Source organism: Staurois parvus, unplaced genomic scaffold (assembly GCF_062004578.1).
Source record: "Staurois parvus isolate SC_StPar_1 unplaced genomic scaffold, SC_StPar_1.0 ptg000306l, whole genome shotgun sequence".
NCBI classification, from domain to species: Eukaryota; Metazoa; Chordata; class Amphibia; order Anura; family Ranidae; genus Staurois; species Staurois parvus.
In genome coordinates this window covers 7,238,285-7,310,373 of record NW_028318102.1, presented here as the reverse complement: position 1 = coordinate 7,310,373, position 72,089 = coordinate 7,238,285, and the positions used below count along the sequence as shown (strand labels likewise).

Below are 72,089 nucleotides of genomic sequence, written 5' to 3'. Positions count from 1 at the left end.
TGTACCTTCTATTGCTCTAAAGCTGGCTATAGACCATTCAAATCTTGGCTGGTTTAGCAGGAATCGGCCGAGATTCAAATGTATTGGAAGGCTGAATGTACCCAAGAGATCGATCGTACAACCAGGCTGACAGATTTTACATGAGATCATTGCTAGCGGCTGTTATTGCCATAGCAATAATCACTGTGTTCTCCCGGTGGAAGTAGCTTCCCTCATTCTGCCGGCCCCTGATAGGAGAACACAATGGCTCCACGGGAGGGACTCCCCTGTCAACACTGTCTGTGTTGACTGGGGAATTGGGTGAATTTCGTTCCTGCAACCCGTAGTTGCAGCAAATAAATTTGCTCCATCTATGGCCTTCTTAGTCTTCTTATTATTTTTGCTGCTGTGATCTGACTTCCTGTTAGAGGGTGGATACATTCCTTCTTCATGGTCCCACTGTATATAGGAATGTATCCACCCTCTCTTGCTTTCTTCTGAGATGCACTATGGACTACGGGATGTGTAGTGTGCACAGAGAAGAACTAACATTCGCTGCTTGTTCCAAACAAGCGAAAGTGAGGGAGAAAAGAAGAGGAGCTCATGGAGGACATTACAAGGAGGCAGAAAACCACAGTAAGAAATGATTTAATGAAAAATGGATTTACATTATTGGGATGCGTATAGATAACTTTTCAGGAGATGAAGGGGGAGTTTGGCTAAAACTGGTGCACTCAGAATCTGGTGCATCTGTGCACAGTAGCTAATCAGCTTCTAACTTGTTCAATTAACCACTTGCCCTCCTGAGTATTTACCCCCCTTCCTGACCAGGCCATTTTTTGCATTACGGCACTGCATTATTTTAACTGACAATTGCGTGATCATACAATGCTGCACCAAACTGAAATTTACATCCTTTTTCCCAACAAATTGATATTTATTTTGGTGGTATTTGATTGCCTGTGCGGTTTTTATTTTTTGCACTATAAAAAAAGACCAACAATTTTGAGAAAAATACAATACGTGTAAATGAATTGGTTTACGTGAAAGTTATAGCATTTACAAATGGCAGTATATATACTGGGATTTTATTTTTATTACTAGTAATGGTGGCAATCAGCGACTTACAGAGGGATTGCGGCAGGCATTCTGACACTGGGGGGAACTGACTTGGTATCACTGACATCCCCAGTGACACCAAAAGAGTGATCAGTGCTAAAAAAAACCCACTGACACTGTACTAATAGTGCTGGGCAGGAAGTGGTTAACATGAGTGGCGATCAAAGGGTTAACTGTGTGCTGGGAGTGGTCACTAGGGGGTGTTGTGTTGGTATTTCACTGTTAGTACACTGCTCTGGATGGCTGTGCATATGTGATTTTGCAGTTCTGGGTAGGGGGCGCGTGTGCTCAACTTGCGCCGCCATTCGCGGCCTTGGCTATTAATCACCGTGTCCTGGCTGATGATTCCCCTCCGGTACCAGAAGATCTCCGAGGATTTCTGATGGCACAGAAACCTGTATGTACACAGTACAGATCTCTCCTCTTTCAGCTCCTGCAAAATGCTTTGTATGGCTCTGCATTGCAAAGCCATACAAGCAGTGTGCTTACAGATGAAAGCACTAACCCAGTCCCCATAATAAAACAGCATACAGTTAACCCTTTGATCGCCCCACATGTTAACCCCTTCCTGCCCAGTGCCATTAGAACAGTCAGTGACACCAGTCAGTTCCCCCCAGTATCAGAATGGCCTCTGCAGTCCCGCTATAAGTCACTGAACGCTGCCATTACTAGTAAAAAAAAAATAAAAAAATTCCAGTATCTATACCCCCATTTGTAGATGCTATAACTTTCATGTAAACCAATTAATTTACACGTATTGGGATTGTTTTTAGCAAAGACATGTAGCAGAATACATTTTGGCCTAAATTTATGATAAAATTTGATTTTTAAATTTTTTTTACTGGACCTGTTTAATAGCAAAAAGTCAAAAATATAGTTTTTTATTTTTATTTGTTGGTCTTTTTTTTGTTTATAGCGCAAAAATGAAAACCCGCACAGGCGATCAAATACCACCAAAAGAAAGCTCTATTTGTGGGAAAAAACGTAAATTTAATTTGGGTGCAGCATTGCATAACCGTGCAATTGTCAGTTAAAGGAACGCAGCACCGTATTGCAAAACATGGCCTGGTCAGGAAGGGGGGTAAATCCTCTGGGGGGCAAGTGGTTAAACTGCAAAGAATGTTGATAAGGAGGAGAGAGCAAAGTGAGCAGACAGAAGACATAATCAAAGTGCTGTTGCTCTTTCATTGTCCAGTGAAAAAGCCTGGGGGTGTAGAAGGGGAAGAATTGTAATTTTTAACTCTAGGTGGTGTCATCCACCAGGCTGTGATGTGTGAGGGAGGCTGTGTAAATCTCAGGAATGGATGGACAGACATGCAAGTCCTTTGGCTTCCTTATATATACAGTATTTCATCTGCTTTTTCAGCTCTTTGTTTCAGCTTTAAACATTGGTTTGTGGGGAACACAATATGTAGCAGCTGTAGAGCATAATAGTAAACATATAGCACAGTAAAAAAGCAGCAGAAGATAGTCTGCAGAGGGGTAAAGTACATTTTTTTTCCCAGCTGCAAATGTCCTTCTCCTAGGAATAGACAGTTGGCATGTAAAACAAAATAGGTTACATTATTTTAAATGACGAAAGATTTCTGCTAAGTGGCCATGTCAACCTCTGGGGTGTCATATTACTGAAACGCTTAAGGCTGAAAGTATGTTATTAGAATTAGCGAGCCATTATGATCATCGAGAGGAGTACCTGTCTCCAGGCCATACAACTAATTCTTTGTAGCAAGTAAATGACCTGGGGCATGGAAAGTGTTTGAAAGCTCTAGGCGCTCACACAGTTTCTAGGAGATTTAATTCAGGAATGGAAAAAGCATTACCAAATAAATATGTTTTTATTGTAAATAAATTACAAATTACAAGTAAATTACAATAAATAATGTGCAGAAAAGCGCCACATTCTTTATGTGTTAACGCACTTCTTATAAAAGACCTATACCGAGAGAAATAATTAGACTGTCTTTGCTGACCTCCTTCTGAAAATATAATTTGCCTGGCTGTTTCCGAGCCAATAATCCATGCCAAATATGTAGCAAGAGAAGCCACAGAGAAATCAGAAGTCCGGATTTGCATATTAACTCGGAATTCCTGACTAATTAAGTATGGAAGCCAATGGATCTGCATGACAGTCAGACAACTAGAATGTGCAAATGGAGAAGTCAGAGGAGGAAAGCTTTATATTGCTCTAATTGTATCTTTTGTTTAACCACTTGCCCTCCAGAGGATTTACCCCCCCTTCCTGACCAGGCCATTTTCTGCGTTACGGTGCAGCGTTAGTTTAACTGACAATTGTACGGTCATGCAACGCTGCACCCAAATGAAATGTATGTCCTTTTTTTTCAACGAATTGAGCTTTCTTTCGGTGGTATTTGATCGCCTCTGCGTTTATTTTTTTGCGCTATAAAAAAAAGACCAACAATTTTGAGAAAAAAACAATATTTTTGACTTTTTGCTATTAAACATGTCCAGTGAAAAAAGTTAAAAAATCTAATTTTGTCATAAATTTGGGACAAAATGTATTCTGCTACATGTCTTTGCTAAAAAAAATAATCCCAAGACGTGTAAATTAATTGGTTTACTTGAAAGTTATAGCGTTTATAAATGGCGGTATATATACTGGGATTTAAAAAAAAAAACCTTTTTACTAGTAATGGCGGCGATCATTGGGGCTGCGAGACTCTGGCAGGCATTCTAACACTGGGGGGAAATGATTAATAAAAAGCACTGATGCTGTACTTTATTTTTTTTTTACTAGTAATGGCAGCGTTCAGTGACTTATAGCGGGACTGCAGAGGCCATTCTGATACTGGGGGGAACTGACTGGTGTCACTGACATCCCCAGTGACACCAATACCGTGATCAATGCTAATAAAAAACACTGACACTGTTCTAATGGCACTGGGCAGGAAGGGGTTAACATGTGGGGCAATCAAAGGGTTAACTGTGTGTTGTTTTACTAGGGGCTGTGTGTTAGTACTTTACTGTAAGCACACTGCTTTGCATGGCTGTGCGGTGCACAACCAAAGCAGTGTGCACGAGCTGACAGGGAGGAGAACTGTTTTGTTTACTAACAGTTCTCCCCCCGTCGGACATGCTCAGCAATCAAAGGGCACCAGCGAGTAATCACTGGCCGGGACTTGGTGATTGACAGCCGTGGAATGGCGGTGTGCACCCTCTACCCAAAAATGCTAAATCAAGTATATATATATATATGTGATTTTGCACACCTGTGCCGCCCTGTAGCAGTATTTTCCCTATAGGGCAGATGGGAAGTGGTTAATACACATTTTTGTGGCACATCACAGAATTGTTAGCTCAGAGGAAGGTATATAATCCTCTGTAGACATCCGCTGGCATCCGTAGACAACTTCATTTTATAAATCAATGTAATCATCAATCCTGTTCTGCAGAAATATATACATAAAACACTTGAATGTACATGCATCCTACAGCTTCTCCGATTATTGGCTATACCACACAGACAGTACAATATTTGTCTACATAGTTAGGCTCAGTTCACACTAGCTTTGTCAGCAGGCATCAGACAGGAGTTTGGGAAGCATTTTTAAGGCTTCTCAAATGCCTATGAAAATTCTGCACATGGCAGCACACAATGCTGTTCACACTGAAGCATTAGTGTCGCGTTGTGGCAAAACTGACGCCTCATGTCCAGTCAGGAGGAGTTGAAGTCTCCCATTCAAGTCTATGGTGCCACTCTGCAAACGCCTGGCAGGCATTTGCGGTGCGGTTGCAAGGCGGTTGCGGAGCGTTAATACCATTTAAACACTTCCCATCCAGCCGCTGTTTATAAACGGCAGGATGGTGGTAGTCCAGGGGTGGGTTGCCGTTCATAAACGGTACCCGCATTTTTAAGCTGTGCGCGCTCCCTAGGAGTGTGCAGCACCGTGATCCGTTGCCCGCTGTGTCCTCCGGACACAGTGGAACACCGATCGTCGTACAGGACCTCTGTGCGAGGTCCTGATCATGTGATCACTGATTGGCCAGTCAGTGATCACATGCAGAGTAGTAAGCAAGATGTCACTTCTGACATCATTGCTTACTACATGTGAAATCTGTGAATGATCACAGAGGTCACATGGTACAAGGCTATTCACAACAGCCTTGTACCATGTGACAAGCTGCGACCAATCACAGCTCACACAGTATTTCTTAATGGCTGCAAGAATGCAGCCAGAGAGAAGGAGAAATGATTGCTTTTACAGCCTTTATGGGTGTAAAAGCAATCAGTGTAGATTTTTGGACTTTTTCATTTATATAGCAAAAAAAATAAAAATCCCAGTGGTGAATAAATACCACCAAAATAAAGCTTTATCTGTCTCAAAAAAATGCAAAAAAATTCATATGGGTACAATGTTGCATGACCGCGCAATTGTCATTCAAAGTGTGATAGCCCTGAAAGCTGAAAATTGGCCTGGACAGGAAGAGGGTAAAAGTGTCTGGACTTGAAGTGGTTAATGTCATTATAGGCGTTTGTGGTGAGATTTTAACGCTTGGCAAAGCCTATCAACCGCCTAAAAATAAATTCAATTATGAACGAGCCCTAAGTCTGGCTGTAAAAAGACAAAAGTCCATCCAGTTCAACCCAAAAAAAAAAAAAAAGTTATAATCTTATACCCACTATTGATCCCATAACCCAGCAAAGCATGATACAATTTGCTCCTGCTGGGAAAAAAAATCCTTTCTGATCCCCGAGAGGCAATCGGATATTCCCTGGATCAACTTTACCTATAAATGTTAGTATCCAGTTATATTCTGTGTATCTAATTATATTGTGACCCTAACAAAATCACATGATTTAAATTATTTATTAGGACTATGATTTAACTATCAACAATCTAAATTCTACACATTCTTCTGGAAGCTTTTTTTCTAATTATTATTAGAAATGAGCGAATTATTCAAAAATTTGATTCGGCTGATTCGCCGAATTTGAGGAAGAAATTCGATTCGATGCGAATTTATTCGCTACGAATTTAACTTATAAAAAGGGTTTCTAGGCTTCAGAGAGCCTTTAAATTAGTGCAGAACACTGTACCTTTAATTTAAATGCCCTTGGAGATGAGGAAGGAGAAGGAGAAGGAGAAGGATGAGAAGAAGGAGAAGGAGAAGGATGAGAAGAAGGAGAAGGATGAGAAGAAGGAGAAGGATGAGAAGAAGGAGAAGGATGAGAAGAAGGAGAAGGATGAGAAGAAGGAGAAGGAGAAGGATGAGAAGAAGGAGAAGGAGAAGGATGAGAAGAAGGAGAAGGAGAAGGATGAGAAGAAGGAGAAGGAGAAGGATGAGAAGAAGGAGAAGGATGAGAAGAAGGAGAAGGATGAGAAGAAGGAGAAGGATGAGAAGAAGGATGAGAAGAAGGAGAAGGATGAGAAGAAGAAGGATGAGAAGAAGAAGAAGGATGAGAAGAAGGAGAAGGATGAGAAGAAGAAGAAGGATGAGAAGAAGAAGGATGAGAAGAAGAAGAAGGATGAGAAGAAGGAGAAGGATGAGAAGAAGAAGAAGGATGAGAAGAAGAAGAAGGATGAGAAGAAGGAGAGGGATGAGAAGAAGAAGAAGAAGGATGAGAAGAAGAAGAAGGATGAGAAGAAGGAGAATTCCAAGCCGGCAAAAAGTGTATCTGCAGAGCTCCGCTATTTCTTAGCGGAGCTCTGCAGATACACTTAGCGGAGCTCTGCAGATACACTTTTTGCCGGCTTGGAATTCTTCTTATTTTCATCCTACTTCTTCTTCTTCTTCATCCTCATCCTCATCTTCTTCTTCTGAAGATGAGGATGAAGAAGAAGAAGTAGGATGAAAATAAGAAGAATTCCAAACCGGCAAAAAGTGTATCTGCAGAGCTCCGCTAAGTGTATCTGCAGAGCTCCTCTATTTCTGACAGTTCTCTGACATTCACATTTACAGCGGTTGAAACATTGTATCTATTTGTTTCCATAAATGGAAACAAATAGATACGTTTCAACCGCTGAGCTCTGCAGATACACTTAGCGGAGCTCTGCAGATACACTTAGCGGAGCTCTGCAGATACACTTTTTGCCGGCTTGGAATTCTTCTTATTTTCATCCTACTTCTTCTTCTTCTTCTTCATCCTCAGAAGAAGAAGAAGAGGATGAGGATGAAGAGGAAGAAGAAGAAGAAGAAGAAGTAGGATGAAAATAAGAAGAATTCCAAGCCGGCAAAAAGTGTATCTGCAGAGCTCCTCTATTCTGCAGATACACTTAGAGGAGCTCTGCAGATACACTTTTTGCCGGCTTGGAATTCTTCTTATTTTCATCCTACTTCTTCTTCTTCTTCTTCATCCTCATCCTCAGAAGAAGAAGACGAGGATGAGGATGAAGAAGAAGAAGAAGAAGTAGGATGAAAATAAGAAGAATTCCAAGCCGGCAAAAAGTGTATCTGCAGAGCTCCGCTAAGTGTATCTGCAGAGCTCCGCTATTTCTGACAGTTCTCTGACATTCACTCCATACAGCGGTTGAAACATTGTATCTATTTGTTTCCATAAATGGAAACAAATAGATACAATGTTTCAACCGCTGTATGGAGTGAATGTCAGAGAACTGTCAGAAATAGGCTATTTCTGACACTTCTCTGACATTCACTCCATACAGTGGTTGAAACATTGTATCTATTTGTTTCCATAAATGGAAACAAATAGATACAATGTTTCAATCGCTGTATGGAGTGAATGTCAGAGAACTGTCAGAAATAGCGGAGCTCTGCAGATACACTTAGCGGAGCTCTGCAGATACACTTTTTGCCGGCTTGGAATTCTTCTTATTTTCATCCTACTTCTTCTTCTTCTTCATCCTCATCCTCATCCTCTTCTTCTTCTGAGGATGAGGATGAAGAAGAAGAAGAAGTAGGATGAAAATAGGAAGAATTCCAAACCGGCAAAAAGTGTATCTGCAGAGCTCCGCTAAGTGTATCTGCAGAGCTCCTCTATTTCTGACAGTTCTCTGACATTCACATTTACAGCGGTTGAAACATTGTATCTATTTGTTTCCATAAATGGAAACAAATAGATACAATGTTTCAACCGCTGAGCTCTGCAGATACACTTAGCGGAGCTCTGCAGATACACTTAGCGGAGCTCTGCAGATACACTTTTTGCCGGCTTGGAATTCTTCTTATTTTCATCCTACTTCTTCTTCTTCTTCATCCTCATCCTCATCCTCAGAAGAAGAATGAAAAGAAGAAGAAGAAGAATGAAAAGAAGAAGAAGAAGAATGAAAAGAAGAAGAAGAATGAAAAGAAGAAGAAGAAGAATGAAAAGAAGAATGAGAAGAATGAAAAGATTCTTCTTATTTTCATTCTTCTTTTCATTCTTCTTCTTCTTTTCATTCTTCTTCTTCTTCTTTTCATTCTTCTCATTCTTCTTCTCATTCTTCTTCTCATTCTTCTTTTCATTCTTCTTCTCATTCTTCTTTTCATTCTTCTTCTTCTTTTCATTCTTCTTTTCATTCTTATCATTCTTCTTTTCATTCTTCTTTTCATTCTTCTTCTCATTCTTCTTCTTCTTTTCATTCTTCTTTTCATTCTTCTTCTTCTTCTTTTCATTCTTCTTCTTCTTCTTTTCATTCTTCTTTTCATTCTTCTCATTCTTCTTTTCATTCTTCTCATTCTTCTTTTCATTCTTCTCATTCTTCTTCTCATTCTTCTTTTCATTCTTCTTCTCATTCTTCTTTTCATTCTTCTTCTTCTTTTCATTCTTCTCATTCTTCTTTTCATTCTTCTTTTCATTCTTCTTCTCATTCTTCTTTTCATTCTTCTTCTTCTTTTCATTCTTCTTTTCATTCTTCTTCTCATTCTTCTTTTCATGAAGAAGAAAAGAAGAATGAGAAGAATGAAAAGAAGAATGAAAAGAAGAAGAATGAAAAGAAGAATGAGAAGAAGAATGAAAAGAAGAATGAAAAGAAGAATGAGAAGAATGAAAAGAAGAATGAGAAGAATGAAAAGAAGAATGAAAAGAAGAAGAGGAAGAATGAAAAGAAGAAGAAGAAGAATGAAAAGAAGAATGAAAAGAAGAAGAATGAAAAGAAGAAGAAGAAGAATGAAAAGAAGAATGAGAAGAATGAAAAGAAGAATGAGAAGAATGAAAAGATTCTTCTTCTTTTCATTCTTCTTTTCATTCTTCTTCTTCTTTTCATTCTTCTTCTTCTTCTTTTCATTCTTCTCATTCTTCTTCTCATTCTTCTTCTCATTCTTCTTTTCATTCTTCTTCTCATTCTTCTTTTCATTCTTCTTCTTCTTTTCATTCTTCTTTTCATTCTTATCATTCTTCTTTTCATTCTTCTTTTCATTCTTCTTTTCATTCTTCTTTTCATTCTTCTTCTCATTCTTCTTCTTCTTTTCATTCTTCTTTTCATTCTTCTTCTTCTTCTTTTCATTCTTCTTCTTCTTCTTTTCATTCTTCTTTTCATTCTTCTCATTCTTCTTTTCATTCTTCTCATTCTTCTTCTCATTCTTCTTTTCATTCTTCTTCTCATTCTTCTTTTCATTCTTCTTCTTCTTTTCATTCTTCTCATTCTTCTTTTCATTCTTCTTTTCATTCTTCTTCTCATTCTTCTTTTCATTCTTCTTCTTCTTTTCATTCTTCTTTTCATTCTTCTTCTCATTCTTCTTTTCATGAAGAAGAAAAGAAGAATGAGAAGAATGAAAAGAAGAATGAAAAGAAGAAGAATGAAAAGAAGAATGAGAAGAAGAATGAAAAGAAGAATGAAAAGAAGAATGAGAAGAATGAAAAGAAGAATGAGAAGAATGAAAAGAAGAATGAAAAGAAGAAGAATGAAAAGAAGAAGAAGAAGAATGAAAAGAAGAATGAGAAGAATGAAAAGAAGAATGAGAAGAATGAAAAGAAGAAGAATGAAAAGAAGAATGAAAAGAAGAAGAAGAATGAAAAGAAGAAGAAGAAGAAGAATGAAAAGAAGAAGAAGAATGAAAAGAAGAAGAAGAATGAAAAGAAGAATGAGAAGAATGAAAAGATTCTTCTTCTTCTTCTTTTCATTCTTCTTTTCATTCTTCTTCTTCTTTTCATTCTTCTTCTTCTTCTTCTTTTCATTCTTCTCATTCTTCTTTTCATTCTTCTCATTCTTCTTCTCATTCTTCTTCTCATTCTTCTTTTCATTCTTCTTCTCATTCTTCTTTTCATTCTTCTTCTTCTTTTCATTCTTCTTTTCATTCTTCTCATTCTTCTTTTCATTCTTCTTTTCATTCTTCTTCTCATTCTTCTTTTCATTCTTATTCTTTTCATTCTTCTTTTCATTCTTCTCATTCTTCTTTTCTTCTTCATGAAAAGAAGAATGAGAAGAAGAATGAAAAGAAGAATGAAAAGAAGAATGAAAAGAAGAAGAATGAAAAGAAGAATGAAAAGAAGAAGTATTCCAGTACAGCAAAAAGTGTATCTGCAGAGAGCTCCGCTATTTCTGACAGTTCTCTGACAGTTCCTTCACATTTACAGTGGTTGAAACATTGTATCTGTTTCCGAATAAAAACATCTGTATCCTAAATGGAAACAAATAGATACAATGTTTCAACCGCTGTACATGTGAAGGAACTGTCAGAGAACTGTCAGAAATAGCGGAGCTCTCTGCAGGGACACTTTTGCCAGCTGATCGGGAAAAATCCGATTCGCGCACCCGAAGTATGCTAATATTCGGATTCAACGCGAATCTAATTTTTCCTGAAATTCGAAACCAATTCCACTTCGCCTGGTTCGATTCGCTCATCTCTAATTATTATATCACAGGCCCACACAAGCAAACAAAAACTACAAAGAATATGGAAAGCATATGCATCACCTGTTTAATTCAGTGTATTTGGTGCTTAGAGTCATTGTTGAGGATTGTTGTGCTGCATTGTAATAGAGATCACATGCTGTTGGAAGCAGACAGCCCTGAATACATTTATCCATGGTATAGTAAGCATACAAATTTGATTGGAATGGCACACCAACACACTAAGGCAGTAGTAAGCAAACCACCCTCACTGCAGTTCACGAAAATCCATGCCATGGACCTTGGTCTTGTGGTGCACTGCATTTATGGGTCACATTTATTTGTGAAGCATTGGCAGCCCATTTAACATTAAACCCAATATGTGTAACTTAGTGCAACTCAACAGTAAGGTATAAATGGGTCCTTTTCATTTCTTTCTTCAACACATTTTGGTTGATTTACTAAAACTGAAACCAATCAGCTTCCAGATTTTTTTTTTTGTCAAAGATTAAGTGAACAAGCTGAAGTTGGAAGCTGATTGGCTACTGTGCACAGCTACACCAGATTTTGCACTCTCCAATTTTAGTAAGACCTCTTTCACATGGACGTTCTGATTGGGTCCACCAGCACTTTTTTCAGTCAGACCTGATCGGAACCTCTATTCTCCTTTATGGAGTGGCGGGTGTAAACAGGCATGTGCTCGTTTACACCCTCCGACATCCAATCCGATCCCACCCGCAAAAAAGGGATGGATGGGAATCCATATCCCTTTCTGTCTATCGGATTGGGTCAGATGGAAATGGACAGACAGTCCATTTTCATCCGACCACCCACTGAGGAGAGCAAGCTGCTCATCTGCTTGCTCAGCAGGGATCAGTGGAGAGATCCCCCAGTGAGCAAGCGGAGCTGCTAAACGGGTCTGTGCTGTGTGGAAGAACCCTAAATCAACCCCATTGAATCAGATAGGTATGTGGAGTATATTCCTTGGACAGAGTTTTAATCACTGCCCACTCTATCCACAGAAAAATAAGTTTTGGTTTTAGATATACTAATGAATAAATGTGTGCGATTATATTTATGTATCAGAGATGAAATTCTCTGGCATTTATCAAAAAATGTTCTAGCAATCCATTTTGCAGGTTAAAATACATAGAACTAACTTTGTTCTTGAACATTTTCTCGGAACTACCCTGACAAAACACACACATTAACCATGAAAAAGAGTTTGGCATTGGACACAATTTAAATCAGGTGTCCATGCTATTACATAGTTGAATCCATTAACCCATTTTTGTTGTTATGCATTGTTATGGCTAGGGCTTTTTTCTGCTGGCAGGTGGCAGAACTCCATTTCGCCACCTCTGGCAGCCCTCTCCTCTCCAGCCTGTCACATAACACAAAAGCCGGTAGAGGACTTTTTGTATAACACTTCCTCCACCGGCTTCTGTATGCTAGCGCCGGAATCCAGGCATGTGCCCCACTTCTGTTTGATAGATGCCCCAAGACTGGGTTTAGATACCGCACCGCCAGAATTTAATGGGGGATTCCAGAGGCAGCTTATATCCCTGCCTGTCAGATCCATGTAGCACTGAGTTGAGTGAAGTGCTCTGAAAGTCCTCCTTGGCTCTGTGTTACACAGATCTGACAAGAGGAGCTGCAGGGAAAATATTGTAATAGGCTGAGGATAAAAAAAAGTAGCCTGCTCTGCCTAATATAATAGAGTTGGAACTGCTCTAACACCCCAGTCATACCGATCCTGAGTTTGAAATCGTGCGACTTACATTGAAGCCGCACAATTTCAAAGTCGGTAACATGACGATTTGGGGTGTGCTCTATCTCTGCAAATCTATGCAAATCACACCAAAAGTAGTGCATGCACCAAGTCGGAACCGCACCGATATGACTGCTGTAATTGCAGACAATAGGGTGTGACTTGGCATGCAATTTGCAAGTCGCATGGCATGCAAATCACATGCCAAGTCTCACCCCATGTAACTGGGGTGTAATGCAACTACAGGTGAGAGAACGGCGGAGGGAAGGGGGGAGGAAAGGGGGGGCAGTTGTTCAGAGAGACTGTGAAGAAGTTGTGGATGTTTTGGGGAAGGGTTATAGTTTGTGAAAAGTGAGAGCTGTGGGCAGGGGGATTTGTACAGGGTTAAGTATCACAGCATGGGAGAGTAACCTTCAGGAAAGCAAAGGGTTAAGTCCTTGGCACACAGGGCAGAGAAGCATTGGGCACAGGGGGTTAAGTCCAGCAGTCCGGGCAGGGCACACAGCAGAGATGGACAACACTCTGATACACCAGGGGTTAAGTCCTTGGCTCACAGAGCAGAACAGTGTTTGGCATGGTGGGGTTAAGTCTAGCATGCGGTGCACGGCACACAGCAAGGATGGGCAACACTCCAATACAGCAGGGGTTAAGTTCTTGGCTCACAGAGCAGAACAGTGTTTGGCACGGTGGGGTTAAGTCTAGCATGCAGGGCATGGCACACAGCAAGGATGGGCAACACTCCAATACACCAGGGGTTAAGTCCTTGTCTCACAGAGCAGAACAGTGTTTGGCACGGTGGGCTTAAGTCTAGCATCAAGGATGGGCAACACTCCAATACAGCAGGGGTTAAGTCCTTGGCACACAGGCCAGAGCAGAACCGGGCAGCACTCTGGTACGGCAGGGGTTAAGGACTCACCAGCCAGCAGTTGCCGCAGCTGAGGAAGTCTTGGCAGCGTGGCAGGGGAAAAGAGGTCCGACAGGCAGAGGTGCTTCGTAAGCACATCACAGGTCCTTGAGGTGCTGTGTGTCCTGGCTGCAGCATCTGGAGCAAACAGACAGAATTTGGGGGAAGAGCAGAGTGAAGAGCAGAGTCCCAGTGTCCAGGAAGCCACACAGACAATATAGAACTACAAGACTCAGCAATTCAGAAATCAAAGCGCAGCTCATCTGGAACTATTAGTCTCAGCAGTTCTATGCATCTTCTAACCTCCTAGTAGACATGTAGCCATCGGCTCCTCTGTGTCCATCACAGGAGTAAACTCAGAAAAGTCTGACCCTTTACTGCTAGCATAGGGATATTATATAGTACTTTGAATTCAGCCAAGACTGAAACATCAAATGGCCAGCCTTGAAGCATCTTTCTTTTTCCAGATACAGGATGCAATGTTGTCTGCTCTACCTACTGAGATCAGCCTCATCTACTACCCCCTGTCGGGTACTGGAAGATTTAGATCAATTATTCAGAAACACTGACTGCTTTACACACTGTTAGAGGTGATTTCACACACCTAAAAAAATACCATTTCTGCCATCTGTTACAACCACTCTGTGTATACTCTCTGTACTCACCTCTTGTATAATGTAATACAATTATATTGATCTAAAATACATAGAAATGAGTTTGAATTGTCATTTGGGCACCGGCCATCAAAACTCCAAAGCCATGTTACTATATTTTCTACTAAATTAGTGAAATAATTAAAGTGAGTACTTCCATTTGTAGCACTACTAGGTGTCGCTAGAGATTTGGGTCCTCTTATAGTACTGCAAAGACAGGCAATACATAATTTCCACAGACTTGCATTCAGAGTCAGTAAGCAGTCCTTGATCTTGTTCTTTTATGTTTATGTAAACCTGGATGGGATAAGGAGTGTTTGAGATGCCCAATTGAACTGCAAACTGAGAACAAACTCATTAGCAACTATGTATGTCTTTACACAGCAGAAACTCTTCTTTGGAGAACTCTCTAGCCTCTCAATGTACATCCCCAGATCCCAGATAATCCTCTTCTTATCCAGCTGCCTGAGGGAAATCCCTGGGCAAGGGGATCAAGAGCCTGTCACCTTAAATGAAACAGTCCTGGGTAAGGAGCTAATCTTTCCCACCAGAGTGCTCTTTTTCCCTTACATGGCCATGGGGCTGTAGGACTACTCACTCAGTCTCAGTCCTGCGAGCAGAATTAGGTAGGTGGCTGCCTTAAGGCCTTCCGCTGGGCTGGATTCTTTCTTGGCTCTACAGGTGGTCTTCGCTCTGGAGGCTGGTGAGACTTCCAAGGTCCCAGCCTGTAGGTAGGCCCATCCCAGCTTCCTCATATCTTCCACCCAAACTCTTCTGCTGTTGAGTAGGCCCAGCCACTCTTAGGCTCCATGCACACTAAAGTAGTGTGCATGGACACATAGGATAACACTATTTAGCTTCTAGGAGCAGAACAAAATATGCTGATAATAGCTTCCAGGAGCTTAAAAAAATGCTAGTGTGCATGGAGTCTTAAGGACTGTCCTGGCCCCATGCCAAGCCTCCTGCTTGGGGATTGGCCAGGATCCCTTGAGAGTGCATACCAGCTCCTCCTCACCCCTGCCCACTGCTTGTAGAATCTTGTCCAAAATTCTAGAGCAGGGGGAGTTATCTGAACAGCCTCTCAACCCTGACCTAAATTTTGACTATTGCCCAGGCTGATATTCAGCCTTTCTAGCAACAAAAAAAATAAATAAGCTAGCTCCCCCTAGCTAACTTGCAGGTAACAAAATGTGCATTTATTATTTTTTGTCTTAGAAGCCTCTAAAGCATTGCACCAGTGATCAGCCAATCATTGATGCCATGCAGGTTTCCTGAAGACTGTCAATGTATCTACTTGCTCCTGCATCCCATATGATCAAGCCGATACTTCTGACAGAAAGAATCAATCAACTACCACAGCTGAGGACTACAAGCCGACAGTCGCTAAGGCTTTCGAGACCTGTAATCCATTCATTCACAGAAGACTGTGAATTAATGACATGGCCGTGCAGGTGGAGCCTGGCACGGCCGTGCTGTATTTGAATAATGACAGCTAATACAGGGAACTTCTCTCCATACTTCTGTCACAGGGAGGTGGGGGCAGCAGGCGGCAACTGCAGGATTGGAAACATGTTGCATGTTCCACCCTAAAAATGGGTGGAACATGTAACATATTCCAAAAGGTGAACTTATCCTTTAACACACTGTGATCAGAGCAATACAGGATTACCATAGTAACATTGTACTACTCTGGGGAAGTGATCAGGATTTTTTTTTTTACACATTACAAATTTGACCATTTTACCCTATTGAAATTAACTAATTTAGTGTGTATTGTTGGGATTAGCTCTGATTGATCACAGCTAATCACATGGTACAGATGGCCTGTTATTGGCCCTGTGTGTACCATGTGATCAAAGCCATTCATTGTGTACAATTGTCATGTGATCTGCTGTGGTTGGTCACGACGATCACATGGTACTTGCAGCTGTCCGGTACAGTGATCTGTCATCAGCTGTGACCAGTGGACACAGCTAGTGACAGGTCATGCCACAGAGTGGCCCGTGGGCAGGGCCATGGATAAAGGGGTACCACCAGTCCTCCTGTATGGGGCCCAGGCCAGCAGGGGGGCCCAGGAAGCTGGGCAAATCGGATGTGTGTAGAAAGGGTGATCGGCACAATGGGAGTGAAATTACTGGAATTGATCCCCTGTATGGTTCTCTCTGCAGCAGCTGAAGACTGGCTTCTCCTCCTCTCTCTCCTGCTGGTGTTCAGCTGCTACAGAGAGAACCATACAGGGGATCGGTTCCAGTAATTGCCCCGCACCCATCATCCTCCCTGTGCACTATATGGTTGCCCAGGTCCCTCTGTGTGTGCCACCGCCCATTGCTCCTGGGTTCCCCCTTCTTCCTCCCACCAGTAACTGCAAGCACACAATAGGATCTTTCAGGATGATGAACACAATAATCGGTACCGATCACTCACTGTATTCATTCACAACTGTTTTTTTTGGGGGGGGGGCCTGTCAGGTTTGCTGTATGGGGCCCCCATGGTTTCTAACAGCAGCCCTGCCCTTGGGACACACGCAAGGCATGTTTCCGGGAGGACATCATATGACATCCACATGGAAAGACAAAAGTGCTGCCTGGCTATCATTTGACAATAGACCGGGAGGGAAGTGGTTAACATACAATACAAGAAGCCCATCCTCTACATTTTTAACCCTTTGTTAAAATCTAGTTACAATTGATGATGAAGATCTGTCTGCACAGTACAGAAATAGTCAGTTATGGCAAACACCACTTACCCAGCCCTTTAATAGAGCATCCAAAAAAAAGTAAGCTATAATTTATAATTGTTTTTAAATTTATGCTATTAGAATATGGTTAGGTAACAAATATAAAGCAATTTGGTTGCAATATAGGAGATACACTTTAAACATGTAAACGTAGTAATAACTTTATAAGCTGCTCTACTGGCTATCTCAAACACATTCCTTCTTTCCCCCAGACATGCAGACTAAGCAGAATAAACATCACTGTTACTGATAATCAAATTTTGACTTGACTCATCTCTGTCTCTAACCACTTCTTGATTGCTACGGGAAGCATACAATGGCTTGCAGGCTGTGATTGACAGCCTGGATTCACTTTCTCTATGCTGTGGAAGGGGCAATATTATGGTGCACACTGGGGAGACAATTACGTTTCTGAGAGCAGACTTGAGCAAAATATTTAAGCAAAGATACTCACACTGGTGAGCTCTTTACAAATGACAGTGTAGGAACTGAATGGTGTTAAATCTTCTAAAACTCCATGGGCCAGATGTTATAATAAATCTCTTTTACTCCCACTGCCAGAAAATTCTCTCAGACACACAAGCCCTTCTGGCAAATACAACGCCTAAGATGAACTCACCATGAATATAATATAATTAAGTCAACATGTTATGATTAAAAATGAAAATAGGAGAAAAGCAAAGGAGCAAGAACGTGGACATGTTGCCAATAGCAACCAGTTAGATTTCCCTCTTTTATTAAAAAATAATAAATATTATTGAAACATTTTCAAAATATAAAATTACAAAATTTGTATAATATCTGAGACACTTTATCCAAGATTATACAAGGTAAGTACACAAATAAAGGCCAGTTATTGCTATATAATTACATAGAACATGGTACATTTGATGTGTTGGTGAATTCTTACAAGGTTATTACCAGTTCCAATAGATACAGCAAACAAATAGGTCCTAAACGATGGGTTTGACAAATAATGCAACATTCGTAGTATCACGTTAGTATACAGCAAAATCCTGGGTAAGCTTTAGGCCGCTTTCACGGATGTTCCGTTTTTTTTCATCAGTTCAGTCAGGTTTTTTCCAAGAAAAAAAAGTATCAGTTCACATCGGTTTTTCATCAGTTTACATCTGTTTTTCACCAGTTTTTTATCAGTTCACATCCGTTTTTATCAGTTTACATCCATTTTTCATCCGTTGTTTTTTTTAACGGAAGAAAAATAGGGTTTCCTTCCATTCATTAAAAAGATGTTAACGGATGTGGACATTAACGGATGTGAACAGATGATCATCCGTTTACATCCTCTAGTCCATAAAAATACATGGGTGTCCATTTTTCATCACAGATGAAAAATGGACATTTGGAATGCCCGTGTGAAATGGGCCTTAAAGAGATGTATGCTTTTTTGGCCATACTTCTCATCTGGGTAACAGGAGTGCATGTATTTCTGCACTCCTCTAACCCAGGTTCAGCTGACAGCAGGCTAAAGCCCACTGTCAGCTGACATGACAGAGCTGGTCCAGGCTCTGCAGGGATCTCAACAATAATAACAGCTCAGCACTCTCTTGAGTGCTGGAGGGGTAGAGCAATGACTGACAGCCACCACTCTTTGCTTAGTGAAGACCGTGGACTGAATGATCAGCAGTCATGTGATTGCTCAGTTCTGAGTCTTAGAGCCAACGGAGGGCAGCTACAGCATGGGACCAATGCTGCACCCACAAAGGTGAGTATAGATGCTTTATCATGCTTATTTTATTCAGAGAGTAGTGGTTAATGATTCATACTCTGAATGGTCTGAGGTTAATTGTGGTATACCCCAAGGTTCAGTGTTGGGACCCTTACTATTTAACCTACAGTATTTATAAATGATAATGAATTTGGGATTAAAAGTATAATTTCAGTGTTTGCAGATGACACCAAGCTATGTCGTGGTATAATGTTCTTGCAGGATGTCGCCACCCTTGGTGTACTGATTAAATGGGTAACTATGTGGCAAATGAGGTTTAATGCTGATAGTTATGCAACCAAAGCAGTATGGAGGAGATGAGCTTTGGCAAAAAGATTAGCTGAACTTAATGTATTCTTCCATAGAAAAGGTGATTAAGGGGGGGGATATATATTGTACAGAATACTAGGGGCCACTCTTATGTCTGAAGGAAAGGAGATTTAACCTCCACGTATGGAAAAGCTTCTTCACAGCAAGAGCTGTGAACATGTGGAATAGGCTTCCTCAAGAACAAGTTCTGGACAACTCAGTAGATTGTTTTAAAAAAAAAAAAAAGCTGAGTTCAGTCCTAAATGCACAAAATATAACTGGATTTTAAGGTAATAACACAAGAAATTGATGATCCAGGGAATATACGATTGTCTCTTGGGGAAATGAGGAAGGAATCTGTTTCTCCTGCTGGAGAAAATTGGACCATGCTTTGTAGGATTTTTTTTGTTTTCTTCTGGATCAACTATGGGTATAGTATTGTGTATATGGAGGTTTTCTATTTGTTTATTTTTTGCTATTGGTTGAACGAGATGGACTTTTTTCCACCTGACTATGTCATTATGTAACTATGTGTTCATTAAAGTGCATCTTTCCTTTCATAAATGATCATTTATTAGCATCTAGTTTTTCTAAATCATGTATAGTAACTATGTTAATTTAATGATGACCCTAGGCACAGAGGGTATCTGTAAGAGCTAATTTTATCTTCAGCCATCAATAGGAAAAATTGGGTCTAGTGCGTAGTGTTTTGGTAAAGTAGTTAAATGTGGGAGTTGAGTCACATTAAGCAAATAACAGTAGCTTAAGTTTGAAAGGTAAAAAGATATGAGTAATAATACCTATAAAGTTGATGATTTTTTTTTAAAAGTAGCCATAAGTAGCCAAAAGGCAGTGGTCTAGAGTTGCCCAATGTTCAATACATTTGGGACAGTTTGTAATTAAATTAGTGTGAATGGTGACGGAGGTGGATAGTACTGTATATAAAAAGCTATAAAAAGCTATATACGCTCTGTGCATGATTCCAAACTGAGATTCTGTCTGTTGTTTCATTTCTGATCAGTTTACACACCTTTAAATAGTCTGCCACCATTTTTGCTTTTATGTCATCAATTTGAAAGCCGTTGACCCAATGTTTCGAATTTATTTTCTCAAGGGAAGTAGACTGTTGGAGTTTAAGAGGAAGGTGGAGTACTGAAATAGAGATAGGGATATTTTTATAATGTCATCAATTTTAAGAAAGGTTGGAGGGTCAAAGGATATTGATTTCTAACAACTGGTTATCTTGGTGTAGTAGAGAAAATGAATGGCCGGGATATGATATTGATGGCATGGTTTGCTGGAGTCAGCGTCAAATAGGTTGCTTTTATGAATTAAACCCTTGGTCTGCAATGTCTGAAAGGCAGTGTACAGAATGCCCTAGGAAGCATAGGCTTGGGCAAATGGGGATAAATGGGCTGAGATATGAGTTGATTTATGTTTTATGCTAGATTGGCTAGCATTTTGCTAGCCTTTTTGCTGAATTAGTACTAGTGTAGAGCTATATTTGTTTCTTTGAGTGTTTCTATCCTATGCCAAGTCAACTTCCTTTTGGCCACCAGCCTAGTTTTTTGCTTGGTCTTCCTGAGGATTTCTGTAGCCTCTTAGTAGTTGGTCCATATCTTCTTGTTCAGAGCTGAAGCATATTATTATATTTATTATTATACAGGATTACTGACTTACATTGTATAAAATACAATTGAGCAACATCACAAGTAAATGCATCAGATCAGCATTGATACCTTCACACTTCCAGTTACTTGTGCTCGAGGATGCCATATCTTTAGCGCCATCCTATGCATTTCATCTTACAAGACATAATGGGAGGAGTGGCTGGCTCATTTAGAGCAGAAGTGGGAAGGTATCTAAATATCGATGCCAGTCTGATCCATGTACTTGCGGTATTGTTGGATTATATTTTATACAATGTGTGTGTGCACTTTTCTTAACCACATCCCGACCGCCCTATAGCAGATATACTGATCACTGTATTGGTGTCACTGGGGATGTCAGTGACACCAAGTCAGTTCCCTCCAGTGTTAGAATGCCCGCCGCAATCCTGTTATAAGTCGCTGATCGCTGCCATTACTAGTAATAAAAAAAATTCCAGTATCTTTACCGCCATTTGTAAACGCTATAACTTTCATGTAAACCAATTAATTTACATGTATTTGGATTTTTTTTTTTTAGCAAACACATGTAGCAGAATACATTTTGTCCTAAATGTATGATGAAATGTTACTTTTTGCTATTAAACATGGCCAGTAAAAAAAATTTAAAAAGTCAAAATATTGTTTTTTTCTCAAAATTGTCTTTTTTTTTTTTTAGCGCAAAAAATAAAAAAACACACAGGCAATCAATTCCACTGAAAGAAAGCTCAATTCATGGGAAAAAAAGGTCGTAAATTTAATTTGGATGCAGCATTGCATGACCGCAGAATTGTCAGTTAAAGTAACGCAGTGCCGGAACGCAAAAAATGGCCTGGTCAGGAAGAGGGGTAAATCCTCAGGAGGGCAAGTGGTTAATAAAGCAGTTTTTACAGTACTACCCTATGAGAATTGCCCTTCTCCCTTATACGTTATATAAACCACAGAAATTGGCACATGCTTCCAAAGACACAGAGAGACTGTACCTTTTAGGATTTTAGGGTTTAACCCTACATGTGCTATTTGACCATTCTTTATACCTGGTCAAATTTCTCTGGTAAGACTCTTGTGTGAGCATTGTTTATGGCATGGATCTGCTGGGTCTTAGTTCTTATTTCTGCACTTTCACAGTGGAATGAATTAGACATATATGATCTGATTCTTTTGAACAAATGTTTGGACACAAAATGTTTGATATCATTATAAAGGCAATTCATCTGAAAAATATCACTGATTTGTGGTGTGGATATTAAGACATTTATTGTGATTTTTTTATATTTTCATAAGCACTGCACTTTATTCATTCTTTTTTCAGCTTTGTTGTTTATTATGTTGAGTCAACCATTGTTATTTATTATTATTTTTTTTATTATTATACAGTATTTATAAAGCGCCAATAGTTCGCTCAGCGCTGTACATTACATTACATTATTTATGGAAACTAAAGAGTACTTAGCAGTAAAGCTATATTTCTTGTAATTTGTCTTACCTGAAAACTATTTTCTGGCATGTATTTTAAATATATAAAGTATATGAAAAAAAATTTATACAAAACTTTTAAACTTTCTATGCACGCACAATATATATTGTCATTTCAAATGATAAACAATAAACTGACTTTGTTGCTTAAATGTAGGAGTTTGCCACATATTTTTATTTTTGTATATGAGGTGCCCACTGATCCTGAAGGGCCACAGGACCGTCAGGGACTAAATCCAGCCCTTCCTATGAGGCAATTTATATCTAAGCTCTTGGATGTTTGCTTGTAACACAAACAAAGCAAGGGCAAATTGCAAAGATTTGTTTTTGTTGTAATGTGCTTATGTGTAGAAATATCCTGTGCATGGCAATTAGGCAGTAACATTAACATATAATTTATTGATACAAAGAGCAGTGCTGGGCCTCTAGGGGGGAAGGTAGTCACTGGTGTGGTGGTGGTGGGGAGTCTGGAACCCAGTGTTGTGTTTTTCAAAATACTTTGATTAAAAATTATATGATTAGAACATCCTTCTAAAGCCCCATACAGATGATGAGAATATTGGATGAATGGTCATCCATTTTTTGTTGCATGCTAGTCTCATATAGAAAGTGAAGAGCTTACTAATGTTACGAAAATTCTTGTACTACAAAAAGAAAATTAGGAAGTGATGTAACATGTTTGTATTGTATTTTCGGATGGAAACTGTACTGATTAAACGATCTGGTAATGTACAAGAAATATTTTTGTGCTTGACCCTTCAAATAATTTTTTACCGAAAACTGTGTACTAATGAATCAGATTATCGTACGATAATATTTTTCATATGATTTTTTGATCGTGTATTACTGGGCTTAAGTTGGTTGAGTTATATTAACTCCACATTCAATTTATTTACCGATAATTTTCTCTAGAAATGATTAATTCAGAACATAAATCTTGATTAGGTATGTAATTGTTCTTTCTCTACATGGAATGGGCACTTTACTGCTGAATGCCTTATTTCTTTTTATTCAATATGGTATCTAATGAAGTATTATTTTATTGCCACTTCAAATGGCTTTTTTCTATTTTCCTCAATAGACACCCACTGAAACACATTTATCATCAAAGCTAGTATTATTTTAGGCCCCATTTGCAAAGGGTTATATTTATTAAAAAAACGGCAGACCTATTCATCCTGCGAAACAGCATGTAAATTTGTTCTTTGCAAATGCTGGGAAAAATGAAAGATACTAAGCTGTTTTCTCTCCAGGTCTTCATTCATAAATATAAAATAATGCACCTAGGAAAAAAAAAAAGAAAAAAAGAAAAAAAAAGAGTACAATATTGGGGATACAGTGTTGATCAGTGCTGCAGAGGAAACAGATTTGAGGGTACGTATTTCAGATTATTGCAAAATGAACAAACAGTGTGACCAGGCAGTGGGAAAAGTAAATAGAATTCTAGGTTGTATTGCTAGAGGGATCACCAGCAGGAGGAAGGTTGTCCTGACTCCCCTATAGAGATCTTTAGTTAGACCTCATTTAGAATACTATGTCCAGTTCTGGAGACCTCACTTACAAAAATATATTGATAAGATAAAATGAGTCCAGAGACCGGCAACAAAAATGGTGAAAGGTCTGAGGGATAAAACATATCAAGAGAGACTTAAGGAACTTAATAATATGTAGAGTCTGGAGGAAAGAAAGGAAACGTGATTGAGTGATCATGATTGAACCCTTTAAGGGGGTGAATAAGGTTTAGGAGTGCAGTATTTTCAATACGAAGCCAAGATCAAAAACAAATGGACAGGACTTCAAACTAGCAGGAGGAAACGTCAAAAATAATCTTAGAGGGTATAATTTTAGCGAAAGGGTAGTTTATGCTTGGAATAGAATTGCAGCAAAGGTAATGAATCAGTCAACAGTAAGTGGATTCAGACATGCTCTGGACAAACAGATCTATAAGCAGACAAAAAAACAAAAAACCTGAAAAGAAACAATTAAACCTCCAAAACATGTATAAATTAAAAAACAAAATGACAGACTTGATGGACTACTTCGTCTTTTTCTGCCTTTACACTTTAATAGGTTTTTTGTTTCTGTAAGAATAGTGTGAATCAGGAAAGTGGCACATAATGACCACTGGATGGAGGTAATGATCATAGGAAAGCTCTATTTAGTGGCAAACCCATTCTGATTTCCAGCTTTCAACTTTTGCTTTTAAAGTTTAAAATGATTGACAGGTTCACAGTAAATATGCTGTCATGATTAAGATCCTGCTAAGAAAAGCATTTTAATGTTGATGTTTGCTTTACGGCAGGAAAGGTAAAATAAACATGTACAACATATACTGTGTGCTGTATGTAAAGGGTAGTCGTGCTTTGTAATTCAAATATTTGTTTTAAAATGGCTGCCCAGTGATTTGGAGAGCATACTTCATCTTGAACCTGAGCTTTTAATGTGCTTACACAGAGTTGTTTTTAATTCCTGGAATTATTTATAACACTGATGGCTTCCTTCTGTCATCTCATCTGGTGATACTCGGACAGAAGAAATGAATTTTGAGTGTTCAATCCACTCAGACCGAAGATGGAAGCAGCGACAGGCAAAATTATAATAATTTTTCATCTCCATTGTAGAAGACAAGTCAACAAGATTTGCATAGTCTTGCTGCGAGGGAAAGTGAGCTATAATCATATGACACTGCTAAAGAAGGCAGCGAGTTTTATGCATTTATGTATTTATAAAGAGCTTGATGAAGACTCATAAACTGAGGCATCAACATTAGTAACCTGCTGAATAAATTATGTCAGTGATCCGGCCTGGCAGCAGAAGCATTTAGTGTTTTGATCAAATATTCAAGATTCTATTTCATGCTAGAAAAAAAATACCATTATTGAATTGCAATAACTACAAGTGGGTATTTCTGTTAAAAAAAAAAGGTATGCCTTTTATTCTAAATATATATATTTCTAGTTGAACATTTTCAAACATTTGCATCACTTTATCAACGCATGTACTGTATGTGTACACAATAACATAACAAATGAGGTCAAGCATTCACAATCAGAATTGAGCTTAAAAAACTACAGGGACCTGTCTGTGCTGGTAATCCGGCGATTCTCATTTTTGTTGCTTATACTATTTGTTATGTTTTGAAGTAAACCCTTACTTAGCACATATAGAACCCAGTCTAGTTATCTTTGTATTTGCAAAATAGTATATTCCCAAAATATCAGTACACTAGGACAATAAAAGCTAACCCCAACTGCTGGATTACCTCTGTTTCCTTACAGCAGTGTTTCTAAACTCCAGTCCTCATGGACCCCCAACAGGTCATGTTTTCAGGATTTCCCTCAGATGAAACAGCTGTGGTAATTACTAAGGCAGTGAAACTGATCAAATCACCTGTGCAAAATAATGGAAATCCTGAAAACATGACCTGTTGGGGGTCCATGAGGACTGGAGTTGAGAAACACTGCCTTACAGGAAGATATACTGTTAGAAATTCTGTATATAGCCCTACAAAACAGACAGTGCACAGTCCACATGTGCTTTTCTGCTTCACTGCAACAAGAAAACAGGAAACTTCATTCAGAGAAAAGACATAGAGTATACCATAGATGCAGCTACAAACCTATAAGTATTGTCATCTTATCAGGGGACTAACCAACGAAAGACTGGCACTGTTGCTAACACCCAGCATGGCCAACGGTTGCGTGATCCTGTGCACATTGGCACACGCACGGCCAGATGGCACACATGCAGGTGTGTGAGTGCACGATGGTGCATGTAGGGCATGATAGATTCTGCCAGCCATTTGCCTTTTAAAGGACAGCAGATCTGACCACTAGTTGCTGGATGATCATCAGCCCCCTGTATTCCTGTGCTCCTGTATTGCTATTATTGGACTTCCTGTTGCTGACCCAAATTGCCTTTGACCTGTCTTGTCTCTTCTCCTGACTCTGACCCCTGGCTTGTTCTACTGACTCTGCTGCTGCTGCCCGCTTACCTGTGTATGACCCCAGATTATCCTCCTGAGCTCGCTTCTGCCTGATCACCTGTGTTTGACCTCGGACTGTTTCTGATCTTGTTTCTTGCTCCTGCTTATGGTTGACCTTCTCTGCATGACCACTGGCCTGGCTCCTGACCCTGCTTCCTGCCTGCTGTCAAGTACTACCTGCCACTTTTGGAGGACATCTGCTCTACAGTCACTCCTGCAAGTCCTGGCACCTTCAGTTGATCATCACCTCAGCTCTTCAGGCTCCTACATCTGGCAACCTGTACTTCTTTGGGCCAAGCATCTCCTACCTCTACCTCTAGGGGTGTTCCGCACTCAGCCGCAAGGGGAGCCCCATCAGCACTCCAACCTCTGATGTACTTGACACATCTATATATTGAAGAATATAGCTCTACTGAATACTGATGTAGTTTTTGCAAAAAATACATGAACACTGTATTCCAACACCCTCAGTCAACAACTACTCCTTATGTTGGATCTCAGTTCTAAATGCTACATGAGCAAGATAGGACAGACGTTTTGGCTCGGATGCCTATTGCGTCTGGTGGATTTCCTGATTGAAGGCTCTTGTGGCCTGGTTTATTCTTTTACAGTATTTGGATTGTCTGCATTAATTTCTATTTCTGTGTCACTTTGTTGCTTATCTCCATGTGACAGTGATGTGGAATTTCCTTCATTTTGAAGCATTTGTATTTCTACATGAAATTTTGAACACACTAAATTAAAATTATAACTAAAATTACACTTCTACTGATGGTTACTCTGTTTGTGTCTTGGTGTAGAATTCTGAATCCCTTTTGAGATTCACTGTACCCCACAAGTACTTCTCCCTTTGCACGAGTATCCCATTTTGTAAGTTTTTCTTTTAGGATGTGTATGTAGTCTTTGCTTCCAAAATTTTTTTAGATGGTTCAAATTCGGGGCCTCTTCATTCCACAGTTCATATGGAGTTTTCTCAGTTGATTTTCCTAGGTGATCGATTTTGGAGATAGCATGCTGTCATAAATTCCCTCCCCATAGTATGTGGTTGGCACATCTGTATCAAATAGCATGGTTCTTCCACTCTCACATAGAGTACAGTTTATTCTTTCTGCAATCCTGTTCTGTTCTGGATTGTATGGTACAGTAGTTAGAAAAATGTTGCTTTCTGAGAATTGCCCGTGTAATATCACCTGTATTTTCAGTTCCATTGTCTATGCACAATACGCTCTGAATTTTGCCAGATTTGTTGCTTAAGCTGCCCAAAGACTGTTCAAATCTCAGCCGGTTCCTGCTACTAAATTTAAACCATGTATGGGCAGGTTGAATGTACCAAGCTGATTGACCGATCAACTTGGGTGCAACCAGCCTACTGGATCCTACATGCGATTATTGCTAGTGGCTGGTATAGCAGCTAGCAATAATCACTGACTTCCCCTGTCCCTCCCCCCCCCCACTGGGATAATACAATGACTCCACAGGAGGGATTCCCCTGCAACACTGTCTGTGTTGATGGGGGAATGGAGCAAATTTCTTTCCTGCAACCAAAGAAATTTGCACCATGTATGGCCTGCCTAACCTGAGCCAAATCCTGTTCAAGTTTCTCTGGTACTTCACTTTTGTTTTGTAGCAGATATAGTGTAGTATACCTGTAGCAATCATCTATAAAAGTTAGAAATGCCTCTTCTTTACTGGGGTCAATTTTTCCATTGGACTGCAAAGATCTGAATACATTAAGTCCAGAGGTTTTTTTTTTAACTCTGCTGTTACTCTGCTTTGGAAAGGCTTTTGTTGCCATTTCATTGGTGCATTTCATTGTTTTATCACATGGATTCATTTTTATTCTACTTGCATAGTCATTTTCAGTTAATTCCTTTATTATATGAGGATGTCTGTGCCATGTGTGAATGCGGGTTGAATGTTTTTCCTCCTTGGCACAGTATTAACCACCTCATTGCAGTTCAGCTGATACAGTTCATCTGTAATTTCAGCCTTTGAAAGTAAGATATCCCCTTTTTTGATGATGGAATTGTCACCTTGGAAGGTCAATACATTGCCTTGTTTTGTGAGCTTTTTCACTGACAAAAGATTAGTTTCAAGAGCAGCGACATACAGGACAATTTTCACAGGTATATTTCTGGTGACCCTCTGGGAACGAAAGGACAGTAATGAAAACCGTCTTCTATTATTTTTCACATTAGCTGTAGTGATTTTTTTTCTGTTTTCCTCTGGTCAAGTGAATAAAGAAATTTCTGTCATTTGCATGTGACTTGTAGCTCCTAAATCAACACAGCATACCTGAGAAGGTGAGGTGCATCTTTTGGATTGAAAAGCATATTCATTATCTAAAGGAAAATCACTTTTCTACTTCACACCAAATAAATTGAGAGCCTCTTCATTCATGAATCAGTATAAAGTACATGCGTGAAAAATATGATGAGTCATGTCCCTGTTTTTCCTTTCTTCCACAAGTGCAATATAATTCTGCACATTAATCATCTTCCTTCTATATGTTCAAACAATAGTGTAGCGCTCCCTTACTGAATAATTAATGTACTAAAAATTATATGTAAATTAGTGTACCAAAAAATATTTTTACATTTATAAATCCTACACTTGTGATTATGAATCTACAAATGCTCTATATAATTAACCTGAATATAAACAAATATATTAGTGACCAAAACAATATAATTATCCAATCCCATAAAACAAAAACAATATATCACATCAACCAGTGTCCAAAATAATATTTAAATAAATAGTTCTCTAATGTTAATATATGGATTTGTTCCAACACATAAAGCGGCTTCAGGACAATTGTTCCTCTATTATGTGCTTACCTCCTTATTTGCCTACTTATTATAGTCTGAAATAGCTGTTTGTCCTATAGGGACAGATGCAAAAACTGCTACTCCTGAACTCCTTCCCAGATGGTTCCACACTGCAATTTGCTGATTATCCACCTGATGTCTCTCCAGTGTGTGGTTTCTTATGGTGGTATAAAGATGAATGGATGGATGGATTTCCCCTTCTCACCTCCAGGGGTCTATTCCTCCTTGTATCCCCTCCAAGTCTCTGTACTCACTATGGAACAGGGAAGGAACAGATATCTGCGGGCACAGTGTGTTTAGTGGTGGGGCATCTTGTCCTGCAGCCTAATGCATGGAAGCTGATGCCCCAGGGGTGATCGCCGACCAGTGGGGAAGAGGCGGAGCGGTGAATCAGTGCGATTGGTGCCAATGGTCGGCGATCACCCCTGGGACATCAGCTTCCATGCATTAGGCTGCAGGACAAGATGCCCCACCACTAAACACACTGTGCCCGCAGATATCTGTTCCTTCCCTATTCCATAGTGAGTACAGAGACTTGGAGGGGATACAAGGAGGAATAGACCCCTGGAGGTGAGAAGGGGAAATCCATCCATCCATTCATCTTTATACCACCATAAGAAACCACACACTGGAGAGACATCAGGTGGATAATCAGCAAATTGCAGTGTGGAACCATCTGGGAAGGAGTTCAGGAGTAGCAGTTTTTGCATCTGTCCCTATAGGACAAACAGCTATTTCAGTCTATAATAAGTAGGCAAATAAGGAGGTAAGCGCATAATAGAGGAACAATTATCCTGAAGCCGCCTTATGTGTTGGAACAAATTTATATATTAACATTGGAGAACTATTTAAATATTATTTTGGACACTGGTTGATGTGATATTGTTTTTGTTTTATGGGATTGGATAATTATATTGTTTTGGTCACTAATATACTTGTTTATATTCAGGTTAATTATATAGAGCATTTGTAGATTCATAATCACAAGTGTAAGATTTATAAATTTAAAAATATTTTTTGGTACACTAATTTACATATAATTTTTAGTACATTAATTATTCAGTAAGGGAGCGCTGCACTATTGTTTGAACATGTAGAGTTAATAACACTATTTATGAGTTGGTGTAGGGTGCCAGCGAACCTGTTTTTACATATATATTAATTATTTTTATTATATACATAAATAATTTTTGGTAGTAGATAACACATTTTGATTTTCACCATATTAGCTCACAAGTAATTTTGGCACGAATCGTAAATCATCTTCCTTCTATACCCGCTGGTGACACTCAAAAAAAAGAAAAAAAAGAAAAAATCAACATATAAGTATAGTATGTCAAAATAAAACACACTGTAAAGCTAGTCAATATTCTCATATTTCTATTGTGTGCTGAAGTGCCATAGTGAATGCAAAGGGAAGATGATTATTCTGGAAGGAAGAATTGGTAGTGGATTTATATCAAGCGCAATTGATGATCCAGTCGGTAAGGGCTATGAGTTGTCACAGGAGGATGCATGTTTTAGTGAAGCATGGCACTTGATCACACAATATTAGTGAACACTCCCTGTTCGGTTCAAGGTTGAACATTCAAATGTAAAGAAAGTTTGACTGCGAACAGAGGAGACAATTCACTAAGTGGTTTCTTACCACATCTGAGTATGTAGTAAGATACCACACAGCTACTAAAAACATTGAAAAAATACATAACTCTAATTGAGAAAACTAATTAAAGGCAACCTACCACAAATTAAATACTCAAAATTATAACCAATACAGCTTTATTGATAAAATACAAACCACGATTGTGGTAAAGAGGATTGAGCAACCAAAATGCTCATCTTAAAAAGCATGCAATGCTTATGACACACAGAATCAACATATAACATTACAAAATATGGCCATAAATAGCATACAGATTATGATTGACATTTAGGTTCCAAGTTGATACTTTGCTTGTCACTCCAATGCGTTTCGTGGGACACAGCCCACTTCTTCAGGGAGACAAAGTATATAATTCTAAAATGATACAAAAATAGGCCAAAAAAGATAAAGGTAAACATATAACATATCAAGAAAATAATAACAAACATAAACACTCTATTAGCATTTACCTATTGACTGGGAGGCCAATGGGAAGCATGAACATTGGATTCAAACGGAAGGCGAGAAAGAAGGTCCCTCAATCAGAAAAGTAGATGTACACCAATTGGAAAGAGTCATATAGCCACTAATTGAAGCTGAAAGATCATCAAAAAATCAAGATGTTTAGAAATGTCCCAGAGCATACAAACTACACCTCTACTCCCCAAACTAGCTGTATATCAAATCCCTGAATTCGGGACAACAAAGCAGAAAAATATATATTCTATATATAAAGAAACTAACAACTTCATATTATATCATATAGTTAGATTCTCAAATTAGTTATTCCAAAGTGCTATGAATTTAGTTCCACCTTTCCCCCCCAAAAAAAGGGAAACACTGTATTTGTATCTATATATGGATCTCAATTCAGTACATACCTCATCCAATCTTGCACCATCAAAAAACTGCAAGCCAAAAAGGTCTATCTGGCATCAACAAAAGTACAGGTCCTCCATTTGGTATCAACAGCAGCACAGATCCTCTTTAGAAATAAAGCCATGAAATTGCTACCTCAGCTTCCAATCTTATATAGTGGACTAAACTGCCAAATTGCTGGCGTTTCCGCCATAAGGTGCATGTGCACACTTATGAGATGGTGTTAGGTGTTTAGCAGCTGTATTTTTTATCTATTTTATTTCACGGTGTGTTATACACATCATAGCAACTCACAGGTTACACAGAAATAAAACTGGAAGATATTGGGGTACAGAGTTACTGTAGGTTCTAGTCAAGACTAATGGTCTCCGTGTACTTATGGTCCAAAAATTCCTATGTAGTACAAAAGCTAGCATAAAGTCGGGTATGTGATTAAGTAGACAAGTGAGGCTGATATAATAATGAACTTTGAAAAAGCTTCATACTTTAACCACATTTTAAAGGTCTTTATTTAATTGGGGAAAGCAGGGAATGTAAAAAGCATATTGAAATCAAAGGCACTGCTCCAAACTTCCACCTCCTATCTTTCATGGACCATCTGGGGGTTGGCTCCTGTAGCCCATATTTCCTCTAATATAAAATTGTAAGGGGAGAGTCTCACTCCATCATTAACTCTTGATACTGTATTCTGTTGGCAATAAAGTGGCTGCATGTATAATATCTCCACCCAGAAAAAAAACACATTCCCCAAACATGTTTCGCCGCAATAGGCTAGTTCACAAGGATAGAGTAGGCAACCTGCCTACTCTATTCATGTGAACAAGCCCATTAGTTTGGACTGAAAACTGGCTGTTGGGAGAATCATCTGACTACTGAGCATTTAAGATGTTTGGCATGGATGAATGTGACAGCATCCGGCTGTTAATGGTTGCTAAGGTAAACAGCAGCTGTCTGCTAATGCCACACAAGCAAAAGGGCAGGGAATGGAGTGGGTTACATCATTGCCATGCTTGGGCAATGACATCAATTACTATCTCTGCTGTCAATGGTTGTCACCCACTTCAATACCTGGCACTTTCACTTTCAGCGCTCTCATACTTTGAATGACAATTGCGTAGTCATGCAGCGCTGTACCCAAACTAAATTTTTATCACTTTGTTCACACAACTGGAGACTTCTTTTGGTGGTATTTAATCACCTCTGGGGTTTTCATTGTTTGCTACATTAATAAAAAAAGATCAGAAAGTTTGAAAAACAAAACAGGGTTTTCTTTGTTTCTGTTATAATATTTTGCAAATAAATAATTGTTCTTCATAAATTTTGGTGAAAACAACCCAAATCAGTATTTATTATTTAGTCTGTAGGAAAGTTATAGAGTTCAGAAACTATGGTATATATTTGAAAATTGATTAATCCTGAAGTACTGACGGTGAATCTAATTTCTTGAGGCCCAAAAATGTCAGGACAGTAAAATGTTCTCCAAATGACCCCTTTTTGCAAAGTAGACAGTCCAAGGTAATTATTTCGAGGCATGGCAGGTTTTTTGAAGTGGTCATTTATTTGTGATAATTTTTGGGAAAATGAAGAAATTAAAAAAAGTTTTTCAATTTGATTAATTTTTTTTTTACATACTGTCACCAGTGCAGTACAGCGGTCATCATATAACTGGTGTGGTGGTGATTGGGGACACTGACTGGTGACAGTATGAAAAAAAAAATTTTTTCTATTTTTTATTATTTATTACATTTTTATTTCTTATTTTTTAAGATTTTTTTCATAATACACTGTGACCAGAGTAGTATAATGTTACCATAGTAACATTGTGCTACTTTAGGGAAGTAATCAGTATTTTTTTTTACACATTATGATTGCTTATCACAAAGAATTTCTTTGCGATAAGCAAGCATTTAACTGAATGAAATTAATTCGTTTTTTTTGTTCTGATTAGCTGTGATTGGCCATGGCTAATCACATGACACAGATGGGCTGTGATTGGCCTAGTCTGTACATATGATCACTGGGACCAATGACAGCTAGGGACACAATTGTATACAATGGGTTGCATGAAAGGAAGCCATCCATTGTATACAATTGTAATGTGACCTGCTGTGATTGGTCACAGCAGGTCACATGGTACTGGTAACAGGTCGGTACACAGATCTGTCATCGGCTGTGTCCGAGGTACACAGCTGGTGACATATTTCACCACAGCACTATCTGATTCAGGAAGGACATCATATGACGCCCACCTGGATCGATGAGAGGCAGGCTCAACTGTCATTCTGCTATTGGCCGGGCAGGAAAAGGTTAAATAAGCAGCAATTGCTTACCCCGCTGCACCCTTACCAACCACTTACTCAATTACATGGCTGGGAATCCCCTGACTTGTAAGCAATTGAGCAGAGAATGGAGCTTGAAATAATTACCCTAAATATGGCCACATGGCCATGTTTGGGCAATAACATTGCCATGGCAATGATCATATTTGCTTCCTTTTATATCTGATGGCAGCTTGGGAAACTGTTCTTTGGCTAGTGTTACCATCAGGGGTGGGTCATTTGTAGCAGGTTGGTGGTGGCAGGCATCGTGGGAGGTGATGGATTTTTGAGGGACACAGTTTTGGGGGATTTTTTTTTAAATAAAGGGCTTGTCAAACATTTAGGTGTCGTTATTTAGATCTTTTTATTTATGAATAAGTAAGAGGGCAATAATTGAGGGACCCCTTATTATTAACTGCTTTTTGTCCAGCCACTGTACATAAACAGTTGGGTGTACAAGTGTCAATCGGGGGGGATGTACCTGCACATCCTCCCAGAAGTTTTCCTTGTGCACACCCCCAGGGGAGTACTGGGCTGCTGAGATTGGCCCTGATACCATGTGATTGCTGTGACCAGTCACAGCGATCACATGTCCAGTAGTAAAGAATAGCTTTCATTCATGATGCCATTGCTTTTTCTTGTTATCTTTGATTGGTCACAGCGATCACATGGTACAGGGACCATGTGCCATGTAATAGGTGTGGACAATCACAGCAATCACAGTGCCATCAGACCAGTCTAATTCAGCAACAGCATTCCTGGTTGCTGCCATACTAATCTCCAGTGTCAGCAGACCAGTGAAAGACAGAAATAGTGTTCCTGTTCACCGTCATACCAGTGCAGTGTTGCCTCTACCTGCTACTTGCAGTAACCTTGGCCTTTTTATTGACCATGTTTCTGTCTGTTGCCTAGACCAATCCTTTGCCTGTTATTGACCATATCTCTGAACTGACCTCTCTGCATATCTGACTGACTGTGCTCTTGTGAGACACAATTCTCAGCCATCCCCTGCAGACAACTGCACTCCTGGAACCACAGGAACTCTTTTGTTCTTCCTTTCTTTAGCCTCCTGTACTTCATGGCCAGTGAACAAGACATTTCTGTGGGCAGCCATGTACCAGTACTCTAGGTTTGCTTGGCTTATAGGAACTGGGACTTCTATAGGTGACACTACACTAAGCTATGTTTCCTGACCACTCGTATACAGGTGACCACTACAGTACTTTGGTTTTGATACGATTGATTTGTGTGATACACAAGATACAATGTCAGGTATATAATCAGTCCAAAAAGTGAAAAAATCTCACATATCATATCGACATACTCAGGAGGAGTAGCAGAATGTACTCTGGGATGCAATTCAAAGTATGCCTATGCTGTGTATGAGAAATTTCTTATAAAATTGACAACTTTGAAAAAAATTATTTTCATTTTCTTTCCTGCATTTTCCTAAGACTTGTGGCAAAAAATTAGGTCTTCAAAAGACTCGCCATATAAAAAAAGCTTGTATAAATACAAGAATATCAACACTCAAAGCCAGAGAAATATATTGAGAAATAGCAATACAGTTTGTGCAGTTCGTGGTAGAAGGTAAATGGACATGCAAGCTCTGGCAGCTCCTGAGGATCAGATCTAGGAGAAATCCCTGAAGGACATGCAAAGAAAAAAACAGCAGGGCGCCAGACTAGGATACAAGTAAAATCCCCATTTTACTATGTAGCACACTTACATATACAAAACTGTTGTTCAGCTCCAATGGTTGAGGCAGAAAATGTATACAGTACAGTAGACTGCAGTACAAGACTGATGAGTGCCTGCAGGGGCATAAGCTGGGACCCGCTGGGATGGAGGATGGCAGCAGTGTCCAAAACCCTCACTCAAACCATGGACTGGAACCCATGACAGGTACAGGGGGCAGGCCACAATGTGTTTTTGAGGCCCCACCTCCTTTTTCAAGCAAAAAGCTGACCATGTCTTTTACTAAATACATTGGAATGTCTATTTTCTAAAAAATGATAATTTAGGGAGATATTTGTACTTTTCTGGCATTTTAGGGCTTCAAGAAATTATAGGCAGTCAGTAAATCAGGATTCATTAATTTTCAAATTTACTGTAAATAGTTTGTAGACTTTATAACTTTCACACAGACTAAATAATATACACTGATTTGAATCATTTTTACCAAGGAAATGTAGCATAATACATTTTGGCCTACATTTATGAAGAACGATTATCTGCAATATATTATAACAAAAACTAAGAAAAACATGTTTTTGTTCAAAATTTTCAGTATTTGTTCACTTATATAGAAAAAAATAATCACCCTACCAAAAGAAAGCTCTATCTGTCCCAAAAGTATTGATAAAAATTGAATTAAGGTGCAGTGTTGCATGCCTGAGTAATTGTCATTACAAACTATAATATCAATAAGAAAATACTGTCAATATATTTTTTTGATTGGTTAGTTTGAGCTAGGAATATGACAAAAAATACACACGCAGAGATTTAGTGAATACTGTAAAATAGGATAAAATCCTACTGCGCTCAACAGATATCCTTAAATATATATACACACAAGCAGCTATCACCTTTACCTATGCCATAGGTTAAAAAAAATAGTAATGAATAATGGTGGTGAAGTGCTATACATAAATAACCATAAATAAATAATAAAAAATAAATAAATATATATGAAACTACAAAAAAATGCGTGAATCAGTGATAAATCTTTCAAAATAAGTGACACATCAAGTAGTAATGTACAAAGAATAGGTCCCAATTATGGACCTATATAAAGTGCAAATCAACACACACACACACACACACAATCCCTAATAGGGATAAATAAAGCGATGCGGTGTATATCACACAAAAAAATCACTGAAGGTGACTAGTGCTATTACCTCCCAATAAAATACTGATAATTACATATAAATAAAACACATCAAGTGATATTGTGCAAAAAATTGGTCCAAATATGGACCTATATAAAAGTGCAAAAACCACCAATCCCAAATCAGGGATAAATAAATTGTGTACCAATCAATGCACTCACTGAAAGTGACTAGTGCTAGGACTAGAGATGAGCGAAGTATTCAAAAATTCGATTCGACTGATTCGGCGAATTCGTAGAAAAATTTCGATTCGAGTCGAATATATTCGCTGTGAATTTAACTTAAAAAAGGGTGTTTCTAGGCTTCAGAGAGACTTAATATTAGTGCTGAACACTGTACCTTTAATTTAAATGCCCTTGGAGTCTGCTGGGGAAGAGAAATAATACTGTCAGGCAGTATGACATGCAGATGCGTGCCGTCGATCTTAGAATCACCGCACACTTCACTCATTTGGGCAGTCACGGGGGCCAAAACCAGAGTGTGGAGCCACAGTGTGGCGGTGGAGGCAGCAGCAATGGGAGGCCATACAGCACCCTATGACAAAAATGGAAACCACCAGCAGTGTGAGGAGACCTGAAAGTGGCACATGGCAGAGTGTGGCGATAGAGACAGCAGCAATGGGAGGCCGTACAGGGACCCATGACACACTCTGGACCTGGCAGCAGCATGAGGAGGCGGTACAGGGGCCCATGGCAGATTACGGGCCTGGCAGCAGCATGAGGAGTCGGTACGGGGGCCCATGGCAGATTACAGGCCTGGCAGCAGCAATGGGAGGCCGTACAGGGACCCATTACACAATCTGGACGTGGCAGCAGCATGGGGAGGCGGTACAGGGGCCCATGACAGATTACGGGCCTGGCAGCAGCATTTGGAGTCGGTACGGGGGCCCATGACACACTCTGGACCTGGCAGCAGCATGAGGAGGCGGTACAGGGGCGCATGACAGATTACGAGCCTGGCAGCAGCAACTTGGACAGGAGGACGTTCAGTTTCTGCACCGTCTGGTGCGTGCTCGCAAACTGTTGTCTCTTGGAAACGGATTCCAAGAAAGACTGCTGACGGAATCCGTGAAGAGGAGTAGCAGGAGAAGGAGCATCTGAACGAGCGGAATATGCCAACAAGCGACAACAGGGGCCCATGGCAGATTAGGGGCCTGGCAGCAGCTATGGGAGGCCCGTAATCTGCCAGCACCCTATGACAAAAAATGGAACCCACCAGCAGTGTGAGGAGACCTGAAAGTGGCACATGGCAGAGTGTGGCGATGGAGACAGCAGCAATGGGAGGCCGTACAGGGACCCATGACACACTCTGGACCTGGCAGCAGCATGAGGAGGCGGTATATAGGGGCCTATGGCAGATTAGGGGCCTGGCAGCAGCTATGGGAGGCCCGTAATCTGCCAGCACCCTATGTCAAAAAATTCTACACACCAGCAGTGTGTGAGACCTGAAAGTGGCACATGGCAGAGTGTGGCGATGGAGACAGCAGCAATGGGAGGCCGTACAGGGACCCATGAGAGACTCTGGACTTGGCAGCAGCATGAGGAGGCGGTATAGGGGCCCATGGCAGATTAGGGGCCTGGCAGCAGCTATGGGAGGCCCGTAATCTGCCAGCACCCTATGACAAAAAATGGAACACACCAGCAGTGTGAGGAGACCTGAAAGTGGCACATGTTTGGGGCATGATTCATGGCGGATTTAGTCAGTTGTGTCAGGAACTGGTGGTTTGAAATCCAGACTAATCCACGCCTGATTCATTTTCACAAACGTCAGTCTCTCCACACTTTGGGTGGACAGTCGTGTCCTCCGCGGAGTTGCAATACCTCCTGCCGCACTAAACACGCGCTCCGATGCCACGCTACTGGCCGGGCATGACAGCCTTTCAAGGGCAAATTCAGCTAGTTGGGGCCAAAGGTCAAGTTTCGTTGCCCAGTAGTCAAGGGGATTGTCTACCTCGGTTGGCAGGGTGCTGTCCAAGTAGGCCTAAGCCTGTTGTTTGAGGTCCTGCTCCAGGTCCACCTGATGCTGCTGCTGCTGCTGCTGCTGCGGCTGGTTAGTAGCTTCCTCACTGCGCTGGTGAAGAAAGCTACTCATCATCGACTGCAGACTGAGGCAGCCGCTGCTGGTGGAGCTGCCACTGCTCCTACCACCCCACCCCTCCCCTGCTGCCATGGCAGCGGAACGCGAGCGCACAGGGCCCACAGTGTCTGAGGATGGACGTTGGCGCAGACAGGCAGAGACCAGCTGACTACATAGGTGGTTTTTATAGTACGTTATTTTGGCCTCCCTCTCAGCAGGTGTGAAAAAGGCCACCATTTTTGAACGGTAGCGAGGGTCCAACAAGGTGGACAGCCAAAAGTCATCCCTCTGTCTGATGGTTATTATTCGGCTGTCGCTACGCAAGCAAGCGAGCATGCTATGGGCCATTTGTGCCAAGGAATGCGAGGGACTCCCTGCCTCCATCTCCACAGCATACTGCCACGGTGCGTCTGGGTCCTCTGTCTCCTCCTCCTCCTCCTCCTCTACCAGATGCTCCTGCTCCTCCACTCCTGTCCGCTGAGTGGAAAAACCACCCATTTCACTCAATAATTCCTGAGCACCAATGTCCTCCTCTACCTCCTCCTCTTCTTCCTGTCCTGCCCCCACAGGGGTCATGTGGCGTTGAGATCTGTGCGCCACGTCTACCGCACCCTGACCAGCCATTGTTAACAGCATTTGTTCCAGGACGTGCAACAGAGGAATGACGTCGTTCATCCCATAGTCCTGCCGACTCACGAATAGCGTGGCCTCCTCAAAGGGCCTGAGCAAGCGCAGGTGTCACGCATGAGCTGCCAATGGCTGACATCTAAGTTACACAGGGAGTACCTTTATCCGCTTTTAACATCAGGAAATCGGTGATGGCCTTTCGCTGTTCGTAAAGGCGGTCTAACATATGTAGGGTTGAATTCCACCTTGTTGCAACGTCACAGCATGAGGAGTCGGTACGGGGGCCCATGGCAGATTACGTGCCTGGCAGCAGCAATGGGAGGCCCGTAATCTGCCAGCACCCTATGTCAAAAAATTCAACACACCAGCAGTGTGAGGAGACCTGAAAGTGGCACATGGCAGAGTGTGGCTATGGAGACAGCAGCAATGGGAGGCCGTACAGGGACCCATGACACACTCTGGACTTGGCAGCAGCATGAGGAGGCGGTATAGGGGCCCATGGCAGATTAGGGGCCTGGCAGCAGCAATGGGAGGCCCGTAATCTGCCAGCACCCTATGTCAAAAAATTCAACACACCAGCAGTGTGAGGAGACCTGAAAGTGGCACATGGCAGAGTGTGGCGATGGAGACAGCAGCAATGGGAGGCCGTACAGGGACCCATGACAGACTCTGGACCTGGCAGCAGCATGAGGAAGCGGTATATAGGGGCCTATGGCAGATTAGGGGCCTGGCAGCAGCTATGGGAGGCCCGTAATCTGCCAGCACCCTATGTCAAAAAATTCTACACATCAGCAGTGTGTGAGGAGACCTGAAAGTGGCACATGGCAGAGTGTGGCGATGGAGACAGCAGCAATGGGAGGCCGTACAGGGACCCATGAGAGACTCTGGACCTGGCAGCAGCATGAGGAAGCGGTATATAGGGGCCTATGGCAGATTAGGGGCCTGGCAGCAGCTATGGGAGGCCCGTAATCTGCCAGCACCCTATGTCAAAAAATTCTACACACCAGCAGTGTGTGAGGAGACCTGAAAGTGGCACATGGCAGAGTGTGGCGATGGAGACAGCAGCAATGGGAGGCCGTACAGGGACCCATGACAGACTCTGGACCTGGCAGCAGCATGAGGAGGCGGTATATAGGGGCCTATGGCAGATTAGGGGCCTGGCAGCAGCTATGGGAGGCCCTTAATCTGCCAGCACCCTATGTCAAAAAATTCTACACACCAGCAGTGTGTGAGGAGACCTGAAAGTGGAACATGGCAGAGTGTGGCGATGGAGACAGCAGCAATGGGAGGCCGTACAGGGACCCATGAGAGACTCTGGACCTGGCAGCAGCATGAGGAAGCGGTATATAGGGGCCTATGGCAGATTAGGGGCCTGGCAGCAGCTATGGGAGGCCCGTAATCTGCCAGCACCCTATGTCAAAAAATTCTACACACCAGCAGTGTGTGAGGAGACCTGAAAGTGGCACATGGCAGAGTGTGGCGATGGAGACAGCAGCAATGGGAGGCCGTACAGGGACCCATGAGAGACTCTGGACCTGGCAGCAGCATGAGGAAGCGGTATATAGGGGCCTATGGCAGATTAGGGGCCTGGCAGCAGCTATAGGAGGCCCATAATCTGCCAGCACCCTATGTCAAAAAATTCAACACACCAGCAGTGTGAGGAGACCTGAAAGTGGCACATGGCATGAGAGACTCTGGACCTGGCAGCAGCATGAGGAAGCGGTATATAGGGGCCTATGGCAGATTAGGGGCCTGGCAGCAGCTATGGGAGGCCCATAATCTGCCAGCACCCTATGTCAAAAAATTCTACACACCAGCAGTGTGTGAGGAGACCTGAAAGTGGCACATGGCAGAGTGTGGCGATGGAGACAGCAGCAATGGGAGGCCGTACAGGGACCCCTGACAGACTCTGGACCTGGCAGCAGCATGAGGAGGCGGTATATAGGGGCCCATGGCAGATTAGGGGCCTGGCAGCAGCAATGGGAGGCCCGTAATCTGCCAGCACCCTATGTCAAAAAATTCTACACACCAGCAGTGTGAGGAGACCTGAAAGTGGCACATGGCAGAGTGTGGCGATGGAGACAGCAGCAATGGGAGGCCGTACAGGGACCCATGACAGACTCTGGACCTGGCAGCAGCATGAGGAGGCGGTATATAGGGGCCTATGGCAGATTAGGGGCCTGGCAGCAGCTATGGGAGGCCCTTAATCTGCCAGCACCCTATGTCAAAAAATTCTACACACCAGCAGTGTGTGAGGAGACCTGAAAGTGGCACATGGCAGAGTGTGGCGATGGAGACAGCAGCAATGGGAGGCCGTACAGGGACCCATGAGAGACTCTGGACCTGGCAGCAGCATGAGGAAGCGGTATATAGGGGCCTATGGCAGATTAGGGCCTGGCAGCAGCTATAGGAGGCCCGTAATCTGCCAGCACCCTATGTCAAAAAATTCTACACACCAGCAGTGTGTGAGGAGACCTGAAAGTGGCACATGGCAGAGTGTGGCGATGGAGACAGCAGCAATGGGAGGCCGTACAGGGACCCATGACAGACTCTGGACCTGGCAGCAGCATGAGGAGGCGGTATATAGGGGCCCATGGCAGATTAGGGGCCTGGCAGCAGCAATGGGAGGCCCGTAATCTGCCAGCACCCTATGTCAAAAAATTCTACACACCAGCAGTGTGAGGAGACCTGAAAGTGGCACATGGCAGAGTGTGGCGATGGAGACAGCAGCAATGGGAGGCCGTACAGGGACCCATGAGAGACTCTGGACCTGGCAGCAGCATGAGGAGGCGGTATATAGGGGCCTATGGCAGATTAGGGGCCTGGCAGCAGCTATGGGAGGCCCTTAATCTGCCAGCACCCTATGTCAAAAAATTCTACACACCAGCAGTGTGTGAGGAGACCTGAAAGTGGCACATGGCAGAGTGTGGCGATGGAGACAGCAGCAATGGGAGGCCGTACAGGGACCCATGAGAGACTCTGGACCTGGCAGCAGCATGAGGAAGCGGTATATAGGGGCCTATGGCAGATTAGGGGCCTGGCAGCAGCTATGGGAGGCCCGTAATCTGCCAGCACCCTATGTCAAAAAATTCTACACACCAGCAGTGTGTGAGGAGACCTGAAAGTGGCACATGGCAGAGTGTGGCGATGGAGACAGCAGCAATGGGAGGCCGTACAGGGACCCATGAGAGACTCTGGACCTGGCAGCAGCATGAGGAAGCGGTATATAGGGGCCTATGGCAGATTAGGGGCCTGGCAGCAGCTATAGGAGGCCCATAATCTGCCAGCACCCTATGTCAAAAAATTCAACACACCAGCAGTGTGAGGAGACCTGAAAGTGGCACATGGCATGAGAGACTCTGGACCTGGCAGCAGCATGAGGAAGCGGTATATAGGGGCCTATGGCAGATTAGGGGCCTGGCAGCAGCTATGGGAGGCCCATAATCTGCCAGCACCCTATGTCAAAAAATTCTACACACCAGCAGTGTGTGAGGAGACCTGAAAGTGGCACATGGCAGAGTGTGGCGATGGAGACAGCAGCAATGGGAGGCCGTACAGGGACCCATGACAGACTCTGGACCTGGCAGCAGCATGAGGAGGCGGTATATAGGGGCCCATGGCAGATTAGGGGCCTGGCAGCAGCAATGGGAGGCCCGTAATCTGCCAGCACCCTATGTCAAAAAATTCTACACACCAGCAGTGTGAGGAGACCTGAAAGTGGCACATGGCAGAGTGTGGCGATGGAGACAGCAGCAATGGGAGGCCGTACAGGGACCCATGACAGACTCTGGACCTGGCAGCAGCATGAGGAGGCGGTATATAGGGGCCTATGGCAGATTAGGGGCCTGGCAGCAGCTATGGGAGGCCCTTAATCTGCCAGCACCCTATGTCAAAAAATTCTACACACCAGCAGTGTGTGAGGAGACCTGAAAGTGGCACATGGCAGAGTGTGGCGATGGAGACAGCAGCAATGGGAGGCCGTACAGGGACCCATGAGAGACTCTGGACCTGGCAGCAGCATGAGGAGGCGGTATATAGGGGCCTATGGCAGATTAGGGGCCTGGCAGCAGCTATGGGAGGCCCATAATCTGCCAGCACCCTATGTCAAAAAATTCTACACACCAGCAGTGTGTGAGGAGACCTGAAAGTGGCACATGGCAGAGTGTGGCGATGGAGACAGCAGCAATGGGAGGCCGTACAGGGACCCATGAGAGACTCTGGACCTGGCAGCAGCATGAGGAAGCGGTATATAAGGGCCTATGGCAGATTAGGGGCCTGGCAGCAGCTATAGGAGGCCCATAATCTGCCAGCACCCTATGTCAAAAAATTCAACACACCAGCAGTGTGAGGAGACCTGAAAGTGGCACATGGCATGAGAGACTCTGGACCTGGCAGCAGCATGAGGAAGCGGTATATAGGGGCCTATGGCAGATTAGGGGCCTGGCAGCAGCTATAGGAGGCCCATAATCTGCCAGCACCCTATGTCAAAAAATTCAACACACCAGCAGTGTGAGGAGACCTGAAAGTGGCACATGGCATGAGAGACTCTGGACCTGGCAGCAGCATGAGGAAGCGGTATATAGGGGCCTATGGCAGATTAGGGGCCTGGCAGCAGCTATGGGAGGCCCATAATCTGCCAGCACCCTATGTCAAAAAATTCTACACACCAGCAGTGTGTGAGGAGAACTGAAAGTGGCACATGGCAGAGTGTGGCGATGGAGACAGCAGCAATGGGAGGCCGTACAGGGACCCATGACAGACTCTGGACCTGGAAGCAGCATGAGGAGGCGGTATATAGGGGCCTATGGCAGATTAGGGGCCTGGCAGCAGCTATGGGAGGCCCATAATCTGCCAGCACCCTATGTCAAAAAATTCTACACACCAGCAGTGTGTGAGGAGACCTGAAAGTGGCACATGGCAGAGTGTGGCGATGGAGACAGCAGCAATGGGAGGCCGTACAGGGACCCATGACAGACTCTGGACCTGGCAGCAGCATGAGGAGGCGGTATATAGGGGCCCATGGCAGATTAGGGGCCTGGCAGCAGCAATGGGAGGCCCGTAATCTGCCAGCACCCTATGTCAAAAAAATTCTACACACCAGCAGTGTGAGGAGACCTGAAAGTGGCACATGGCAGAGTGTGGCGATGGAGACAGCAGCAATGGGAGGCCGTACAGGGACCCATGACAGACTCTGGACCTGGCAGCAGCATGAGGAGGCGGTATATAGGGGCCTATGGCAGATTAGGGGCCTGGCAGCAGCTATGGGAGGCCCTTAATCTGCCAGCACCCTATGTCAAAAAATTCCACACACCAGCAGTGTGTGAGGAGACCTGAAAGTGGCACATGGCAGAGTGTGGCGATGGAGACAGCAGCAATGGGAGGCCGTACAGGGACCCATGAGAGACTCCGGACCTGGCAGCAGCATGAGGAGGCGGTATATAGGGGCCTATGGCAGATTAGGGGCCTGGCAGCAGCTATGGGAGGCCCATAATCTGCCAGCACCCTATGTCAAAAAATTCTACACACCAGCAGTGTGTGAGGAGACCTGAAAGTGGCACATGGCAGAGTGTGGCGATGGAGACAGCAGCAATGGGAGGCCGTACAGGGACCCATGAGAGACTCTGGACCTGGCAGCAGCATGAGGAAGCGGTATATAGGGGCCTATGGCAGATTAGGGGCCTGGCAGCAGCTATAGGAGGCCCATAATCTGCCAGCAAACTATGTCAAAAAATTCAACACACCAGCAGTGTGAGGAGACCTGAAAGTGGCACATGGCATGAGAGACTCTGGACCTGGCAGCAGCATGAGGAAGCGGTATATAGGGGCCTATGGCAGATTAGGGGCCTGGCAGCAGCTATAGGAGGCCCATAATCTGCCAGCACCCTATGTCAAAAAATTCAACACACCAGCAGTGTGAGGAGACCTGAAAGTGGCACATGGCATGAGAGACTCTGGACCTGGCAGCAGCATGAGGAAGCGGTATATAGGGGCCTATGGCAGATTAGGGGCCTGGCAGCAGCTATGGGAGGCCCATAATCTGCCAGCACCCTATGTCAAAAAATTCTACACACCAGCAGTGTGTGAGGAGACCTGAAAGTGGCACATGGCAGAGTGTGGCGATGGAGACAGCAGCAATGGGAGGCCGTACAGGGACCCATGACAGACTCTGGACCTGGCAGCAGCATGAGAAGGCGGTATATAGGGGCCTATGGCAGATTAGGGGCCTGGCAGCAGCTATGGGAGGCCCGTAATCTGCCAGCACCCTATGTCAAAAAATTCTACACACCAGCAGTGTGTGAGGAGACCTGAAAGTGGCACATGGCAGAGTGTGGCGATGGAGACAGCAGCAATGGGAGGCCGTACAGGGACCCATGACAGACTCTGGACCTGGCAGCAGCATGAGGAGGCGGTATATAGGGGCCCATGGCAGATTAGGGGCCTGGCAGCAGCAATGGGAGGCCCGTAATCTGCCAGCACCCTATGTCAAAAAAATTCTACACACCAGCAGTGTGAGGAGACCTGAAAGTGGCACATGGCAGAGTGTGGCGATGGAGACAGCAGCAATGGGAGGCCGTACAGGGACCCATGACAGACTCTGGACCTGGCAGCAGCATGAGGAGGCGGTATATAGGGGCCCATGGCAGATTAGGGGCCTGGCAGCAGCAATGGGAGGCCCGTAATCTGCCAGCACCCTATGTCAAAAAAATTCTACACACCAGCAGTGTGAGGAGACCTGAAAGTGGCACATGGCAGAGTGTGGCGATGGAGACAGCAGCAATGGGAGGCCGTACAGGGACCCATGACAGACTCTGGACCTGGCAGCAGCATGAGGAGGCGGTATATAGGGGCCTATGGCAGATTAGGGGCCTGGCAGCAGCTATGGGAGGCCCTTAATCTGCCAGCACCCTATGTCAAAAAAATCTACACACCAGCAGTGTGTGAGGAGACCTGAAAGTGGCACATGGCAGAGTGTGGCGATGGAGACAGCAGCAATGGGAGGCCGTACAGGGACCCATGAGAGACTCTGGACCTGGCAGCAGCATGAGGAGGCGGTATATAGGGGCCTATGGCAGATTAGGGGCCTGGCAGCAGCTATGGGAGGCCCATAATCTGCCAGCACCCTATGTCAAAAAATTCTACACACCAGCAGTGTGTGAGGAGACCTGAAAGTGGCACATGGCAGAGTGTGGCGATGGAGACAGCAGCAATGGGAGGCCGTACAGGGACCCATGAGAGACTCTGGACCTGGCAGCAGCATGAGGAAGCGGTATATAGGGGCCTATGGCAGATTAGGGGCCTGGCAGCAGCTATAGGAGGCCCATAATCTGCCAGCACCCTATGTCAAAAAATTCAACACACCAGCAGTGTTAGGAGACCTGAAAGTGGCACATGGCATGAGAGACTCTGGACCTGGCAGCAGCATGAGGAAGCGGTATATAGGGGCCTATGGCAGATTAGGGGCCTGGCAGCAGCTATAGGAGGCCCATAATCTGCCAGCACCCTATGTCAAAAAATTCAACACATCAGCAGTGTGAGGAGACCTGAAAGTGGCACATGGCATGAGAGACTCTGGACCTGGCAGCAGCATGAGGAAGCGGTTTATAGGGGCCTATGGCAGATTAGGGGCCTGGCAGCAGCTATGGGAGGCCCCTAATCTGCCAGCACCCTATGTCAAAAAATTCTACACACCAGCAGTGTGTGAGGAGACCTGAAAGTGGCACATGGCAGCAGAGTGTGGCGATGGAGACAGCAGCAATGGGAGGCCGTACAGGGACCCATGACAGACTCTGGACCTGGCAGCAGCATGAGGAGGCGGTATATAGGGGCCCATGGCAGATTAGGGGCCTGGCAGCAGCAATGGGAGGCCCGTAATCTGCCAGCACCCTATGTCAAAAAAATTCTACACACCAGCAGTGTGAGGAGACCTGAAAGTGGCACATGGCAGAGTGTGGCGATGGAGACAGCAGCAATGGGAGGCCGTACAGGGACCCATGACAGACTCTGGACCTGGCAGCAGCATGAGGAGGCGGTATATAGGGGCCCATGGCAGATTAGGGGCCTGGCAGCAGCAATGGGAGGCCCGTAATCTGCCAGCACCCTATGTCAAAAAAATTCTACACACCAGCAGTGTGAGGAGACCTGAAAGTGGCACATGGCAGAGTGTGGCGATGGAGACAGCAGCAATGGGAGGCCGTACAGGGACCCATGACAGACTCTGGACCTGGCAGCAGCATGAGGAGGCGGTATATAGGGGCCCATGGCAGATTAGGGGCCTGGCAGCAGCAATGGGAGGCCCGTAATCTGCCAGCACCCTATGTCAAAAAAATTCTACACACCAGCAGTGTGAGGAGACCTGAAAGTGGCACATGGCAGAGTGTGGCGATGGAGACAGCAGCAATGGGAGGCCGTACAGGGACCCATGACAGACTCTGGACCTGGCAGCAGCATGAGGAGGCGGTATATAGGGGCCCATGGCAGATTAGGGGCCTGGCAGCAGCAATGGGAGGCCCGTAATCTGCCAGCACCCTATGTCAAAAAAATTCTACACACCAGCAGTGTGAGGAGACCTGAAAGTGGCACATGGCAGAGTGTGGCGATGGAGACAGCAGCAATGGGAGGCCGTACAGGGACCCATGACAGACTCTGGACCTGGCAGCAGCATGAGGAGGCGGTAAATAGGGGCCTATGGCAGATTAGGGGCCTGGCAGCAGCTATGGGAGGCCCTTAATCTGCCAGCACCCTATGTCAAAAAATTCTACACACCAGCAGTGTGTGAGGAGACCTGAAAGTGGCACATGGCAGAGTGTGGCGATGGAGACAGCAGCAATGGGAGGCCGTACAGGGACCCATGACAGACTCTGGACCTGGCAGCAGCATGAGGAGGCGGTATATAGGGGCCTATGGCAGATTAGGGGCCTGGCAGCAGCTATGGGAGGCCCATAATCTGCCAGCACCCTATGTCAAAAAATTCTACACACCAGCAGTGTGTGAGGAGACCTGAAAGTGGCACATGGCAGAGTGTGGCGATGGAGACAGCAGCAATGGGAGGCCGTACAGGGACCCATGACAGACTCTGGACCTGGCAGCAGCATGAGGAGGCGGTATATAGGGGCCCATGGCAGATTAGGGGCCTGGCAGCAGCAATGGGAGGCCCGTAATCTGCCAGCACCCTATGTCAAAAAATTCTACACACCAGCAGTGTGAGGAGACCTGAAAGTGGCACATGGCAGAGTGTGGCGATGGAGACAGCAGCAATGGGAGGCCGTACAGGGACCCATGACAGACTCTGGACCTGGCAGCAGCATGAGGAGGCGGTATATAGGGGCCTATGGCAGATTAGGGGCCTGGCAGCAGCTATGGGAGGCCCTTAATCTGCCAGCACCCTATGTCAAAAAATTCTACACACCAGCAGTGTGTGAGGAGACCTGAAAGTGGCACATGGCAGAGTGTGGCGATGGAGACAGCAGCAATGGGAGGCCGTACAGGGACCCATGACAGACTCTGGACCTGGCAGCAGCATGAGGAGGCGGTATATAGGGGCCCATGGCAGATTAGGGGCCTGGCAGCAGCAATGGGAGGCCCTTAATCTGCCAGCACCCTATGTCAAAAAAATTCTACACACCAGCAGTGTGAGGAGACCTGAAAGTGGCACATGGCAGAGTGTGGCGATGGAGACAGCAGCAATGGGAGGCCGTACAGGGACCCATGACAGACTCTGGACCTGGCAGCAGCATGAGGAGGCGGTATATAGGGGCCTATGGCAGATTAGGGGCCTGGCAGCAGCTATGGGAGGCCCTTAATCTGCCAGCACCCTATGTCAAAAAATTCTACACACCAGCAGTGTGTGAGGAGACCTGAAAGTGGCACATGGCAGAGTGTGGCGATGGAGACAGCAGCAATGGGAGGCCGTACAGGGACCCATGAGAGACTCTGGACCTGGCAGCAGCATGAGGAGGCGGTATATAGGGGCCTATGGCAGATTAGGGGCCTGGCAGCAGCTATGGGAGGCCCATAATCTGCCAGCACCCTATGTCAAAAAATTCTACACACCAGCAGTGTGTGAGGAGACCTGAAAGTGGCACATGGCAGAGTGTGGCGATGGAGACAGCAGCAATGGGAGGCCGTACAGGGACCCATGAGAGACTCTGGACCTGGCAGCAGCATGAGGAAGCTGTATATAGGGGCCTATGGCAGATTAGGGGCCTGGCAGCAGCTATAGGAGGCCCATAATCTGCCAGCACCCTATGTCAAAAAATTCAACACACCAGCAGTGTGAGGAGACCTGAAAGTGGCACATGGCATGAGAGACTCTGGACCTGGCAGCAGCATGAGGAAGCGGTATATAGGGGCCTATGGCAGATTAGGGGCCTGGCAGCAGCTATAGGAGGCCCATAATCTGCCAGCACCCTATGTCAAAAAATTCAACACACCAGCAGTGTGAGGAGACCTGAAAGTGGCACATGGCATGAGAGACTCTGGACCTGGCAGCAGCATGAGGAAGCGGTATATAGGGGCCTATGGCAGATTAGGGGCCTGGCAGCAGCTATGGGAGGCCCATAATCTGCCAGCACCCTATGTCAAAAAATTCTACACACCAGCAGTGTGTGAGGAGCCCTGAAAGTGGCACATGGCAGAGTGTGGCGATGGAGACAGCAGCAATGGGAGGCCGTACAGGGACCCATGAGAGACTCTGGACCTGGCAGCAGCATGAGGAAGCGGTATATAGGGGCCTATGGCAGATTAGGGGCCTGGCAGCAGCTATAGGAGGCCCATAATCTGCCAGCACCCTATGTCAAAAAATTCAACACACCAGCAGTGTGAGGAGACCTGAAAGTGGCACATGGCATGAGAGACTCTGGACCTGGCAGCAGCATGAGGAAGCGGTATATAGGGGCCTATGGCAGATTAGGGGCCTGGCAGCAGCTATAGGAGGCCCATAATCTGCCAGCACCCTATGTCAAAAAATTCAACACACCAGCAGTGTGAGGAGACCTGAAAGTGGCACATGGCATGAGAGACTCTGGACCTGGCAGCAGCATGAGGAAGCGGTATATAGGGGCCTATGGCAGATTAGGGGCCTGGCAGCAGCAATGGGAGGCCCGTAATCTGCCAGCACCCTATGTCAAAAAATTCTACACACCAGCAGTGTGAGGAGACCTGAAAGTGGCACATGGCAGAGTGTGGCGATGGAGACAGCAGCAATGGGAGGCCGTACAGGGACCCATGACAGACTCTGGACCTGGCAGCAGCATGAGGAGGCGGTATATAGGGGCCTATGGCAGATTAGGGGCCTGGCAGCAGCTATGGGAGGCCCGTAATCTGCCAGCACCCTATGTCAAAAAACTGAACACACCAGCAGTGTGTGAGGAGACCTGAAAGTGGCACATGGCAGAGTGTGGCGATGGAGACAGCAGCAATGGGAGGTCTCCCATTGTCCCAACATGGCCCAAATAGTCCCAACATGGGCCCCCTGGCCACGCTTGACTTTCTGGCCACATAGTCGACATACGGCTACGTTTACTTCCTCGGGCGGCTTGACGAAAAATTGCCACACCGCCGAGTAGGAAACTTTGCCCCCGATACTCCTCACTGGCTGACTGCTGCTTCCTCCGTGCACACAGGCACCACTACTGGCCGTGGTGGTAGGCTGCAGTGGAGCTGGTGCTCTACTCCGTGGCCGTTTGGCTCCACTGACACTGCTTCCACTGACACTGCTGCGACCCTCCTGCTGTCTCCTGGGCAACCCACCGACTGTTTCGCTCACTGCCAAGCTGCCACCCTCTTCTCCTGATGATGCGGAAGAAATTGCCTGATGACGACGAGGCTGCCAAGTGCGATCAACCTCCTCATCATCAAGTAGGGTCTCCGCCTCACTACTAGCCCCCTCGGCTGCGTCTGGGTCAGGAGACAGACCTGTCTCTAGACCGGCTACCGGGCCACTCTCCTCGCCACTACTTCTTCGCCTAGCTGCTGAAAAGGCGGATGTCTCCCCCCGTTCCTGACCGCCCTCTGTTAGCTCTTCCTCACTGTACAGTGGGGCTGAGCCCACAGCATGCGATACTTCGCTTGGTGAGGGAACACCAAAGGACAGGGGCAGGTAGAGGACACGTGATTTCAGTGGGCTAGGTCCCGGGCCATGCCAACTAACGGTTGTGTCTGACGTACCCACCGACCGTTGGCTGTAGGTGTCAGAGGTGACCTGGGAAGAGGAAGACGACCGAGCCAACCAATCGACGACGGCAGGGTTGTCGGTGGAGACACGACCGCTGGATGACACCGGGAGCACTGGCCTCTGGCTGCGAATAGTGCTGCCTCGACCCCTTCCTCTGCTGCCACGTCTGCTCGCTCCTAAAACATTGCCTCCTCTGCCACTCCTCTGCATGTTGTCTGACATACTCTTTAATTAAACGATTATGTGTCCCTGAGTAACAATTCTGTGTCCCTGAGTAACAATTCTGTGTCTGTGCGAGTAACAATTCTGTGGCCCTAAGTAACAGTTCTGTGGCCCTCAGTAACAATTCTGTGTCCCTGATTAACGTTTCTGTGGCCCCAAGTAACAGTTCTGTGGCCCTCAGTAACAATTCTGTGTCTGTGCGAGTAACAATTCTGTGGCCCTAAGTAAAGTTTCTGTGGCCCTAAGTAACAATTCTCTGGCACTCAGTAACAATTCTGTCTGTCCCTGAGTAACAATTCTCTGTCACTCAGTAACAATTCTGTCTGTCCCTGAGTAAAAATTCTGTGGCCCTAAGTAAAGTTTCTGGGGCCCTGAGTAACAATTATCTGGCACTCAGTAACAATTCTGTCTGTCCCTGAGTAACAATTCTCTGGCACTCAGTAACAATTCTGTCTGTCCCTGAGTAAAAATTCTCTGGCCCTAAGTAAAGTTTCTGTGGCCCTGAGTAACAATTCTCTGGCACTCCGTAACAATTCTGTCTGTCCCTGAGTAACAATTCTCTGGCACTCAGTAACAATTCTGTCTGTCCCTGAGTAAAAATTCTGTGGCCCTAATTAAAGTTTCTGTGGCCCTAAGTAACAATTCTCTGGCACTCAGTAACAATTCTGTCTGTCCCTGAGTAACAATTCTCTGGCACTCGGTAACAATTCTGTCTGTCCCTGAGTAACAATTCTCTGGCACTCAGTAACAATTCTGTCTGTCCCTGAGTAAAAATTCTGTGGCCCTAATTAAAGTTTCTGTGGCCCTAAGTAACAATTCTCTGGCACTCAGTAACAATTCTGTCTGTCCCTGAGTAACAATTCTCTGGCATTCCGTAACAATTCTGTCTGTCCCTGAGTAAAAATTCTGTGGCCCTAAGTAAAGTTTCTGTGGCCCTGAGTAACAATTCTCTGGCACTCCGTAACAATTCTGTCTGTCCCTGAGTATGAATTCCGTGGCCCTAACTAGCGTTTCTTTGTCCCTAAGTAAAGTTTCTGTGGCCCTCAGTAACAGTTCTGTGTCTGTGCGAGTAACAATTCTGTGTCTGTGCGAGTAACAATTCTGTGGCCCTAAGTAAAGTTTCTGTGGCCCTAAGTAACAATTCTCTGGCACTCCGTAACAATTCTGTCTGTCCCTGAGTAACAATTCTCTGGCACTCAGTAACAATTCTGTCTGTCCCTGAGTAAAAATTCTGTGGCCCTAAGTAAAGTTTCTGTGGCCCTGAGTAACAATTCTCTGGCACTCCGTAACAATTCTGTCTGTCCCTGAGTAACAATTCTCTGGCACTCAGTAACAATTCTGTCTGTCCCTGAGTAAAAATTCTGTGGCCCTAAGTAAAGTTTCTGTGGCCCAGAGTAACAATTCTCTGGCACTCCGTAACAATTCTGTCTGTCCCTGAGTATGAATTCTGTGGCCCTAACTAGCGTTTCTTTGTCCCTAAGTAACAGTTCTGTGGCCCTGAGTAACAATTCTGTGTCTGTGCGAGTAACAATTCTGTGGCCCTAAGTAACAGTTCTGTGGCCCTCAGTAACAGTTCTGTGTCTGTGCGAGTAACAATTCTGTGTCTGTGCGAGTAACAATTCTGTGGCCCTAAGTAACAGTTCTGTGGCCTTCAGTAACTATTCTGTGTCTGTGCGAGTAACAATTCTGTGTCTGTGCGAGTAACAATTCTGTGGCCCTAAGTAAAGTTTCTGTGGCCCTAAGTAACAATTCTCTGGCACTCAGTAACAATTCTGTCTGTCCCTGAGTAACAATTCTCTGGCACTCAGTAACAATTCTGTCTGTCCCTGAGTAAAAATTCTGTGGCCCTAAGTAAAGTTTCTGGGGCCCTGAGTAACAATTCTCTGGCACTCAGTAACAATTCTGTCTGTCCCTGAGTAACAATTCTCTGGCACTGAGTAACAATTCTGTCTGTCCCTGAGTAAAAATTCTGTGGCCCTAAGTAAAGTTTCTGTGGCCCTAAGTAACAATTCTCTGGCACTCAGTAACAATTCTGTCTGTCCCTGAGTAACAATTCTCTGGCACTCAGTAACAATTCTGTCTGTCCCTGAGTAAAAATTCTGTGGCCCTAATTAAAGTTTCTGTGGCCCTAAGTAACAATTCTCTGGCACTCAGTAACAATTCTGTCTGTCCCTGAGTAACAATTCTCTGACACTCCGTAACAATTCTGTCTGTCCCTGAGTAACAATTCTCTGGCACTCAGTAACAATTCTGTCTGTCCCTGAGTAAAAATTCTGTGGCCCTAAGTAAAGTTTCTGTGGCCCTGAGTAACAATTCTCTGGCACTCCGTAACAATTCTGTCTGTCCCTGAGTATGAATTCCGTGGCCCTAACTAGCGTTTCTTTGTCCCTAAGTAAAGTTTCTGTGGCCCTCAGTAACAGTTCTGTGTCTGTGCGAGTAACAATTCTGTGTCTGTGCGAGTAACAATTCTGTGGCCCTAAGTAAAGTTTCTGTGGCCCTAAGTAACAATTCTCTGGCACTCCGTAACAATTCTGTCTGTCCCTGAGTAACAATTCTCTGGCACTCAGTAACAATTCTGTCTGTCCCTGAGTAAAAATTCTGTGGCCCTAAGTAAAGTTTCTGTGGCCCTGAGTAACAATTCTCTGGCACTCCGTAACAATTCTGTCTGTCCCTGAGTAACAATTCTCTGGCACTCAGTAACAATTCTGTCTGTCCCTGAGTAAAAATTCTGTGGCCCTAAGTAAAGTTTCTGTGGCCCAGAGTAACAATTCTCTGGCACTCCGTAACAATTCTGTCTGTCCCTGAGTATGAATTCTGTGGTCCTAACTAGCGTTTCTTTGTCCCTAAGTAACAGTTCTGTGGCCCTGAGTAACAATTCTGTGTCTGTGCGAGTAACAATTCTGTGGCCCTAAGTAACAGTTCTGTGGCCCTCAGTAACAGTTCTGTGTCTGTGCGAGTAACAATTCTGTGTCTGTGCGAGTAACAATTCTGTGGCCCTAAGTAACAGTTCTGTGGCCTTCAGTAACAATTCTGTGTCTGTGCGAGTAACAATTCTGTGTCTGTGCGAGTAACAATTCTGTGGCCCTAAGTAAAGTTTCTGTGGCCCTAAGTAACAATTCTCTGGCACTCAGTAACAATTCTGTCTGTCCCTGAGTAACAATTCTCTGGCACTGAGTAACAATTCTGTCTGTCCCTGAGTAAAAATTCTGTGGCCCTAATTAAAGTTTCTGTGGCCCTAAGTAACAATTCTCTGGCACTCAGTAACAATTCTGTCTGTCCCTGAGTAACAATTCTCTGGCACTCAGTAACAATTCTGTCTGTCCCTGAGTAACAATTCTGTGGCCCTAATAACGTTTCTGTGGCCCTAAGTAACAATTCTCTGGCACTGAGTAACAATTCTGTCTGTCCCTGATTATGAATTCTGTGGCCCTAACTAGCTTTTCTTTGTCCCTAAATAACGATTCTGTGGCCCTCATTAACAAGTCTGTGTCCCTGAGTAATGGTTCTCTGTCCCTAAGTAACTTTTCTCTGTCCCCAATTATCGTTTCTGTGGCCCTAACTCTGTCCCTGTCCCTAGTACAGAGCGGTCTGCCTCTGTTCAATAACTGCAGGCAAATGAAGAATTCCAAAATGGCCGCTATTTATAGCTCGACCATTACACAGTGCTGGCTGGCTGGCTGCTGATAGGCTGATGCGATCACATGTAGTTGAGGAATGCATTATGGGTCAGCGCGCCTTGTGTGCGCGCCTTCCCAGACATCCCCGCTCCGTCGCCGCACATGTCAGCCGCCATTTTCTGAAAAATTTCGATTCGCGCGTCCGAATTAGGCTATTTTTCGGATTCGGCACGAATCGAAATTTTTCCGATATTCGACTCGAATTCCACTTCGGATACTTCGATTCGCTCATCTCTAGCTAGGACCCCCCACAATATATCAAAAAAACTATAAATATGAAAAAGAAATAATTGGCAATAGATAAAGTCCAAAAAAATGTGCAGACAATATGTGCAAAAAAACACAGTGCAAAATTGCAGATGGTTGTGCTTCAGTTTTCCACTCCAACTTTTTTAGGTGCCTGTGCGACACTCAATATCCATAAATGGGTAAAATGCCTCCTCACCTCCTTACCATGACCCCTAAGGGCCTCAACGCTTTATACAGCAGTCAACTCCACACCATGTTGCATCACATAAACCAGGCTCCAATGGCTCCAGTTAACCTGTACTGATGATCTCCTTACAACACTGGCTCTCCCTTCAAGTTGTGGTCACCACAGTACAACTCACAGGTATATAACATTATACCAGGACCATAGAAGAATAAGCAAAAGAAGCCTCCATAGTGTAATTCTTTTTAATAGGTATATATCAAATAGAAATCGGCAAATGGACACTCAGAGTTTTGCAGATACAGATAGGCAGTTTTCCCATATGCTATGGGTGTACTGTAGGGCCAACCCTAATCCAAGACCAGAGTATCATCATCCTAGAGAAATAACATCTATCCAAGAATAATTAATAAACCACAATATGATAGGAGTCTAAATACCAATGAATGTTATCAACCCAGGTACGAAGGAAGGAGTCCCCTTCCCCTATACAACAGATATGAACCTCTGAATTATGAATATCAGACTAGGGATTTTTTAGAGAGGGATCAAGTAGAAAAGAGCCCGGGGACAGGAAGATGGAGAAGTCCCATAACAGAAGGGGATGCCGAGCAGGCTACAAAAAACAAAAGGAAAAGAGATCAGTAGGGGAGGTTATATTTAATTTAAGTGGTACTACCCTTACAAAACAAGAACTTTTAGTTCTTGACAAAGGATTAAAATATGCTCCCCCCAAACCTGTGGATAAATTTAACACCTATGTGGATATACAAAAATATATTAGGAAGATCAATTTAAAAAAACATTTAATGGGATTACCAGGGGCTAGGAATTGTGTTTCCAGTGCTCCTAGCAATGTTTTTACCCATACCACACTCAAAATAAATCGCTTTTTAACCCTCATATTAATATAAATAATCAGGTGGAAGTTTTAAAAAAAATGGTGAATCTTGATTTAGAGAAATTGAATATCCCTAAAAAGATGCCAAATATTGGATTACATACAGGAATTAAAAGATTATCTAAAAGGAATGATATTGTCATCAGGCCGGTTGACAAAGGTGGTGGAATTGTTGTATTATCTAAGGAGTATTATCTTAATGAATTGCAAATACAACTTGAAGATGCTGAAACTTATCAGAAACTTAGGAAAGACCCTACTAGAAATTATAAAAAGGAATTGGAACAATTAGTTAAAAAGGGAGGAGAAAAGAAAATATTGAATAAGAAGGAATCTAAGTATCTGGTACCAGAGATCTGTAGAATACCAGTAATATATACGATCCCCAAAATTCACAAAGATCCTATAAATCCACAGGGCAGGCCGATTGTTAATGGAAATATTGGCCCGTTTAGGACAATGCATAGATTTATATTTACAGCCCCTAGTGAAAAATACAAAATCTTATTTAAGAGATAGTAAACATTTGATCCAATTACTAGAGGAGATGGAGGACTGTCAAAATATGATCCTATCAAGTGAAGATGTGTCGGCATTATATACCATTATTAAGCATGAGGATGCCATAGAGTCAGCCAGCTGGGGCCTTAGAGAGTTGATTAGTCTCACATGGACCCATAGGAAATTTATTAAAGAATGTTTAGACTTCTGTCTAACTCACAATTATTTTTAGCATAATAATACATTCTTTAGACTTATAAAAGGAGTGGCTATGGGAGCCAGATTTGCTCCAAGCGTTGCCAACCTTTTTTTGGCTTATTGGGAAAAAGAGATAATATACCAGGACCCTCCAGAAGAGTTAATTATGTATAAAAGATATATAGATGATGTTTTTATATTATGGAAGGGAGAAGAAACCAAGTTAAAGGATTTTTTTAATGAATTGAATGGTAACAATAAAAATATTAAGCTCTCATGGGAATACAGTACTAAACAAATCCATTTTTAAGATTTAGAGATTTCAGTTGAAGGAAGGAATATAAGCACGAAGACATTTCCTTAAGGATGTAGATATAAATGGATATATCCTGATGGATAGTTGCCACTACCCACCGTGGCCATATAATATTCCGAAAGGACAATTATTAGATTAAGAAGGAATTGTTCCTCCAAAGAAGATTTTGCAATACAGGTTAAAACCATGGAAGAAAGGTTTATTTGCAAAGGTTACCCAGAATGATTTTTAAAAAATAAAATACAAGAAGTAGAAAATCTGGAGAGAGCGGAACTTCTCAAAGATAGGATTAAGGATGAAGAACCAATGGATCAATTGGCCATCATCCTTGATTTCAATCTACATTATAGGAAAATCCAAAATATTTTCAAAAAACACTGGCCGATCCTGAAAACGGATCCTATCTTAAAGAGTATATTACCAGAACAACCCAAATTTGTTTAAAGAAAAGCTCCAACTCTTAGGAATAAATTCGTAATAAATGTTCTTGATCCACCACATAAAAATAAGATGGTTACCTTCCTTGATCAAAAGGGTTTTTTTCCCTGCAAAAAGTGTTATATATACAAAGCTACGAGGGGACAGAACTCCAAGAGGTATTCGTTTAATTCCGTAAGCAATGATAGAAAATTTAAAATTAAGGAGTTCATATCCTGTAAAACTGAAGTGGTAGTGTATGCCTAACAATGTGGATGTGGTCTGCAATATATAGGACACACTAAAAGACCATTATGGATGGGTAGATGTTCAAAATATTAAAAAAGGATATCCTAAGCATAGCGTGTCTAAGCATTTCGCGATTCATCACAATAAAGACCCGTCTGGTTTCTTATTTTGGGGAATTGAGCGTTATAACAAACACTGGAGAAGTAGTCACAAAATTTGATCACTCAGTCAGGCAGAATCAAAATGGATCAGAAAAAATGAGGAAGGGTTGTAACAGCGCAAACACTGCAAAGTCCTGGGAAATGGTAGTATGGGTGATGGTGGTATTAGTGGCTACTGTATGAAGAGCGTAGGATTCCGTGTGGCACTGAGGGCAAGGCTTCCAAATAAGCTGTAGCAACTTCTGTAGATGAGAAAAAGGAGAGAAGCGCCTCTAAGTGCAATAAGTCTTTTAATTCAAGTCTAAATGTAGAAACACTCACATGTGTGAAGTAATCATAAGCATAAAAACCGTGGTTAACAATAGTTGACGGTGGGGTGGTAACCCGGGTGAAGAGCCGTCATCTCTCTGCGATGTGGGGAGGTCAGCTCTCGGCTGGAACAGCGTGGTGGCTGGAGGGGGAACAGTGGTGAGGCCAGCCTTCATGCACGTCCTCCCTCAAAGCCGGATGGAACGCACGCTGGAACGTAGCGGCGGCGTGGCCGTGATGACGTCAGATCCCAGGGTGCACTGCGACGCGTTTCGGAGCATGCACTGGCCGTGGAAGGCGGAAGTGCACTCCTTTTTCAAGCAGGGGGAAGTGGATGAACAGGGGTGAATATATAGGGAACGTGAGTCTAATTGATCAATTAACCAATTAACCAGTGATTGACCATTGCTGTCAGGTGAATAGTGTAAAGTCATGGATGTTAACTGGGGGGTAAAAGGAAACCAAATGGAAAAAAGAGAGGATGTAATAAATAAGAAAACGGAAGACGAAAGAAAAAAAAAAAAAAAAAAAAAAAATTATGTTCTGGGAGATTAGTGGGGTAAAATGTTCACCTTGCAGCACTGGCACATCAATTATGTAACAGTAGTGAGCAGATATTTAGTGGTAATACAGCATGATTGCAAGATGATACAGCATGATTGCAAGATGATAAACATATTGGTAATAATACATGCAGATGACATTATAAAAAGTAAATTGCATTGTAAAAAATTGTAAAAAATAGAATAAAATATAAATAATGAACAAAAGGTTATAAATAATAAACTAAAAATTGGATAAAAAAAAAAAAAAAAAATTCGATAAAAAATTTGATTAAAAAATTCGATTAAAAAATTCGATTAAAAAAAAAAAAAAAAAAAAAATTATAAAGAAAGGGGGGGGGGGGAAGTATCATTGTGAGTGTTGAGTGGCTGTGAATGGGAGATTGTAGTGTTTATAGTATAGTGTTAATGTCTAATTCCTCGTTGAGTCCGCCTGGGGACAATGTATCTAATGTAAATATCCAATAAGTTTCTTGTGAACAGAGTTTTTTGAAACGATCAGACTCAGAGAGATTGTTGTGTATGGATTCTAAGACCCATACTTGTAGGCCATCAGTGGATTTTTGGTGATATTCAAGGAAGTGGCGGGGGACGCTATGTTTGTCTTTACCATCTTCAATAAGACGTCTGTGCTCGCCAAACCTGGCGCGGAGGGGTCTGATGGTTCGTCCCACATATAGGAGGCCGCAAGGGCAGGATATACAATAGATCACATGATCAGTGGAGCAGTTGTAAAATTCTTTGAATGAATAGGTTTTTCCTTTTGTGGTGAAGTTTTTTTGTCCGTGTTTAACGAATTGGCAAGTTTTGCATAGCGCTTTGTTGCATCTATACATGCCGACAATGGGTATGAGGCAGATTGTGTTGAGTGTGTTGGTGGGTGGGTTGTATTTGCTGGGGGCAATCTTGTTTTTAAGGTTGATGGCTTTGCGGTAGGTGTATTTTGGTTTTTTATCTAAGATGTCTATTAAATGTGGATCCTGTAGTAGTATCGGCCAATGTCTATTGATGATAGACTCCATTTTGTGAAAGTTGTTGTGGAATTTGGTTATAAATCTGACCTGGTTGGGAGGCTCTGTGTTATTGTGTGTTTGGGGTCTACCCTTGTGGTAGAAGGAGTGGGCCTCATCTACTAGCTTGTGTGGGTAACCTTTGTCTAGGAATTTCTTTATTAGAATGTCACTCTGGAGATTGTAATCTGAATCTGTGGTGCAGTTTTGTCTGAGACGACAGAATTGTCCTTTAGGTATATTTTGGATCCATTTGGGGTGGTGGCAGCTGTTGAAGTGGAGGTATGAGTTGCCAGATACGGGTTTGAAGTGGTTTTTTGTTAATATTTGGAGATTGTCATGGTATAATTCGAGATCTAGGAATACAAGAGTATGTTTGTGGTGAGTGGAGGTGAAGGACAGTCCAAAAGGATTTGAATTGCAATGGGTTACGAACTGGTCTACGTGTGATATTGGTCCATCCCAGATGACGATAATGTCATCTATGTAACGGCCGTAAAAGATGATGTGGGCGGCAAAGGGATTGTTGTGCCATATGTGTTTGTCCTCCCAGAAACTCATAGTCAAGTTGGCATATGAGGGTGCAAAGTTGGCTCCCATGGCTGTACCTTGAGTTTGTAAGTAGAAATCGTGGTTGAATGTGAAGTAATTGTGTTTGAGGCAAAATGAGGTGGCGTCTACTATAAAGGAAGATTGTTTGGGGTTGAGTGATGGATCCAAGGATAGATAATGCTGGATGGCGGTGATGCCTACATCATGGGGTATCGAGGTGTATAGGGAGCAGACATCTAACGAGACCCAACAATAGTCGGGTTCCCAGGAGTATGTTTGGAGTAATTCTAGCAAGTGTCCGCTGTCCCGGATATATGAGTGTTGAGCCTGTGCAAGGGGTTGTAGGAAGTGGTCGATATATTGGGAGAAACCGCTGGTAATGCTCCCTGTGGCCGCTACGATTGGTCTTCCTGGTGGATTATTTGGATTTTTGTGTACTTTGGGGAGAAAGTAAAAATACGGGGTGTTGTAGAAGTCTTTAGATAGAAAAGAGGCTTCCTGCTTGGTGATGACACCATCAAGTAAGGCTGTGTTCGTTAGTAGTAGTGCGTCCTGTTTGAATTCGGGTAGTGGGTCTTTAGTTAATTTGGTATACGTGGATGTGTCTGAGAGGAGTCTGAGGGCTTCGTCTATGTAGTCAGTGGTATTAAGAAGTACAATGCCGCCGCCTTTATCGGCGGGCTTGATAATAATGTCCTTATTGTTTGATAAAGTGGTAATGGATTTTTTTACAGTGTTTGGTAGATTAGAGGCGGAATGGTGCTGGTTGGGATTGCACAATTTGATGAATTCCGAGTAGACTACTCTATAAAAACTTTCCAGGTAGGGGCCCTTAGAATGTGTGGGATTGAATACTGATTTGGGTCTGAGCGTAGTGTGTGCCACAGGTGGGGGGTATAAAAGTTGTGAAGTGAGTGTAAAATCTAAAGGTGGGCCATCATCAGGGTGAGACTCAGCAAATAATTGTTCTAATATGTCTAAGGCGTCTGAGTCAGATGGGGTTGAGGGGTTGATATTGTCTGTGTCAGGTGAAATGGCTGTAGGCTGAGTTTTTTTGGATTGAATGTGAAAGAATCTTTTTAAGGTGAGATTGCGTATAAATTTATTCAGGTCTTTGAATAGTGTGAATAAGTTGGGTGGGGAAGTTGGGGCAAAGTTTAGACCGTGATTGAGCAGAGAGATTTCAGTTTGTGATAGTTGATGGTTGGATAAGTTGAAGATTTTTACAGTTTGCGGTGTTTGTGATCTCCCATTCACAGCCACTCAACACTCACAATGATACTTCCCCCCCCCCCTTTCTTTATAATTTTTTTTTTTTTTTTTAATCGAATTTTTTAATCGAATTTTTTAATCAAATTTTTTATCGAATTTTTTTTTTTTTTTTTTTTTTTTATCCAATTTTTAGTTTATTATTTATAACCTTTTGTTCATTATTTATATTTTATTCTATTTTTTACAATTTTTTACAATGCAATTTACTTTTTATAATGTCATCTGCATGTATTATTACCAATATGTTTATCATCTTGCAATCATGCTGTATCATCTTGCAATCATGCTGTATTACCACTAAATATCTGCTCACTACTGTTACATAATTGATGTGCCAGTGCTGCAAGGTGAACATTTTACCCCACTAATCTCCCAGAACATAATTTTTTTTTTTTTTTTTTCTTTCGTCTTCCGTTTTCTTATTTATTACATCCTCTCTTTTTTCCATTTGGTTTCCTTTTACCCCCCAGTTAACATCCATGACTTTACACTATTCACCTGACAGCAATGGTCAATCACTGGTTAATTGGTTAATTGATCAATTAGACTCACGTTCCCTATATATTCACCCCTGTTCATCCACTTCCCCCTGCTTGAAAAAGGAGTGCACTTCCGCCTTCCACGGCCAGTGCATGCTCCGAAACGCGTCGCAGTGCACCCTGGGATCTGACGTCATCACGGCCACGCCGCCGCTACGTTCCAGCGTGCGTTCCATCCGGCTTTGAGGGAGGACGTGCATGAAGGCTGGCCTCACCACTGTTCCCCCTCCAGCCACCACGCTGTTCCAGCCGAGAGCTGACCTCCCCACATCGCAGAGAGATGACGGCTCTTCACCCGGGTTACCACCCCACCGTTAACTATTGTTAACCACGGTTTTTATGCTTATGATTACTTCACACATGTGAGTGTTTCTACATTTAGACTTGAATTAAAAGACTTATTGCACTTAGAGGCGCTTCTCTCCTTTTTCTCAGAATCAAAATGGATATTCAATATGCAAACATTGACCCCAAGAGGACTCAATGTCGAATTTAATTTAAATTGTTTAATCAGTGATTTTTAGCTATATATATTTTTCACCTGATTGCTATTGGCTGCTATATATGTTTATATATTTTTCATAAATTATCTAATATATTTTTTATATTTTTAATTATTTATGATATTATTTATCTGTAAAAATTCTATATGTGAACATGTGGTATGGGTGTCTCTGTGGGAGACTTATTTTAAGTTCATTTTAGTTTTAATCAGATAATTATATTTGATATTAATCTATATATGTGTTATACATATATATATATATATATATATATATATATATATATATAAATATTTTTTCCTATGTTATAATGTATTTATTTGGGTTTATTGGTAGCCCCTCAGGGTTAAGAATTTATTAATAAATAATTTTTAATTTAATATTTTTAATTTTGTTAATACATTCATGTGGTATTTTTTATATGATTAATAAATAAATAAATAAATAATCTATATTTATATATGGATTTTACCTATGTAGCTTTATGGATATTTTGATCTGCAACCTGATTTATTATATATGTATTTATTTATTTTTATCCCCATTAGTTACTTGCAGGATTTGAGGGGGATTAGTATTAATATTTTGGATTAGGTTGCAGAAGGAGTAAGATAGTTATGGGTTAATACATTCTTAAGGATGGGTGTTTCACAAGAATATGGCCGAGTAGTGTCCTCCCCATTGGGCTGATTGACAGCTGACCGCCCTATAAATAGATGAACAGGTCACCAATGGCACTATCCTGAGGAAGTCACGTGACGATCATGACGTAACGTGCAGAACACGGTGACACACTTCCGGTAGACGCCATCTTACTACACCCAGTGCCCTACAGTACACCCATAGCATATGGGAAAACTGCCTATGCCTATCTGTATTTGATATATACCTATTAAAAAGAGTTACACTGTGGAGGTTTCTTTTGCTTATTCTTCTATGGTCCTGGTATAATGTTATATACCTGTGAGTTGTACTGCGGTGACCACAACTTGAAGGGAGAGCCAGTGTTGTAAGGAGATCATCAGTACAGGTTAAGTGGAGCCATTGGAGCCTGGTTTATGTAATGCCGCATGGTGTGGAGTTGTCTGCTGTATAAAGCGTTGAGGCCCTTAGGGGTCATGGTAAGGAGGTGAGGAGGCATTTTAGCCATTTACGGATATTGATCCACCTGAGTGTCGCACAAGCACTTAAAAAAGTTGGAGTGGAAAACTGAAGCACAACCATCTGCAATTTTGCAATGGTTTTTTTTGCACATATTGTCTGCACATTTTTTTTGCACTTTATCTATTGTCAATTATTTATTTTTCATATTTATAGTTTTTTTTTTATATATTGTGGGGGGTCCTAGCACTAGTCACTTTCAGTAAGTGCATTGATTGGTACACAATTTATTTATCCCTGATTTGGGATTGGTGGTTTTTGCACTTTTATATAGGTCCATATTTGGACCAATTTTTTGCACAATATCACTTGATGTGTTTTATTTATATGTAATTATCAGTATTTTATTGGGAGGTAATAGCACTAGTCACCTTCAGTGATTTTTTTGTGTGATATACACTGCATCGCTTTATTTATCCCTGTTAGGGATTGTGTGTGTGTTGATTTGCACTTTATATAGGTCCATAATTGGGACCTATTCTTTGTACATTACCACTTGATGTGTCACTTATTTTGAAAGATTTATCACTGATTCACGCATTTATTTGTAGTTTCATATATATATATATTGTGTTAAAAAAAATAGCAGTCAGACATCACTAACCTGATCAATCACTGTTTTTGGTAGAAATGATATTTCTACATGGCAAATAATTTACTAGCAGGTGTAGTAGAGTAATAGAAATCCAACAGACCCAACAGTCATGACATGCATGCTGCTGATTCTGTGTAATTGAATAACTAATTGAAAGGGGCATGTTCAAAATAATAGCAGTGTGGAGTTCTATTAGTGAGGTCATTCATTCTTTGAAAAACAGGTGGCAATTATTGCCCTTATTTAAGGAAGGAAGGCAGCAAATGTTGTACATGCTGGTTACAGTGCATTTCTCTCTGAAATTCTGAGGAAAATGGGTCGTTCCAGACATTGTTCAGAAGAACAGCGTACCTTGATTAAAAGGTTGATTGGAGAGGGGAAAACATATAATGAAGTACAGAAAGTGATAGGCTGCTCAGCTAAAATGATCGCAAATGCTTTAAAATGGCAACCAAAACCTGAAAGACGTGGAAGAAAGTGAAAAACTACCATTCGAATGGATAGAAGAATAGCCAAAATGGCAAGGACTCAGCCAACAATCAGCTCCAGGAAGATACGCAAGCATCTTGATATGGGGATGTTTCTCATACTACGGTTTTGGGCCTATTTATCGCATAGCAGGGATCATGGATCAGTTTAAATACATCAGAATACTTGAAGAGGTCATGCTGCCTTATGCTGAAGAGGAAATGCACTTGAAATGGGTGTTCCAACAAGACAACGACCCCAAACACACCAGTAAACGTGCAACATCTTGGTTCCAGACCAACAAGATTGACGTTATGGAGTGGCCAGCCCAATACCCGGATCTTAATCCAATAGAAAACTTGTGGGGTGACATCAAAAAATGCAGTTTCTGAGGCAAAACCAAGAAATAGAGAAGAACTGTGGAATGTAGTCCAAACATCCTGGGCTGGAATACCTGTTCACAGGTGCCAGAAGTTGGTTGACTTCATGCAACACAAATGTACAGCAGTTCTCAGAAACAGTGGTTATACAACTAAATATTAATTAAGTGATTCAAAGGAAAGCAAAATCTTCAAACATTTTTCAGTTTATATAGTGAATGTTTGAATTTGTAAAGAAGAATACAAACACAGCTATTTTTTTGAACAGTTTAATATTCACTTTTCTTCAATTTATTTAGAGGAACAACACAAATTTGATATATTCTTCATGTTTTGATTTGGAATAGAATGTGTAGTGTTCCCAATGCATTTGTGTGTATGGAAATAAAAGCTAATAGAAGGATTTTGAGCTTTATTCATTTTTTTTCAGCACACTGCTATTATTTTGAACACAACTGTATATTTATTTATTTATTATTTATTTATTTATGGTTATTTATGTATAGCTCTTCACCACCATTATTCATTAGTGAATACTGTGCCTCAAAAAGATTATTAGATTCAGAGATATAGACAGCTAAAGTTATAAATCTTGACTTTTCCCGCACAAGTTGAGCTTAGCCCTGGCCCTCCTGTCTCTAGAGTCCCCCCTCAGAGACAACAAAGCTGTCCATAACATAAAAGGCCTATCAGAAGACTTGAGAAATTAAAGGGTACAGGGCCAAGCTTCACTTTTACAGGCAATGCTGAGATCTTCACATAACGCACAGTAATCTCTGCAGTTGCCTTTTTATTCAAATGCTCATTTTGAATTGCCAGGTTAGTGACATTTTCACTTTTACAGAAAACTTTAAATATATTGTGAGAAATCCCTTCAGTTGGTAGAGCTTTAAAGATTCAGCCACTAGCTTACTTATTCCTTTTAAGGGCTTTTCTTGTCCAATTTGAAAAAAAGAAAGATTCAACACAGTTTCAGACATCAAAATCAAAGAGTTTACCTAGCAGGGGTTTTCAACATTTCTCTCTTGCAAAGAGAGCCTCCTGGCATACATATTGCAGCATTCCTGCTCTAGCCTTTCCCTTTAAGCCCGTTGTATGTCTTCTACAGGCAGTCTTCATACACAACTCTGTGCATATACCCTTGCTGCTCTGGCTCCCACCTAGCTCTCCTAGGAGAAGCCCTTCTGATTGCCCGGCAAAGACCTTTTCTGGCTGCCAGGGTGGAGCGCAATGCCACCATCAGGCCTCTACAAAAAAAAGCCCAGCACACACCTGCCCAATTCATGTGTTGGTGGTTTGGAAAACCAGGACCCAGATCGGAAATTTCATCCCTCCCTGATTACTATGAAATAGCCATGCTCCAGGTCACAAAACAAAAGTGACAGAGAGCGCACAACCGCCCTAGTGTAACTCCATTTATTAAGGTTAAAATCATAAAACCAATTACACTCACATGTTACAGTCATGAATAAGGCACTTTTGAAAAATGATCCCCCTCGGGTTCTCTCAAACTGGTGGCGTAACTTATATAGTGAGCTGGTGTAATGACAGCTCCCCTGCATCCTACGGTGGCTTGTCAGAGAGTACCACCGCTAATGCGCATGCGTCTGGACCAGCTGGTGCGCACCCAGTTTGTACATCTCACTGCTTGAAGGAGAAAGTTGGAGGGAACATTAAGGTCCTATCTTGGCCACCTTTGGAATTGCCCCTTTAAGAATCCTTAGTAGGATCATATTGGCACCATATACAGTGGGGCAAAAGAGTATTTAGTCAGCCACCAATTGTGCAAGTTCTCCCACTTAAAAAGATGAGAGAGGCCTGTAATTGGCATCATAGGTAGACCTCAACTATGAGAGACAAAATGAGAAAAAAAAATCCAGACAATCACATTGGCTGATTTGGAAAGAATTTATTTGCAAATTATGGTGGAAAATAAGTATTTGGTCAATATCAAAAGTTCATCGCAATACTTTGTTATATATCCTTTGTTGGCAATGACAGAGGTCAAACGTTTCCTGTAAGTCTTCACAAGGTTGGCACACACTGTTGCTGGTATGTTGGCCCATTCCTCCATGCAGATCTCCTCTAGAGCAGTGATGTTTTGGGGCTGTCGCTGGGCAATACGGACTTTCAACTCCCTCCAAAAATCTCAATAAGTGTATATTGATTGCTTTGTGTGAAAGTTATAGCGTCTACAAACTATGGTATAGATACTGTAATTTATGCCATTTTTTTCTATACAGCGCTGCACTAGTTTAACTGACAATTGCGCGGTCATGCAATGCTGTACATAAATGAAATTTACGTCCTTTTTTTCACACAAATAGAGCTTTCTTTTGGTGGTATTTGATCACCTGTGCACTTTTTATTTTTTGCACTATAAACAAAAAAACATGAAAATTTTGATAAAAACCGTATATTTTACTTTTGGCTATAAAAAATATATAGTAAACTCAGAGTTAGTCATAAATTTGACCAAAATGTATTCTGCTACATGTCTTTGGTAAAAAAAATCCCAATAAGTGTATATTGATTGCTTTGTGTGAAAGTTATAGTGTCTACAAACTATGGTATAGATACTGCAATTTATGCCATTTTTTGCTATACAGCTCTGCATTAGTTTAATTGACAATTGTGCAGTCATGCAATGCTGTACATAAATGAAATTTATGTCCTTTTTTTCCCACAAATAGAGCTTTCTTTTGGTGGTATTTTATTTTACTTTTATTTTTTGCGCTATAAACAAAAAAACCACAACATTTTGAAAAAAAACCCGATATTTTCTACTTTTGGCTATAAAAAATATATAGTAAACTCAGAGTTAGTCATAAATTTGACCAAAATGTATTCTGCTACATGTCTTTGGTAAAAAAATCCCAATACGTGTATATTGATTGCTTTGCGCGAAAGTTATAGTGTCTACAAACTATGGTATAGATACTGTAATTTATGCCATTTTTTGCTATACAGCGCTGCAGTAGTTTAATTGACAATTGTGCGGTCATGCAATGTTGTACATAAATGAAATGTATGTCCTTTTTTCACACAAATAGATTTTGGCCACTAAATTTATAAGTACCTATTGTGGCTGTCAGGGACTGCTTGAACCGCTACAAAAAATTTACCGACAAGTGCTAACAGAGATCAGGCCTGATTCTGTGAACACTGCGGTTTTGTGTGTAATGTATCAAGTGACAGTTATCTACTCACACTGCACTTGCTGGGGGAGAAGGGGGAGGAGGCGTAGGGGCTAAACGTAGGTGCTGGCAGGTGTCGGGGCTGATCTCGCTAACGCTGCATTTTTGGGAATACTATAGTAATGTGAACACTGGTATAGGGCTGATCTGATCAAAGATATTGATCCAATCAGACACTATTCTAGTAATGGAGGTTTAGCGCGCAAGTGAGCGTGTTCCTGGCAATCAAGGGGTCAAATGTGATTACTTGTGTACTAGCGGCAATCTGACACTATCTGGGAGGGGCGCTAACTAACGCTAACACTATCGGAAGTCGCCAATGACACTAATACAGTGATCAGTAAAAATCTGTTCACTGTAATCAATGACACTGGTGACAGGGCAGTAAAGGGGTTAACTGGGCGGGGAGTGATAAAGGGGTTAAATGGGATTACTGGTGTACTAGCGGGCAAACTGGTCCTATCTGGGAGGGGCGCTAACACTATTGGAAGTCGCCAGCGACACTAATACAGTGATCAGTAAATATCTGTTAACTGTAATCAATGACTCTGGTGACAGGGCAGTGAAGTGGTTAACTGGGGGGGAGGGTTAAATGTGTCCTGTCAGTGTAGTGCTTTTTACTCACGTTTTCTGTGTCTTCTTCTTCTGTCTGGAACGGAATGTGCCCAGGCAGAGAAGAATTACATCATATCCTGTCCTGTGTAATTGTCAACACAGGACAGGATAGGACAGGGACCGATCATCCAATTTCAGCCGGACATCACTGGCTGAAACCGAATGATTGATCTCTCGGGGATCGAATAGTGACACCCGCAGGTCGGCGCCCCCGCCCGCGAAAACCTCAGGAGTGCGGATCATGTTTTAAAACATGGTTTTGCGCAGCCGTGCCGCCCTGCCACCGTTTTAATACAGTGGCTGGTCAGCAACAGGTTAGTCTTGCTTTACTATTTATGTAAACATACTTTGATTTACAATTTACCATTTTATAATGGGTCACACTAATGATTGAAGCAATTGTGCATTTTAAGAAACCCCAGTGGACTGCAGAGTATGTGAATGGTCCCTCAGGATTTTCTTAAGAGAGAGAGAATGACAGAATCTGTTTACGTTAAGACTCTCTTTCTCTATCTGAAACTGCATGGGTTCATTAGAACAGGGCAAGGAGGAAAGGGAATGGATGAATTCATCCTCTTACTTATTCTTACTCTATGTATATAAAGATTTCAGCTTAAACTACTGAGCTCTGTAAATTAGTTTTTTTTTTCCAACAGAGCCGCTAGGAATAGACAGGAATACATGAAAAGGATCCTGGAGTTCACCCTGCCAGGTGTAAATAAAACTACAGAATATTAATATACAATATTTTGTGATTTTCTGACAGAAAAAAGAAGAAGAACCAATTAGGGTGTTTGTTTCATGAACCAAGATAATTCTAGCATTATCATGGTTTTTCTTTTCTCTGCACATCACAGTGTTGACTCACCAGTTAAGAGAATTTGAACTCTGTGATTGAGAGCTGCGATAAACAGTGGTGAAACATCCATAGGCAGAGAAAAGAAAGCAGGGGATGCTTTTGAATCTGCACAGTCCACAGTCCCTTTTGTGGGTGATCCACATTTCTCAGAAAAGAGGTTCGTCTCTTGCCAGCATGCAATGTATCACTGTCCTGAACTCACTCCCCGTACTCCCGGGGTCTATGGGAAGCTATTCAAGCAGAAAACCTTCTCTATGCACACAATAGTAGACGGTTTTAACTTACTTATCTGTACTTTATTGGCACGTTGCAGATTAATGATAAAACTATAACAAGAAAGATAACATACAATCAATATACAATAAACATCACAGATAAAATAACACCCAATATAGCTAAGATCCTCTTCTGTACAATCCTAGCTACCTATAGAAGGGAAAAATGGACATCAATTACCTCCGATGCCATCAGATGGAAAGAGATAGAGTTTGGTGCTTCTCTCATGTAGAGAATCATGGATTCCTATGAGGTGTTTTACTTCCTGTATTGTGGGAGGAGCGAGGACCGTTACATCACACCCTGGCTTAGCTAAATAACACAGCTCTGAAATCTAGCCAGTAGGTGGCACAAGAGAACAGACAACCAATCTGTAAATAAACATGACCACAAACAGATGCAAAACAACATATAATTATCACACAGGTCAATCTTGACCCTGAAGTCCTCAGAAGGGAATGCACTCTGGGGACAGGACACTCCCCATCTGGCGTTATCCAAAGCCACTGACTTCGTTGTTGGGCACCAGTAATATCAGGTCTGATATTGGTCTGAGGACCAGTCTAACTTCACCTAGTTTGGAAGTCTTAACTTCGACCTTCCTAACATATCCATCTTTGCTTAGGAACGTCTGGGTGATAAGTCCCAAGGGCCAGTCATTCCTGCGTGTTTGACAGTCTTTCACAAATACCACATCGCCTTCTTTCAAGTCAGGTTTGGCAACTTACCACTTTTTTCTGGGTTGTAGGATTTGAAGGTACTGTTTGTCCCACCAGTCCCAGAAGGTGTTAGCTAGGCATTGCACCCTTCTCCATTGGCGTTTGAAGAGATCTTTTGTAGTAAACTCTCCATGTGGGGCACTGACTTTAGAGGTTGGCTTTTTGCTGTTAATACAGTCAATTTCCTTAACAAAGGTCTCTTGCTGCACAGTAATGATCAGATGTTTTGCTTGCTCTAGATTGGCCACTGTGTAAGCACTTTTTCAGTGGTGCCAGGCTTTGCAGTCAGTTTCTTTTTCAAAGGAATGAGCTACGTGTATGTGATAAGCAAGCGATGGCTCTAATAAGTGATCTCATGTAGAAAACCTGCTAAACCGATGAGATCTGAGCTGCTGGAGTGAAGTCACTGTGACTAATGTAGACACTTGTGGACAGACCTCTACATCCTTGTTTGCATTTATCAAGCAGAAGGCCTCAGAATCAGAAGTGCTGTGTTCTGAGTTGTACAGAAATGCAGGGCCTGT

At 42.7% G+C, this 72,089-nt stretch overlaps 1 long non-coding RNA gene across 1 annotated transcript; it reads right to left on the bottom strand.

Moving 5' to 3' along the window:
• Positions 1–30,626: 30,626 nt before the first annotated feature.
• LOC149457703 (uncharacterized) lies at positions 30,627–71,101 on the bottom strand. The gene is made up of 3 exons (XR_016313590.1): positions 71,027–71,101; positions 70,856–70,896; positions 30,627–30,881 (listed from the first exon to the last, which is right to left on the bottom strand). It is a non-coding gene; the product is annotated as an uncharacterized LOC149457703 (long non-coding RNA).
• Positions 71,102–72,089: the final 988 nt, after the last annotated feature.